This window comes from Gossypium raimondii, chromosome 10 (genome assembly GCF_025698545.1).
Source record: "Gossypium raimondii isolate GPD5lz chromosome 10, ASM2569854v1, whole genome shotgun sequence".
Classification (NCBI taxonomy): Eukaryota; Viridiplantae; Streptophyta; class Magnoliopsida; order Malvales; family Malvaceae; genus Gossypium; species Gossypium raimondii.
In genome coordinates, this window is record NC_068574.1 from 27,518,830 (window position 1) to 27,590,918 (window position 72,089).

Sequence of the window (72,089 nt, forward strand, 5' to 3'; positions counted from 1 at the left end):
GGTAAACAAAGGCAAGTTTTTGAAGTCACTAATTAATATAATTTAAATAATGTTATTAATAATTTGTTATAGTTTATTTATTTTATATATATTGCTAAATTAATTTGTTTTAATATTATAATTGTTAATATTCATTTGTTTTAATTTTATATTTATTTTCTCTACTTTAATCAATGAATGTAATTAGCTAAAAAATATAAATTTGATTTGATAAATGTCATTAATATGTGTCTTTTTAAGATAACAATATGTATTTTTTAATAAAAACAATATTTTAAGCTTCTTTTTATAATAAAATTAAATTTTAAGTTTAACAATTTAATATTATAACATTAAAATTTAATTTAATTAAGTAAAATATTAAAATAAAGATATAATTTATTTAAAATCAATTTTATATTTAACATATAAAAATTTTGAACAAAATGCATGGAAAAACTTTAAAAATTAAAGGAAATTAGCAAGAGAGCAATTACCCAAATTAGAAATAAAAGTTTCAAATGGAGGGTGCCACGTTTCAAAAACTGTGATGTGAACATCTATATTTTTCTATAAAGAACTTTATTGATACGTCCATGCCCCGAGCACCCCTTGGACCAGCTCTTTAAGTGTTGCTCGCAATCATTTGCGAGTTGAATTAGTTCAATTCTAGCTGGTTGAGCTCAATTCAGCTCAACCCTAGCTCAATAAACTCATTTCAGTTTCCTTTAGCTGTGTATTTTATTTTGCTGGAAAAAATTTTAGTTAATTTAGTTTAAGCTAATTAATTAATTTAACTAGGTGTTAATTGTGTCTTTAAGTCATTTAATGTGTCTTACTATTTTCAGCATTAATAAGTTAAGTTAATTAATTTTTCTAAATTACTACAGCAATTTATGTTGTCTTGAGCTAATTTAATTTGTCTTTATTCTACAGCCATTTAAAATGTCTTAACCCAAGACAACTTAATTGGGTTCATTTAATGTGTCATGACTGATTGTTAATGGCTGATTGTAGGTGTCCATTCAGCTGGAATCAGCTTGGTTCATGGACGGCATTAAATGGAAGAAAATGCACCCCTTAAATTCAGCAGCTCATTTCTCTTCCCAAGGGTCTGTTCGTGCATTGCAATGGACAAAGGAGCGTTCACACATGGCCATTCAGCTCACATATTCTTTTCACACTTGGTGGCTGTTCAAAACCATCCTTTCACACCTTCTGACCGATTGAATCCATAAGTTCACACCCAAGGGCTATTTGTGTGCCCAAAAACGTCATCAATGCATGCTGCTGTCCATTTGGCTTTTCAAGGCTGATTTAATGAAGCAAATTAAGGTTTTGAGCTGTTCCATCAATGAACTCTTCCAAATTAAGTAACCAGCTCAATTATCAGCTGAATTGGAGCATTTAAGCTGCTGCCTATTGCCGATCCCAAGTCCTAAAGTTCTCCAATGGATTGAACTTACTTGTTAAGTTAGTTCAGCTTATTAAATAGCTCATTTAAGCTGGGTTTTTTTTTTGTCTATTCGGCTGAGTCTCTTTGGACTATAAATAGGTTATAAACAACTTATTTTAGGAACTTTTTGTCAAATTGATATTATATTGAATATTTGTGAGATTTCTTCTCTCAATTTCGTCCAAAGAATCCGTTGGCTTATCTACTTGGTTAGTGGCGCCAACCCTGTTCTTTGCAAACCGAACTTATCACTTTGTACCGAAGTGTGGCGTTCAACTAATACCGAGGTTCCTATCTCTGATAGATAGTGGGTCGAGGTTCTTCAACATCGTCCATTATTCACCTTAAGAAAATATAAGATTCGGGTAAACACTTACTCTTAGTGTTGGTTCTTTCTTGTTTTTTAGCCTTTCAACCCATTTTCCGTTAAAACCGAATTGCTATTTTTCTAAAGCTAAACCTTTTCTTTCGTACTCGAACCTTAGCACATAATCAACTCCCTTGAACCTAATTTGAACCATAAATAACTTCCCAAAAAAAATACTTCTTCTTGATGCAAGACGAATGAAACTTCTTCGTTAGACGATCGGGCAACAAAAGCGACTCAACTCAATCAAACGAGGCTGGTTTGTATTAGTTGGTATTAGAGCTACCCAAAACAAGAAGTTCGGACGTTCGAAACAACTCTGGAGTAGGCTTGTAAAAAAATTCGAGAAAAATTCGTAAATCCAAGGTCTTGTATTGAAATTAGCTTGCCTATTTCAATTATATTGTAAAAAAAATATGAAGTTAAAAAAAATAAAAAAGAAAAGAGATCTTTGCAAAAGTGTATGTTGGTTGAATTCCCGATCAGCAAAATCCCCTTTAAAATTTTTATTCATCCTTTCATGCCACACCTCAAACCCATTTCTCATTTTTCTTTCAAGCCTACCCATCACCAGTACATCTACCATCCTTTGTAACTCATTGAAGCCGACCCTCTAAACTAAATATTAAGCCTTACCGAGTCTTATACGAAATTACCAGAGGAGAAACGAGAGGAAAAAGGCACGAGTGTGTGAGCACATCTGAGAGGAGGTAAAAGCTAAAAGAGTGTAAACACGAGTGTGAGTGTCATTCTTTATTTCTTTTCGAGTGAACGTGTGGTCTTGTGGTGAGGAATTAATACTATGTCACGAAGTCCCGAACGAACCATGGCGAAAAGACACGAAAGGCAACCGGTAAGAAATGTCGCACCCAGAGGAGGTGGAGTTCCCGATTTAGGCCAACAAGCTCTCTTGCGAGAATTTCAGCGAATGCTTCGAAACGAGCTTGAATCTATCCATGAAAGGCTAGAACGAGTCGAAGAAAGAGAACAACGAGAAAGAACCCTTCAAGGTCCAAGATGGGAACGAGGACAAGCAAGACTCCATGATGATAACCTCTATGAACCAAGTGAGGTGGAAAGTGACCAAGCGTCAAACCAAAGCGAGAGACAACGGGGTCAAAGGAATTGAGGTCCTAGAGAACGAGGCTGAGTTGATGATGATTTAAAGAATATCAAGCTGTCTATTCCCCCATTTCAAGGGAAATCTGACCCGGAGGCATACCTAGAATGGGAGAAGAAAATCGAGTTGGTCTTCAAGTGTCACAACTACTCGGAGAGGAAAAAGGTGAAGTTGGCAGCAATTGAGTTTTTCAACTATGTTATGATATGGTGGGACCAGCTTAGCACAAGTCGGAGAAGGAACGGAGAGCGGTCAATCTCTACTTGGGCCGAAATGAAGACCGTAATGCGTAAAAGATTTATACCTTCTTATTATCATCGTGAACTTTATCAAAAATTACAGAATCTTAAGCAAGGAAATCGAAGTGTGGAGGATTACTTTAAAGAAATAGAGATTGTCATGATACGGGTGGACGTGGAAGAAGATCGTGAGGCAAGCATGGCCAGATTTTTAGCCAGCCTTAACCGCGACATTGCTAATATGGTGGAGCTTCAGCATTATGTTAAAATAGTTGACATGGTGCATGTTGCCATAAAAGTGGAAAAATAATTAAAGAGAAAAGGCTCCAGCGGATCCTTTACAAACACAACCAACAATTCGAAATAGAGTCAAGGCACGGGTAAAGAAGATCTATCAAACCACGCGAGGGTCAAGCGGTGCCAGCAAAGCCTAGCAAGCCCGTTGATGAAACTAGCAAAGGCAAGGAAGTGGCTTTCCCAAACCGATCAAGGGATATCAAATGTTTCAAATGTTTTGGGAGGGGGCACATTGCTAGCCAATGCCCTAATCGCTGTAATATGTTTGTGAGATCCAATGGTGACATCGAATCGGAAGAAAAAGAAGAAAAAAATGACAACGAGGCTGATGTTCCTATCGATGAAGATGAAGAGTTGGAATATGCGGTTGAAGGTGAGATGCTTATTGTTAAAAGGAGCCTAAGTGCACAAAGCGCCGAAAGTGAACCGCAACGTGAAAACCTGTTTCATACTTGTTGTCACGTTCAAGGTAAGGTTTGTAGTTTGGTGATTGATGGAGGTAGCTGTACAAACATGGTAAGCACACTCATAGTAGAAAAACTTGCTTTACCGACCACCAAACATCCAAGTCCATATAAGCTGCAATGGCTCAATAAAGGTGTCGAGTTAAAGGTAAATAAACAATCCCTGGTTGTGTTTTCGATTACAAAATATCATGATGAATTTTTATGTGATGTGGTGCCCAAGCACGCGGGGCACTTATTACTTGGGAGACCGTGGCAGTTTGATCGGAGGGTCAAGCATGACGGGTTTGCCAACCAATACTTCTTCAAGTACCAGGGCCGAAACATTATTTTGGCACCTTTATCGCCAAAGCAAGTGATGGCAAACCAGCAAAGATTGAAAAAGTCTGTGGAAAAATTGAAAGAAAAGAACATTGAAAAAGAAATTAAAAGAAATGAAAAAGAAAAAGATGAAAATGAGATTTCAAAATCAAAAAAAGTGAAAAAGCAAAGAAAGATTGAGAATGAAAAAGAAAAAGAAAGTGAAAGAAAAGTGAGTGAGAAAAATGTTTTGATTAACCGTTGTCTTCATGCCTCTTCATCATTTCAGGTTAACAAGAGCAAGGATTTTCGATTACAATATATTTCTAAGAAGAGGAGGTTTGTGTTGAGCGAAAAAGGTACAACCGACTCTTGTCTTCTTACTCCTAAAAGTAAGCAAGCAATGGCTTTGGAAAATCTTAAGACGTCTATGATTTATTCGCATGTTGATGATAACTCTGTTGATGCTTTGGACTTTGGAAAATATTTGTATTTTGATGTAATTGATTATTCTTCTTTCATTAGCAATGAAGAGTTTGTCTTAAACAATGATTTCCAAAATCTTGTTAATACAAATTGCGATATAGATCAACAAGCAAGTGAAATCCTAACCCCTCGTCCTTTGCACATTTCGAATCCGTAAGACGAACATCCATATAAATTTTTCTTTCTGATTGATCGTAATGAAAGGACATTGAAGCGGATTATTAAGTCTGATTGTGTGCAAACCTATATGATTGATTATTATTTTAACCGATTGAGTTTACCTGGTTGTAATGATGGCATATCGAAACTGTTTGTCAATTTGAGGCATGCAAGTTGTGAACAAATGAAACTAAGGGTTCATGAACGATTGAATAAGTTTTTATTGATTTGTGGATACAATTTGAGCTTGAACCTTTTGCATTTTCTATTGCTGAATAAGGGGAGTCCATTTGAGAAGGTAAGACTCATTTACATTCTTGAGTTCAGTAATATTTTATTTGTTCAAGATTGGATTGAGAATTTAGAAAGCGTTTGTAAGTTTTTAAATCATCATGTGTTTCATCCAGGTTTTTATTGTGTAGGAGACACCTTGACGTGGTACCCTTCTAAAGAGGGAGGGCAAGTAACTAACGGGTGTTTGTCGTAAATTATACGTGAATTTCAGGTTGCTTGGCGCATATTTGTCAAATTCATCAACCAAGGGGGCTGTGACGGTAGAAGATTTTGCGCGAGCCGATGACCCGATTTGAGGACAAATTGCTTTAAAGAGAGAGGGGATGATACAACCATGCCCCGAGCACCTCCTTGGACCAGCTCTTTAAGTGTTGCTCGCAATCATTTGCGAGTTGAATTAGTTCAAATCCAGCTAGTTGAGCTCAATTCAGCTCAACACTAGCTCAATAAACTCATTTCAGTTTTCTTTAGTTGTGCATTTTATTTTGCTGGAATAAATTTTAGTTAAGTTAGTTTAAGCTAATTAATTAATTTAAATAGGTGTTAATTGTGTCTTTAAGTCATTTAATGTGTCTTACTATTTTCAGCGTTAATAAGTTAAGTTAATTAATTTTTCTAAATTACTACAGCAATTTATGTTGTCTTGAGCTAATTTAATTTATCTTTGTTCTACAGCCATTTAAAATGTCTTAACCCAAGACAACTTAATTGGGTTCATTTAATGTGTCATGACTAATTGTTAATGGCTTATTGTAGGTGTCCATTCAGCTAGAATCAGCTTGGTTCATGGACGTCATTAATTGGAAGAAAATGCACCTCTTAAATTCAGCAGCTCATTTCTCTTCCCAAGGGTCTGTTCGTGCATTGCAATGGACAAAGGAGTGTTCGCACATGGCCATTCAGCTCAAATATTCTTTTCACACTTGGTGGCTATTCACAACCATCCTTTCACACCTTGTGACTGATTGAATCCATAAGTTCACACCCAAAGGCTGTTTGTGTGCCCAAAAACGTCATCAATGCATGTTGCTGTCCATTTAGCTTTTCAAGGCTGATTTATTGAAGCAAATTAAGGTTTTGAGCTGTTCCATCAATGAACTCTTCCAGATTAAGTAACCAGCTCCATTATCAGCTGAATTGGAGCATTTAAGCTGCTACCTATTGCCGATCTCAAGTCCTAGAGTTCTCCAATGGATTGAACTTACTTGTTAAGTTAGTTTAGCTTATTAAATAGCTCATTTAAGCTGGGTTTTTTTTGTCTATTCGGCAGAGTCTCTTTGGACTATAAATAGGTTATAAACAACTTATTTTAGGAACTTTTTGTCAAATTGATATTATATTGAATATTTGTGAGATTTCTTCTCTCAATTTCGTCCAAAGACTCCATTGGCTTATCTACTTGGTTAGTGGCGTCAACCCTGTTCTTTGCAAACCGAACTTATCATTTTGTACCGAAGTGTTGCGTTCAACTAATACTGAGGTTCCTATCTCTGATAGATAGTGGGTCGAGGTTATTCAACATCGTCTATTTTTCACCTTAAGAACATATAAGATTCGGGTAAACACTTACTCTTAGTGTTGGTTCTTTCTTGTTTTTTAGCCTTTCAACCCATTTTCCATTAAAACCGAATTGTTATTTTTCTGAAGCTAAACCTTTTCTCTCGTACTCGAACCTTAGCACATAATCAACTCCCTTGAACCTAATTTGAATCGCATATAACTTCCCAAAAACAAAAATACTTCTTCTTGACGCAAGACGAATGAAACTTCTTCGTTAGACGATCGGGCAAAAAAAGCGACTCAACTCAATCAAAAAAGACTGGTTCACATTATTTGGTATCAGAGCTAGTCAAAATCGAGGAGTACAGACGTTCGTGAAGTTGACAAAGTAAGTCATTGTAAAAAAAATAAAAAAATTCAAAAAAATTCAAAAAAAATTAAAAAAAAAAGTTTATTTCGTATTCAAATTTCTCTATTGTATTCAGCATTTTGTATTAAAAGAGAGAGAGAGAGAGAGAGAAATTTCGGAGGAAAAAAAAGTGTTGAAAAGTTGCAAAAAAAGAAGAAGAAAGAATCTGTTTTGAAGACGTTCATAGTTTTCCCGATCTTAAAGTGCTTTTCTACCGAACACAAACCAATCGCCACACTTAGCACCATCCTTTTTTATTTTTTTCTTTTCAGCCTACCTTGCACTCCTTACATCGACTACCTTTGTGAACCCCTTTGAAGCTGACCCTCTAGGCCTGCTTGAAGTTCAGGAGGCGAATCGAGTGGTAAAAGGCACGAGTGAAAAAACATCAAGATAAAAGCCAAAATAAGAGTGAAACACGAGTGGAGAGCCATCTATTATTTTCTTTGCGAGAGAACTTGTGAGATTTTGTGGTGAGGATTATTTTTTTCTTTCTAATTTATCTTTTGTTTTCAACATTTTGTTGAAACATGTCCGAAGAATTTTCTAAATTTGATTTCTAAAAGTGGAAGCGAGAAATGCAAAGGATAATACGGTCTGAATTCCGACAAATACAAGAAGTAGAACTCCAAGTGCCATCCGCCAAAGATAAAGAAGATTTGACACATGTTATTGTTGACACCGAAAAGAGTTCAATCCGACAAAGATTGGAGATTGAACCCCAATATGAGAATCTGTTTCACACTCGATGCCGTGTCTACGATAAAGTCTGTTGCATCATTGTTAATGGTGAAAGTAATTCAAATGTGGCTAGCACTAGAATGGTGGAAAAACTCGGCTTACCCGTTACCAAGCATCCCCAACCTTATAAGCTACGATGGTTTAACGACAAAGGCGAATTTGAGTTTACTCAACAAGTGTGTGTTGCTTTTTTCCATCGGTAGATACCAAGACGAAGTTGTTTGCGATGTGGTGCCTATTCAAGCCTGCCATTTGTTACTAGGAAAACCATGGCAATCAGATCGCAAGGTCGCTCATGATGATTGTACCAATAGGTATTCCTTCAAGCATCAAGGAAGGAAAATCACCTTAGCGCCGCTCACACCGGAACAAGTCCATGAGGACCAAATCAAATTGAAAATTTTGGTTGTAAAAGAATGTGAGTGAGAAAAGAACATTGAGAAAGAAATGAAAAAGAAAAAGATAAAAATGAGATTTCAAAAACAAAAGAGAGTGAAAAGCAAAAAGAGATTGAAAAAGAAATTGAAAGAGAAGAAAAAGAAAGAGTGGAAAAAGAAATTGAAAGAGAGCTTGAAAAGAAATCGAGTGAAAAGGAAAAAAATTTGCAAAAGAAACGAGTGAAGAAAGCAATCAAGAAAAAGTAAGGAATATTTTTGCTAATCCCCGTTTGAGTTTGCCTTTTGATTCTTCTTCGTTTCAGGTTTGCAAAATTCCACCCATGGATTGGTTCCAACTTCATTATCTTTCTGACACACAACGTTTTCAATTAATTGAAAAAGGTAAGTTGGATGATGTGACTACCTTTCAAAAATTCAAAGGTAAGTCAGGTAAGAAACCTTGTGAAATTCAATCTGATTGTGGTTTATTCCTTTTGACAAATTCGTCCTTTTCTTTTGTCTCAAAGAAAATCTTTCAATCAATTGTTCTGTTGTTTAACCTTGAAGCGAATTGATGAATCTGTTCTGAAAGGTGTCTTGCAATGCTCTAATCATCATTTATTTCCTATTGAATCACATCATGTCCAATTGCAAGATATCATCCTTCCAACTCTTCAAGGTAAGCAAGGTAAGGTATCTTTTGAGATTCAGTCTGATTGGAATTTGTTGACTTCCATTGATAAAAGTGCTCATGTTGTCAATCTTAACGAAATTCATTATACAGTTTTTCCTGGTTGCTATACGTTGAATCGAATTGCTGATTTTGATCTGATTAGTGTCTTGGAATGCCCTTCTCATCATTCATTCCATGTTGATTCCAATCACTTGAATTTTCTTGTTGTGGACGATGATGACATTACTCCAACTTTAAGTCAGCAAAACATGATTGTTGATTGTGATAAAAAAAGTATTCATGTAAAATGATTAATTTGATTGGTTTTGATTGCTACATGAATTCTTTCAATCAATTGATGAAATTTTATGGATACCTTTGATTGTTCGAAAGGTTTTTGCGAGGTTTGATTGTTTGAATATATCGATGCTTAATTATTATTCATTTAACAATTGTGAATTGTTGCTCAGCGAAAATTTTTTATTGTATTCGAGCATAAGTAATCAAACTCGCGTGTTTAAACCCGGAATTTGTTTTGGTTCGATTTGTGGAAAAATCAAGCATTTTAAATTTCGTGTTAATAATTTCTATAATTTTGATACTTGGTTTTTAAATAAGGTGACGACATTTGAAAAAAAATTTTCAATTTATATTCGTGCCTTAAACAATTTCTGCGGTTGTACATGAAGTTTGCGTTCCATTTGGCTAAGGTTAATTCAGCCACGAAGCTTCAACGACATTATACCCCCGAGGAACGAAGGTTTGTGTTGATCGAACGAGGTAAAAATGATCTTTATTTTTCTGCTCATAGAGGTAAGATACTTGAACATCATGAAACGTTTATGTTCTCCTTGGATGTTGTTAAAAATCGTGTTGATGATTTAGTTTTTGTAAAACACTTAGATTGTGTTGTGCTTAGTTATTTCATTTTGCTTAATGCTCATCTATCTGTTTTGGTTGTTGATAAAAAGATTCTTATGTTTGATCTGCGTGACTTTGTTGGCGACCATATGATTAAACAGAAATTGCAATGTCCAACAAAGCCAATTCATTAATCATATGAATCTTTTCAAATACCTATTTGTGATGATTATGTCTATCTTTTGCCCCATTACTCACATTCTGGTTATGACTTGTGGAAACAATTTGAGATTTTTGAATGTCTTAGAACATGTCCATTTTTGTTCCGAATATTTGACGACGCATTGGCACATAAATTAATTTGTTTTCATGATTGTCAATATATTGTTTTGAACCTGTCCATTCGCATGCGATTTACTTGTCTTTTTATGCTTACATTTGGATTACAAATTTGTTTGAAACACTTTTTGCTAACTCGTGGTTATTATTCCTTTTAGTTGATTCAATTACAATCCATCCCATTCAACCGAGGAAAGTCGAGTAAAAGGTGCTATGATCGAGTGAACCAATGGCTCAACTTGAGGACAAGTCGTTCTGAAGAAGGGGGAATGATACGACCCTGCCCCGAAAACGTCCTTGGTTCAGTTCATCAGGCGCCATTCGTAAAATTTTGCAAGCTGAACTAAATTCAAATTCAGCTCCATAAGCTCGTTTCAAATCAATTAAGCTCGTTTTTAGTCTTTATTATTTATGCATTTTAGGTGTTGGACTTGATTTAATTTTTCAAATAAGTTAGTTAAGTTAGTTTCAGCATGCACATGAATTAATTTGGGTCTAATAAATTTTATATTAAATATGCTTTGTCTAATACAATATTTAAATATGTCTTCAATTAGTACACATTAATTTGTCCTAGGTTAACACAAGCATTCAATTTGTTTATGTTCAGCCGAAATTATTATATATGTAATTAAGTTGTTTGAATCATTACATGTCTTAAATGTGTCCAAATGTGGCTGTCGAATTTAATGTGTGCATGGGACTTGGGACAGCATTAAGAGAGGAGGCTGCTGTTGCATTTTTCTAAGCTGATTATTCAGCTCCCCAATGCACCTTTAAAGCTCCACCAGTTGAAATTGTTCCTTTCACACACAAAACCCTTTCATTTTCATGTGTTCACACACAAGGGCTGATCATTTCCTTCAGTTCACACTTAATAACAGTTGGAGAACTCGAGCTAACCTTTGAGAAGTCCAAGCTATTTAGCTGATCAAGGAGCCACAATTAAAGCAAAGTTCACTCCCTTGGCAGAATCTACATCCACCATTCAGCTACCAAGGCCTCCAATTTACTCCAGCCGAATTTCAAGGCATCTAGAAGCTAAATTTTGACCTCCCAAATGCACCAGGAAGCAACCTGGAATTTTCAACTTAATTAAGTGAATTTAAAGATGGAATTTCAGCCAAGTATTTTGTCCATTCGACTAGCCCCTATTTGGCTATAAATATCGAGTTAAAAACATGTAAAAGGAACTTTTTGAACCTTTGACTAATGTTTATACATTTTGTGAGTTTTTTTAACTCTCTTATTTCATTTTAGACTCAAGTAGACTTATCTAGCTTGCTAGTGGCATCTTCCTTGTTTCTTCGAACTTATCACTCACATCTTGAGTGTGGCGTTCAACCATTTGATACCTTTTGTTCATAACTCTTATAGTTAGCAGGTCAAGGTTCTTTCCACCACTTTTAAGTGTTTTTATAAGAATCGGGTTGGTACTCCATTTTAGTACTGATTCCTTCTTGACCTTAAAGCCATTCGAGCCATCCGCAAATCCATTTAGAACATAACCTTTAGCGACGTTTCTCACAAAAAATGCCACTATATAACATGACATTTAGCGACACTTTCCTCACAAACGCCGCTATAGAACATAACCTTTAGCGACGTTTCTCACAAAAAATGCCACTATATAACATGAAATTTAGCGGCACTTTCCTCACAAACGCCGCTAAAGAACATGGCCTTTAGCGGCACTTTCCCCACAAAAACATCGCTATAAAACATGACCTTTAGCGACGCTTTCCCCACAAACGCCACTACTTTAGTAGATTTTTACCAATCCATTTTCATTCATATAGAACCCGATTGTCAACATAATTTCTTGTAACATCAAATCCAACCAAAAATTGCAAATCTAAATAATACTTCGAATCCAACAAAATAAATATGTATATGATCTAAATTAATAAATGAAATAACAAAATATATTATATTCAAAAGTTATATTGTTAAAATATTATCACAATAAGAAAACAAACGTCTAAAATGGTGAATTCTGCGACTGCTGAAACATCTTCATCATATTTTGAAGCTGCAGCTGGAGTTCGTCATATTTTCTGCTTGCCTCTGCTTCCCTCGTTGCTGGCTCCACTTTAAGTTGTAGTTGGAGTTCTTCATATTTTCTTTGAGCCTCTGCTTCTCTTGATGCTACCTCTGCTTTAAGTTGATCAATTTGCTCAACTGTGCTCGCTTGCATCTGAGCCATCTGGTCTCTTAACCTCTAAACTTCAGCTTCAGCTTGATTCCCCGAAGGCATGTATTGCTACGAGCTGGATCTAAAATATTGGGTTGGATTAAGAAAAGATCCTTGAAATCGAACCTGACTATACCTTTCAGGACTCAGAACTTCAGTAATAATTCGTTATCAATGTCATCAAGATTAACAAAACTATCACTAGAAGCGATCGCTTCATACTCCGCCCTTTTATCCTTTAGTTTCTCCTAAGAAATCAATCAAAGAGTTAGGAATGAAATATATAATCAAAACAAATGCAACATAACTTAAAATTATTTGCACTACAAACGATGAATTAAACCATTATAATTAAACATGATAAATATTTAAAATATTTCAAATTTTATTAAGTAAATATACCATAATTTCTTCAACTTCAGTAGTCATAGGAGATCCATCTTTCTTTCTATGTGTAATGTCAAAAAGCTGAAGGCGTTCAACTTTTTGACCAGACGACAGTTCCTATAATATAGTAGGAAAAATATTATTTAGTAAAAATTAATTAATATTTGACACAACTAATAAATTCAAAATACCTTGTCATCAGCTAAACAAGCAAAACTTTTCAACCCAGCTGTGTGCGTGAATTTTTGTTTTTGCCTACTTGTAGTTCCAACTCACTCACGATCCTACATTATGAAATTATTATTACGTATATAGTAAATACTATAAACCTAAATAATTATAAGAGTTTGGAAGTACGTAATACCTCTCCTTTCTTTAAATTCCAAAATCTAACTACATCTTCCCATTGGTACCTCAACATTCTCGGTGGGACATTTCGTAATTTCCCTTTGAGGCTTATATTTTTCTTAAAATATTCCTTCTTTAAAGCACTTTTATGGTCTCTCCATTTCTTTCCTAATGCCTTCTTCACTTAATTATCTAAGACCTCTAAAGAAAACCTCTCCTGTAAATAACACACGTTTAGAAAGTAAATATAAATGAAACTTAAACCAAAGTATTATAAATTACATTCACGTTATTACCTTAATATTATCGAGAGCTTGATTTTTGTTACTATTAGACATATGATGCCATGACTCGTAGTTGATAGGTAACAAATTGGCATTTTGTGCTATAATGCCCAAGTATCCTACAAAAAGTCGAGCTTCTAATCCAATAGGGTGGCCATGATTGTTTCTAGCTACTTTGACACACTCGACAGAATTTAACTCATATAAATATTTTAATAGCATATGTCTTCGAGTTTTACGTCTCCCATCACTTTCAGCTAAAAAAATGGTATATTATAATATAAGAATTTGAAACAAAAATCAATAATAAAAGTCAACATGCATGTAAATTAAAGTTAACATTACTTTGAATTTCTGCAGGTTCGTCAGTTGTATTTGAAACATTCGAAGATCCAATAGCAATCTGTTGTTCACTATTTGTTTCTTCTGAATTTGGAGGATTTTGAATAATACTTAGATCTCGCAATCTTCTTCTAAGCATTTTATCAGCAATACACAAAAAATAGTTGAAATATTAGTAACTAATTACAACAATAATAGTACATATAAAATAGTTGAAATATTTAACAAGATCAAGATTTAAATTATAATATTACATATGATTACAAAATTGTAAAATCTTACTACATCATGATTCGTAAATATCTTCATCGACATCCTAGCGAACCCATTGAAATTGTGTACTAGTACTAGGGATAGTTTCATTTAAGTTTTGTTCTGGAAAAGGCAAAGTTTCTGATCTTTTGTCGATGTCATCTCAACTTCCATTGCCCATGTCAAACAATTCTCTAGGGGTGTTACGGAGTACAACGTACCAGCCCTCATCAGTTGGATCTTTCGAGTAAAAAACTTGTTTGACTTGAGAAGAAAATACATACGGCTCGTCTATCAATTGTTGTCCAGTGTGAATTAATTGAGAATAGTTCACCATTGTAAAACCAAATTGATCTTTTTTAATTTTGCAAGCAGTATTAACATCAGCCCAATCAGATCAAAATAAGACAACCTTCCGTTTGCCATAGTACACCAACTCAATAATGTTAGTAAGAAGTCTGTAATACTCCACATTTCTCTCAATAGGATTACTTTCCCTAGCACTAGCATAACTTGTAACTGAAGAATTAACAGCTATTGCACAATTTTGAGTCCTCCTCAGTCTTTTGCGAGATTTTATATGAAACCTGAATCCATTAATGAGGAAGGCATTATATCTTTTAACTACTCTATTCGGACCTTGAGAAAGCCATTTAACTTCGTCACTGACGTCTTTTCCACTCCGAGCCTATTTAATTGAAAGTAAATTGATTAATTATAAATATTATACGAAAACATTATTATTTGATAATGAAAGCTTCAGTTGCATACCATTTGCCCTAACCATTTATGAAAAGATTCTATGAATAACTTATGAATCTCTCGATGTTGTAATCTTTGGGAGCATTAACGAGATCTCAAGACTTTTTTGTACTCACTATGTTAAAAAGTGGATTACTTGGTTAGAAGATAAATAAATTAAAAAATGAATATTTATCAAATTCTAAAACTTACTTGAGTAATGGTTCAATTGAATTGTGGCGAAAAAGAACATATCGATGTGCTTGTACCCAATATCTATCATCTAAGTGTGCAGTTTCAAATTTACCGATTAGTTCTCCAAAACTTTGAAATAGATAAGTTTCAGCTAAGTTATGATTAGTGAGTCTAGCATTTCTACTTGGTCTATTCAATCTTGTTTCAACATCTTCTAAATATCTAGAGCAGAAAGTCATGCACTCCTCTGCCAAGTAACCTTCAGCAATTGATCCTTTTGGATAACGCTTATTATGACAATATGACTTCAATTTGCATAGGAACCTAAGCACGATATACAACATTATCAAAAGTTGTAACTAAAGGTATATTCATGAATGAATGAAAACTTTACAAATAATTTAGCACCTCTCTATAGGATACATCCACCGATAGAAAACCGATCCACCAAGTTTTGCTTCATGAGGGAGATGGATTAACAAGTGCACCATAATAGTGAAGAACAAAAGTGGAAAGATCTTCCCCAAATTGCATAAAGTCAAGACGACTCGATCTTGTACTTTCTCAAGTTCTTCAACAATCAACACTTTGCCACGAATAACTTTCATTATATTGGATAGTTCAATTATACAAGACGTCACCTTTTTTTAATACAAAATCGTAAAGCAACTGGCAGTAAATCTTACATCAAGATGTGATAATCATGTGATTTTAAGGAATATATTCTTCGATCTTTAAAACTCACACATCGAGATATATTTGATAAATACGCATCTAGGACATTTATATCCTTCAACACTGTGCAGAACACTTCTTTTTCTTTCTTTGACATTGCGAAAATAGAATGGGACAATCAAGATTTTCCATTCGAAAGTAATTGGGGATGAAGATCACGTTGAATTCCCATGTCAACTAGATCAAGTCGACTCTAAAGATTGTCTTTCAATTTTCTATCGACATTCAGAATTGTCGAATGATGTTCTCACAAACATTCTTTTCAATATGCATGACACCAAGATTGTGTCACAAAATGCAATGCTCCTAATAAGGCAACTCAAAAAAATACTTCTTTTTTTCCACAAGTCCGCCTCATTAGGATGATCCTCTTCATTAGATTCATCATCAATCTGTCGGTCAACATTGCCAACATACGCCTCCCTCGGTCTTCTCTTTGTTTGCGTGTTGGGTGGTTGATTCATCTTTCCATAACTAAAATTGATATCTTTTAACATGAATAAGATTTTAGATCCAATGGTCTGCTCAGGAGCTTCTCTGAATTCTTTAGTACCATCAAATAGAGTTCTCTGAAATCTAAATCTATTATTTCTATCTAACCACCGACGATGCCCCATATAAGAGGACTTCTTCCCATTATATAATCACTTCGAACATGTTTGCGTCCTTTGGCACTCCAACCAGATAAATTGGCATAAGCTGGAAAATCATTAATAGTCCACAACAAAGCTACACATAAATAAAAGTTCTCATTTCTCAAGACATCATATGTTTCAACACTCGCCCATAATTGTTTCAACTCTTTAATAAGTGGCCGCATATAAATATTAATATCATTCCCGAGACCTTTCTCTTCAAGGATAATCATAGGTAAGATAAAAGAAGATTGATTCATGCAAATCCGTGGAGGCAAATTGTAAGGAACAAGCACTACAGGCTAAGTACTGTGCAAAGTACTCATGATTTTAAAAGGGTTAAATCTATCAGATGCTAGCCCAAGCCTCACATTCCGAGGATCGCTTACAAAGCTTGGAAATTTACTGTCAAATGATTTCCAAGCTAAAGAATTCGCAGGATGCCTTAATAATCCATCACCGGTTCGTTGATTATGATGCCTCATAGACTCAACTATCTTTGATGACATGAAAAGTCTTTGACGACATTAAAAGCCTTTGAAGCCTTGGTATTAGTGGAAAATATCGCAAAATCTTTATTGGCTTCTTTCTTAACTGTGCCTCACATTCATCCTCATTCACATCTTTTGTATTCATCCAACGAGATTTACCGCAAACATGACAAGACTATTGGTTTTTACAATCACCCCAATACAACATACAATCATTTGGGCAACTATGAATTTTATCGTACCCAAGGCCTAAATATTTTATAAGTTTCTTCATATATTTGCATGAATGTGGGATTTTTGCAAACAGAAACATATCTCTTAAAAACTTTAACAGTAGTGTCAAAGAGTTTCCGGTCCACCCTCCCAAACATTTTAAGTGAAAAAGATGAATGCAGAAGGACAGTTTTGAAAATTTTGATCCCTCATAAAGTTCTTCATTCATTTCATTAAGTAACTTGTAGAACTTCGCCGCTTCTTCATTTGGCTCTTCATCAAGTACACTTATTCCCGTTTCGGTAAAAGCATCTCCACCAATATCACAATTATTGAATGCAATAATTTCAAGTGGAAACGATTGTAAACCATGACTGCGCATATTAATTGCATCCCGCAACATACCTTCCATATCATCTTCTGTAACAAACTGATGGTAAGCATTATAATGATAAGTCGAATTAATCGTTGAAGAGGTTTTACGAGGTGTACATTAGAAAATCCATTTTTTATACCCCTGAATAAAGCCATCAACAATTAGATGTTCGTAGACAACTTCACGAATATGCCAATTGATGTTGCCACACTTCTTACACGGGCAAAGAATCATATTCTCTTAGCTTGAATTTTGAAATGCAAAATTTAGAAAAGTTTGTACTCCATTTCGATAGTCGTTACTTACCCTTGACAAATTCATCCAACTCTTATCCATTTCGTAGTTCTTGCAGTCTAAAGTTGACAATAAATTACGGTTATTTAAGTGTTCTAAATTGATTTAAATCATGTCATTGTACTAAAATAGATAATACATATCAAGTATCAAGTATCTAATGGGTGTAAACTAATTCAAATAAGTTGTTTATTTATAAGTATAATTAAAAGTAGGAAAAACAATAGTGTTGCCCAAATTTCTATGATTTTATATATTTTGATCCAAAGTTTTATGTAAGTTATAATATGATATATATTTATGTAAGTTATGTAAGTTATGATATAATATATATTTATGTAAGTTATGATCCAAAGTTTTTTTTATTCTTTAAATGGTTATGTAAGTTATGATAATCATAAACTTTAAATGTTTATGTAAGTTAAGATTATCATCTTTAAATTTTAACTTTAAATTTTAACCCTTTAATTATACTCTTTTAATTTTTAAATTTGTGTTTTTATCACCTTTATGTTCACTATACTTAAAAGACAAAAATTAACAAATTAATAATTATATGTTAATAAAGTTAATATTTGTTAATTTTTCATCTATTTTGAGTTAATACTTCAATTAAATTTCCATCAACTTTTTAACTTTATACTAAACATTAAAATCGATCAATTTATTTTTATGATAATATTTATGAAAAATATTAAAATAATTTTAACATTAAGATAAATATTATTTTCCTTTAAAAATTTATTTTAATTAAATAATATTTATTTCTATGATAAATATTATATTATGTTTTATTTTGAAATTTGAACTTTAAACTATATACTTTTAAGGATAAATAAAAAATATTATTTAAATTAAATTTTCTATGAAAATTTTAACTTTGAAACTAAATATGAAAACTAATGAATTTAAATTTAAAATTTAAAATAATAAATTAATAACACAATTAAAATCCAAAAGTTAGAACTCATGTTATCTTAAATTTTAGTAGCTTTAAACAATTCTAAAATGACAAAAAAACAAAAATAGCAACAATATTAATCTTCTTCAAACTTGTTATCTTACTTGTTCAAGCTCTTTCTCCAATTGAATCAACTTTAAATGACTACTTTCTAACTATTGAACATATGCTTGAAAGGTAATTCCACATCAAGTTATTACAGAAGTTTGAATGTTTCCTTCAGCCCATCTGTTTCAATGCAAACCAACATCCACTTACCTTTTTCTGCAAACGGCTTTTACGAGCAGCCTTATGATTTTCTACAAGACGTCTTTGTATCTATAGATATTAAAGGTATAATGCACAAAGCAGATTAGAACCCTATTTAAGGTAAACAGATCATATACAAACAACAATTAATACGAGATATTCTATGAATTTAGCAGCTACTGAATGAAACAAGTTTGGGGAACATATATTTTTCCATTAAATTAGATTTGTTGAGATACTGTGCAAGTTAATTAGTATGTCCAGTTGCAACTCAACAGGTAAACTCTCAAATACATATTTAAAATTTTTAAAAATTCATATACTCATACATTTGAAGTATCGTATTCTCGAACTATATACATTATCAAATACGAATATTTAAAAAATTGAGCAACTCAGAAAAATCATAATATCCTAAGGAATGTCGAACAATTTATTAAAGAACCAGATAACGGTTTCATCCAACAAGGTATATAGAGAACATAACAGCACAGAGTACTTTACATGGCCATTAACATGTGTTCTAAATCCTAATGTTTAACTATCAGCCACAGATGATGTTAGAATTAAGTGACTCAAATCCTTATTTAAATCAAATACAGTGGTAAAATAAAATAAAAGTAAAATCCTATAGAATTTTAGTTCTTTTATTTTATTTTAGAATAAGGTTTTTTTTAAACCTTATTAAACTCCATCTATTTGATATTGATTAGAATAAAGGGTTTCACTCCTATTAGAATAAGGTTTTACAAGCCTATAAATAGACATAGTCTATTTCTCTTGTAATTAATTCAAATTGGACATAGTGAATTTTCTTCTCCTCTGCCCGTGGTTTTTTCCCAAAAGGGTTTCCACGTAAAATCTCTGTGTTCTTTATTTTTCTTTTTCTATTTTCTTTGGGATATATTGTCATTATCGATATTCTATTTTCACAAATTGGTATCAAAGCTTCTGGGTTGTTCATCTCAATCACGATAATGGTGTCCTTGAAGTATGAAATTTCGCTGTTTGATCGCAACACCAGATTCGCTTTGTGGCAGATAAAGATGCAGGCAGTTCTTGCACAGATGGACTTAGAGGAAGCCATACTAGGGGTAGATAAGATGCCTTCAACATTGACAGAGGAAGAGAAGAAGCGCAAGGATCGAAAGGCATTAACATAGTTATATATGTATTTGTCTAATGAAATTTTACAGGATATGAAGAAGGAGAAGACCGCCGCTGGATTATGGAAGAGGTTGGAACAAATATGTATGTCGAAAACTCTAACTAGCAAGCTGCATATGAAGCAGCGTCTTTATGCTCATCGTTTGGAGAAAGGTGCATCTGTGCACGAACACTTAATAGTATTTAAATAAATTCTCTCAAACTTGGAGGTCATGGAGGTTCAGTATGATAAGGAAGATCTAGGGTTGATTCTACTTTGTTCGTTGCCCCCGTCTTATTCAACCTTTAGAGAAACAATTTTATATAGCCGCAAGTCCCTCACAGTTTATGAGGTTTATGATTCTTTAACCTCTTATGATAAAGTGAAGCATCTTGTGGTTAAAACTGACTCTTAGGGAGAGGGTCTTATTGTTCGTGAGAGACAAGATCGAAATGCTGATGATGATCGTGGAAGGACACAGAAATGAAATCTTCGCAGTAAATTTAAGGGTAGATCAAAGTCTTCAAACAGAGGTAAAACTTGTAACTTCTGCAAGAAGAAATGGCACATTAAATCTGAGTGCTATAAGCTACAGAATAAGATCAAAAGGGAGGCTGCGAATCAAAATGAAAAACAACTAGAAAATTTTGGTAAAGCTGATGTTGTAGAAGACTACAACGATGGTGAACTTCTAGTCGCTTCTGTCAACAATTCTAAAGCGAGTGAGGAGTGGATCCTTGATTCGAGTTGCACCTTCCACATGAGTCCCAATCAGGATTGGTTTACAACTTATGAAACAGTGTCTGAAGGTGTTGTTTTGATGGGAAATAATGCTTCATGTAGAATTGCAGGTGTTGGAACAATTAAAGTTAAGATGTTTGATAGAGTTGTTAAAACACTTAGTGACGTACGACATATTCCGTAATTAAAGAGAAATTTAATTTCATTGAGTACTCTTGATTCAAAAGGGTACAAATACACAGCTGAAAGTTGTGTTTTTAATATTTCTAAAGGTTCCCTCGTTTTGCAAGGTTCTACTGTTACTGGTGATGCAGTTGTCGCATCCTTTTCCTTGTCAGATGATGATATTACTAAACTTTGGCATATGTGCCTAGGGCATATGAGTGAGAATGGCATGGCAGAATTGAGCAAAAGAGGACTTCTTGATGGGTAAGGAATTTACAAACTAAAGTTCTATAAGCACTGCGTTTTTGGGAAGCAAAAGAGAGTTCGATTCACCAAAGGAATCCATAACACGAAGAGAACGTTGGAGCATATTCATTCTAATCTGTGGGGGCCATCCAGAGTACCTTCGAGAGGTGGAGCTAATTATATGCTAATTTTTATTGATGATTTTTCTAGAAACGTGTGGGCGTTCTTCCTAAAGCAGAAAAGCGATGTGTTTTTCGCATTTAACTCTTGGAAAATCATGATTGAAAAATAGAGGAGAAAGTAAATAAAATACCTCCGCACAGACAATGGCTTAGAGTTTTGTTTTGATGAGTTTAATAAACTGTGCAAGTCAGAAGGAATCGTGAGACACTTGACAGTTCGTCATACTCCACAGCAAAATGGTGTTGCAGAACAAATGAATAGAACGATTATGGAGAAGGTTTGATGTATGTTGTCAAATGCCAACTTACCAAAGTCATTTTGGGCCGAAGCAGCCTCTACTACATGTTTTTTGATCAACCGATCTCCATTCGTTACCTTTGAGAAAAAGACTCCACAAGAGGTATGGTCTCGTAATCTTGCTGACTATTCTGATTTGAAGATTTTTGGTTGTCCTGCATATGCTCATGTTGATAATGGAAAATTGGAACCGAGATCCATTAAATGTGTTTTTCTTGGTTATAAAGTAGATATGTCCATAAGCCGGGCCGGGCCGGACCCGAAAAAATTTTTTTGCCCTCCTCTTAGGCTCGGGCTCGGCCCGGCCCGGCCCAAAATATGGGCCTAAAATTTTACCCAGGCCCGGCCCGGGAAAATATCATAAGCCCGAGTCAGCCTACCCATTTTTAATAAACATTAAAAAATTATTTTAAAAATAAAAAATAAAAATATTTTAAAATTAAAAAATAAAAATAAAAAATATATATTTATAATATTCGGGTCGGCCCGGGCCCGAGCCAAAAAAGTGGTGCCCGAGGCTCGGCCCGTTTTTTAAACGGGCCTCATTTTTTACCCAAGCCCATATTTCGGGCCTATATTTTTACCCGAACCCTCCTATATTTCAGGCGGGCCGTCGAGCCGGGCCGGGCCGCCCGGCCCATGGACAGGTCAATTATAAAGCTGGTGTAAAAGGGTATAAGTTATGGTGTCCTGAAACTAGAAAAGTTGTGATTAGCAGAGATGTTGTTCTTGATGAAACTGCTATGCTACCTAAGTTATCTCTTAAAGACTCTTCCAATAAAGAAAATCAAAAGTAGGTGGAGCATTAGATTAATACAGAATCTACAACAGAGTCGATTACTGAAGCCAGTACAAAAATTCAAAATAGAATTGCTTCTTCACCACAATACTCTATCGCCAAAAACAGAACTAGAAGAGAAATTAAACCTCCAAGAAGTATGCTGAGGCTGATCTAGTTGCTTATGCGTTAAATGTGACTGAAGATATAGATGTAAACCAATAGCCATCTAATTATTCTGAGGCAGTTAGTTGTGAAGACTCAGAAAAGTGGATGTTTGCTATGCAAGAGGAGATGGAATCACTCCACAAAAATAAAACATGGGATCTTGTGAAACTTCCTAAAGGTAAAAAGGTTGTTCGCTGTAAATGGGTGTTTAAGAAGAAAGAGGGGACTCCAAGAGTTGAAGAACCCAGATATAAAGCAAGGCTTGTTGCAAAGGGTTACAGTCAAATTCCAGGAGTGGACTTCACAGATGTGTTCTCTCCAGTTGTGAAGCATAGTTCTATTCGAGCTTTACTTGGTATTGTGGCCATGCATGATTTGGAGCTTGAGCAGTTAGATGTAAAAATTTCATTTTTGCATGGCAAACTTGAGGAGGATATTTACATGCAACAACCAGAGGGTTTTACAGTCTCAGAAAAAGAGGACTATGTTTGCTTGTTTAAAAGTCACTTTACGGTTTGAAACAGTCACCAAGACAATGGTATAAGAGGTTTGATTCCTTTATGACTTATCATGATTTTAAAAGAAGTAGCTTTGACAGTTGTGTTTACTTTAAGAAAAACAGTGATGGTTCTTTTGTATATCTACTCCTTTATGTTGATGACATGTTGATAGCAACGAAAGATAAATGAGAGATAAGAAATGTCAAAGCCCAACTAAGTGAAAAATTTGAGATAAAAGATTTGGGACCAGCAAAGAAGATACTTGGTATATATGGATATTCTCAGAGATAGAAAAGCAAGTAAATTGTACCTAAGTCAGAAGGGGTACATTGAGAAAGTTCTTTGCAGATTCAATACGCAGAATGCTAAGCCTGTTAGTACTCCTTTTGCAGCCCATTTCAGACTTTCATCGACTTTGTGTCCACAATCAGATGATGAGATTGAGTACATGTCACATGTCTCATACTCTACTGCAGTGGGATCTCTCATGTATGCCATGGTTTATTCAAGTCCATATTTATCATATGCAGTTAGTGCAGTTAGCAGATACATGGCAATTCCAGGTAAAGAATATTGGAAAGCAGTTCGGTGGGTTTTAAGATACTTACGAGGTACTACCAATGTTTGCTTACAGTTTGGAAGAACTAGAGATGGAGTTATTGGGTATGTTGATGCTAATTTTGCTGGAGACCTTGATAGAAGAAGATCTCTGACAGGTTACGTCTTTACAATTGGAGGTTGTGCAATCAGTTGGAAAGCCACTTTGCAAACTACAGTTGCTTTGTCTACCACTGAAGCTAAGTGCATGGCGATTACTGAGGCTTGTAAAGAAGCTATTTGGTTGAAAGTTCTCTTTGGTAAACTCAATGAAGATCTTCAAATCAATACAGTATTTTGTGACAGTCAGAGTGCCATCTTCCTTACAAAAGATCAAATGTTTCATGAGAGAACAAAACACATTGATGTTCGGTATCATTTTGTTCGTGATATTATTGCTCGTGGTGATATTGTTGTGAGCAAAATTAGTACTCATGAAAATCCTGCAGATATGATGACTAAGTCACTTCCTATAACCAAGTTTGAGCATTGTTTAGACTTGGTTGGTGTTCATTGTTGAAGTTAAACTCTTAAGGGGTTTTATGAAAGAGGTGGAGAACTTGTTCATTGAGAGTTCGAGATGAAGAACTTATTCATTAAGAATTAGTGTCAAGGTGGAGACTGCTAGAATTAAGTGACCCGAATCCTTATTTAAATCAAATACGGTGGTAAAATAAAATAAAAGTAAAATCCCTATAGAATTATGGTTCTTTTATTTTTTTTAGAATAAGGTTTTTTTTTAAACCTTATTAAACTCCATCTATTTGATATTGATAAGAATAAGGAGTTTCACTCCTATTAGAATAAGGTTTTACAAGCCTATAAATAGACATAGTCTATTTCTCTTGTAATTAATTTGAATTCGACATAGTGAATTTTCTTCTCCTCTACCCGTAGTTTTTTCCCGAAAGGGTTTCCATGTAAAATCTCTGTGTTCTTTATTTTTCTATTTCTATTTTCGTTACGATATATTGTCATTATCGATATTCTATTTTCACAGATGATGCAAACCCGATGCTAAAATCAAATCCAATGCATGTCAACTCACTTTTGTTTGCATTGAACATCTTCATTTTCAGTTAGTATGAGCCCTGCATAAGGTTAAAACTTATCAGAAGTAATTATTCCAAGGTTGATTGTTGTGAATCCCTTATTACATTACATCTCATTAGCCTCGAAAGGCTACCAATTGGAATCAAATTTGATCGATTTTGTTGCTGGTTGATCTCACAAATAAATGCAAACTTTAGAATTCTCAACAAGCAACGATCAATTCCAATATATTATGTCAAACAAATAACAATAGATGAAAGAACGAGGGACCTATTTCCAAGCAAATGAAGAGAAATCTTATTCAAAAAGGTTTCCATTTTAACCAAAATAAACACATGCAAAAACCCCGATTGTTCTTTGCATTTGGAACATACATAAATCACTGTTTAGTTGTGAGAATAAACTAAAACTAAGAAAACAAGCCTACTGCAGTGAGTAAGCTTGTGGTATATCATAATCGATGAAACAAAGCTTTAGGCAAACAACTAAAACTCAACTGTATTACTAAAAACGACGATTCAAATTTATTATGAGTTAAAATTGTAATCACTGAATTTTGCCCGGGTTGAATTTTGGGCCGAGTCGGTCTCGTATGGGCCCAATGATCGGGCCCATTAGGATTTAATTTTAGAATTGTTTTAGCCCATTTTTAATTGCTGTTTTAAATATTAATAAAATAGTAGTAAAAAAATCTCAAAAAAATATAATAAAAATACAAAAAAATATAAATTACATTTTAACCCCTCTACTTTTTGAAATTTACATTTTGACCCCAAACTTTTCTATAAATTACATTCAGACCCTTAAATTTTCTTCAACATTACATTTTCACCCCTTAAATTCCTAAAAATTACATTTTGGCCCCATATTTTCCTAAAATTGCATTTTACCCCGTAAACTTTACACTGTTATAATTTAGTCCTTCGGGCATGACAAGATCGCTTCAACTGCGTTCTTGCAGTATCGCTTCCACGCCTGACACACCCAATCGGCGGTCATGGCGTGCTCCCCCTCCTCCGCTGCCACCTAAAAACAAAAAAGAAGAGGACAAATCGGAGGAGATAAAAAGAAAAAATTAAAGGAAAGAAAGGGGTCTGGAACTTTGGGGAGAAAAATAGAAAAAACAACAAAAAAATCTGAGAGAAAAATCAAAAAGAGCAAGGAAAAGCCTCCGTTATCAGCGCGCCACCACCACCGTAGCACCTTCGTCACCACCCCGCCTAGAAGACGACCAAGGAGAAACCTACAAGAATCTAAGAAAACCCAAAAATCAAAGAAGCAGCAGCAGCCAAGAACCGAATTTAGAGGAGGAGAAAACATTTACCTTTGAGCCGCCGGCCACCAAGTGAGGAGAGAAGCCGAGGACAAACACAGCGGCGGTGCCTTCGACTTTGTGGGGGGGCGGCCGAATCACAAAAGAAAGAGGAAAGAAAAGCCAAGGGGAGAAGAGAAGAAAAAAGGAGAAGAAAAGAGAAAAAGGGGAAGAGAAAGGAGGAGGGGAGAACGCCGTGACCAGTGACATCGAACGGGGAAATCGACGGCGACAGTGGACGACAAGAGAGGAGCGAGCGGCGACTAGGGTTCTTAAAAAAAGAAAGAACGGAATAAAGGAAAAGAAGAAGAAGAAGAAAAGAAAAAAGAAAAAGAAAAAATAGAAAAATAAAAAAAAAGAGTGGCAGTGGTGCAGAATCGCAGAGTTACCCAAAGAAGAGAAGCCCAATACAAAGAGCCCTGTCCAAAGAACTAAAACCAAGAGCCCACATGCGCAAACCCAAATGGCGCAGAGGCCTTGCCACCAAAGAAGGTGACCCAAGAGACCAAAGAGAGAAGCCTACCACCGGTGGCCCATCAGTGAGCCTAGGCCCAACACCAAAGAGAAAAAAAGGAAAGAGAGAAAAAAAGAGGGAAAAAAGAAAAGGGCCCCACAACTTTGGGCTTTTGGTAATTTCCTTAAATCTTTTAATTTAGTTTATTTATTTAAATATTGTTTCATTTAAATTAAATTAGCATTTTTTAAATAGTCTTTTTAGAAATATTAGTATGGTTTTATTTGCATGTAAAAATAAAATAAAAATTTTATTTTAATGCATAAGGCAACGAACCGATTTAGCATCGAGCCGTTGATTTCATCGCTATGTTGGGTGAATATTGATGGCTCGTGTTAAATACGGGACGCCCTTATAAAAATCGAAAATATTCAAAATTCCTCGTGTTTTAATAAAAATTCTCGTGTTTTATTAGAATCCCGATTAAATATTAATTTGATTTGTTTTGACACTAATTCGACGATTTCATCGCCATATCGGGGTGAATATCATCGATTCGTGTTAAATATGGTATTATTAAAAAAATCGTGTTTCAAAAATTTTCATGTCTTCAAAATTTCTCATGTTTCAAAATAATAATAATAAAATTTCCGTGTTTCAAAAAATATATTCGTGTTTCTTTTTTCAAAAAATTTCCGTGTTTCAAAAAATATATTCGTGTTTCTTTTTTTCAAAAAAATTCGTGTTTCAAAAAACTCTCTTGAATACTCTTTGATGTTATCGTGTTTTCAAAAAATTCCCGTGTTTGACAAATTTTCGTTTTTTCATGTTCTCAAAAAATTCTCATGTTTCAAAAAGCTTCTTGTTTTCAAAAATCCTCATGTTTCAAAAATCTTCGTGTTTTCAAAATTCTAGTGTAACAAAAATTTTCATGTTTTCAAAAATTTCCCGTGTTTTCAAAAATTCTCGTTTTTCGAAAATTTTCTTGTTTTCAGAAAAAATTTCCGTGTTTTATAAATTTTCGTGTTTTCAAAAAAATCCCGTCTTTCAAAAATTTTCGTGTTTTCAAAAATTGACCGTGTTTCATAAATTTCCGTGTTTCAAAAAAAAATCTCATGTTTCGTAATTTATCAAATTTTTTGTGTTTTCAAAATTTTCGTGTTTCAAAAAGAAAATTCGTGTTTTGAAAAAATTCTCGTGTTTCAAAATTTTCGTGTTTTTTTTAAAAAATTTCGTGTTTCTAAAATTCTTGCGTTTTAAAAAAAAATTCGTGTTTTCAAAAAAGGGGTTGTTGTGTTTCAAAATTCTCGTGTTTCAATCGAATCATGACTGAATATTAAATTGAACTCGTATTTTTGAAAATTAAGACAACACGCGTTTAACGAGATACCAATTTTGGGCGTCGCGAGGGTGCTAATACCTTCCTCGCGCGTAACCGACTCCCGAACCCTAATTTTCTCTGGATTTCAACGTAGACCTAAAATTGCCTCTTTTTTAGAAAAGTTTAAAATTAAATTTTTTCTTATAAAAAGAGAGTTTTGAAGGTGTCCGATCACACCTAGAAAAAGATCGGTGGCGACTCCTTTTTTTCAAATAAAATCGAAACTCCGTTTTCAAATTTTCAATAATCACTTCAATTAGCGCCCACACCAAATTTTTAGGTCGCTACAGCTGGCGACTCCACTGGGGCTTTTGAGAGTCGAGTCTGACGTTAAACGCGCGTTATCAAATTTTCAAAAATTCTTGTTCAAATTAATTTTTAATCGTGATCCTTGAATTTTATCTTCTTTTTTTTTTCAAAAAAAATCATACATCCGCATCCGGTTTTGAAATTAATATTTTTCTAACCTGTTTTACTTTCGTGTTTTTTTTCAGCTTTAAGTTTTGTGGTTTTAGTTTGTTTTTTTTAGTAAAAATAAAAATAAAAAGGTTTGTGAGTTTCTCCCCACACACCGTGCACCTGCATTCTTGCATAACTTGAGCTCTCTACCCGGCTCCGTCTGCTTAAGTGGAAGTAAACGCCACGCCTTCGTGAGTTAACTCGTCCCTCCTTGACAAAGCTAGTGAAATACTTAGGGTTACATATGACTTATGCTTTCGTGAGTTAACTCGTCCCTCCGCACAGGCATAAGTAAATGTAATCCCTCGAATTGAGCTCGCGAGCCCTGACGGGCGATAACCGAGGCTCCGTACTAGCCTTAGTAGGTGACAGTATGGACAATTCGAGTACCTTTCTAGAACCGAAACTACATATAGTGAACCGTATGAGCCACCCGAGTAGAGCCATGTCGAACCTCCGTCTATCGAATAGTCACCAAAATAAGTACACGGGAGAAACGCCTCTTACCTTTTATTTCTTTTGCATTTACACTTATTTAATGAATTAAGTCTGTTTAATAAATTGGGCCGGACAGATTGTCTGATGGTATGTGGGGTAGGTTTCTTGTAAAGCATATTGTGGCAAGAAAAAAGTAAAAATGTGGGTCTTTTCCACCAAATTGCATGATTGAATAGCTTAATTCGTTAAATTTTCCATAGTCTTTATTTTTCTTCTTTCTTCTTTTTATATCTGTTGTGATCTCTGACCAGAGTTATTTGTTTTTCATTTTATTTTTCATCATGCATCGTAGACATCTCATTAGGAAGGTGTTGGTTAAAGATTGGTTGCTAAAAACGGGTTTCTGATGGAGGAGTCAATTACACAAGTAACTGAGAAAAATACCGTAGTTCGAGATTGGTCTTTGAGGACTCAGAAAGCGAAAGGGGATAGTTTAAAAGAAGGATACATCTCTGATCTTCCTGAGCATGTGACTTTGAATGCTCGTCAGAATGATCTCAAAGACTTGACTAGGATTTGGAAACAGTGGGACTCAGATACCAAAGGCATTTTCACTGAGAAGTATGGGGATATAGCTCACTTGATAGCAATTGATGTGAACGAGCAGTTAATCCAAGCCATGGTTCGATTCTGGGACCCAGCCTATCAATGTTTCACTTTCAATCAGGAAGATATGACTCCGACCATAGAAGAGTATGCCGCTTTGCTTCGCATCGATAATGTGCAACTCAACAAGATATATGTGAAGGAGCCTAAACCAATAACCTTCAAGAAAAAGCTAATGAAGTTGACGGGGATGACTGATACATGGGCTGAAAAATAGATAAAGAAGAAGAATGAAGTCAGTTGTGTTCCGTGGTTTTCTCTTCGGGAGTTAGTTCAGAATCATCCAGATGTTTTGAAAAGAGTAGATTTGTTTGCCTTGGCCATTTACTTGACCGGTCGTCTTCCGAAGGTTCTTGGGCATATTGAAGTTGCGGTTGTGGATTTCTTTGAAAAGTTGAAGCAAAGAGTCAACCCGGTCCCAACCATCTTGGCTGAGACTTTTAGATCTCTAAATGCTTGTAGGAGAAAAGGGGAAGGACGTTTTATTGGATGCGCGCCATCTTGAATGTTTGGATCTTTAGCCATTTTTGGAAGGTGGAGCTCACGCCTTTCCACATGTTTTCAAAGACATTCGCCCCGTTGGAAGCACACCTTGAAAAAGATTGGCCGAAGGATGTCACTGAACAACACTAGGTCTCAGTTTTTCAGAACCTCCGTGCCGAAGATATAACTTGGAGAGCACCTTGGATTCGTCCCTCTGTCTTATTATACAAGTGTGGAAACCAAGACTGGATGCCTTTACTAGGATTATGGGGAGGAGTTGGATATGCTCTATTGTTGGTTCAAAGACAGTTCGCTTCGCGACAGTTTGTACCAGTTACCAATGGATTGGCATAATCGGAGTTTGCCTTTATGGGTGAGGGTTACATGAAAAAGGTTCGAGATACTGTGAATTCTTGGAGGCAAATCTACCTAATGGAATTAGCTCTCTATGCTGATATTATCACTGTAGACTATGACCTATGGAGGCAACGACGAGTGAAGAGTCAAGTAACCCCATCGATTGATGAAGCTTGCCAGAATCCGTTCTTAGAGAAAATTCCATCCGAGCTAGAAATTGCAAGACATGAATTTGAACGTGAAAAAGCCAAACTGTTGTGATATATTAGTTCTCTCCAGGAGGAGAACTACCAGTTGAAGATTGATGTCAAAATTAAAAAATCCAGAACCGAAAAAGTCCAAAAAGATGTTGAAGTTACGAGAAAGGATTTAAGGGACCTTCATTTGGAAAACAAGAAATTAAGAGGCACTATAAGAAATAGTGGATTGGGCAAAGCATCAGCAGAATGGAAGGAGGAACTAAGCAACATCAAAGGTGGGATGGAATTCTGGAAAGCTAAAGCGAAAAAAGAAGAGGAAAGAGCTGCACGTGCTATGATAGAGTTGAGGAAGAAGAGTGTTGAACATGAAGCTGTGACTGCAGAACTAACAGCTAGTCAGTCTGAGCATCAAGAGCTAAAAGGAAAAATTCGAAGTTTAGAGAGTACACTGCAAGCTCATCAACAATATTTGGATGACCTCTTGAGGGCTTTAGAAGACAAGAATGGTCAGCATGACAGAGACATTCGCGCCTATGAGAGAGCCCTCCAAGAAAAGGATATGCATCTCGGCAGTTTAATCAATGAAATTCGTAAGGCGGCTGCGCATGTAGTACAATTGTCAGATGAAGCGGAAGTTCTTAGTTGCCAATACCCTCCAAGCCAAAGATCAAGCATATCGGAGTTCCTGGAACGTGTAAAGAAGCAAGGCGACGTGGCTAAGAAGTTTGTGTAACTGTAAAACTAATATGGCAAAACTTTTTGTAATGGACTCTTTTGATAAATGAAACGCCCAAGTATGGGGCCATTTTGGAATCAACACCTATTTTTGCATATTTACGCATGATTAACATTCATTAATTATTCATTCATTCATTACATGCTCATATCTCCCTAATCATTCGCTAAGGTTAAAACCATCTAATCCACAGTTACCACACTACAAGTCTGGAATCACGTCACTCCTATAGGACACGCTTAAGAGCTAGAACTATGGATGTCGAACTCAATGAAAGGATGGAAAGGATGGAAAGAACCCAAAGAGAATTGCAGGAGCAACTGGCCAAGTCGCAGCAAGAGGCAAGAGATTTGATGGTGAGATCTCGAGAGGAATCGCTCGAGCAAAGAGATCAAATGACCAAAATGATGGAAATGATGACGGCCTTGGTCAAAGGAAAGGGACCTATGCAGAGCCCCGATATCGTAGAACCGCCTCAGTCAAGAGCTAATCAAGATCCACTTTATCCCCCGAGATTTACTCCACCTCATGTCCATACAATGCAAAGAGGATACCCCCAAAGAGAACCTACAAGTCAGGAACAACATCCTACTCCATCTGCTCATTTAGGACAGGGAATGTTTGTATCGAACCCTGGGGCTAATCCTTCAGATCCAATTGTTCCAGACCTAGATGATCCTGTAGAAGTAGCAAGGCTGAGAATTGATGACAATAACGCTCAGGATAAGTACAGGATCCTGGAAGAGAGGATCAAGGCAGTAGAAGGCGCTGAAGTTTTCTCTGCTTTGAGTGCCAAAGAGCTCAGTTTGGTACCTGATTTGGTCTTACCCCTAAAATTTAAGGCACCTGATTTCGAGAAGTATGACGGAACAAGATGTCCAAAGGCGCATCTGATCATGTTTTGCCGAAAGATGACTGGTTATGTAAACGATGATAAATTGTTGGTGCATTGCTTTTAAGATAGTTTAGTTGGCTCAGCCCTTCGATGGTATAATCAACTCAGTAGAGAGAGAATCCGATCATGGAAGGATTTGGCTTCAGCATTCTGTGAGCAATATAGGCATGTATCGGATATGGTGCCTGATCGACTAACCTTACAAATGATGGAAAAGAAGCCGACAGAGACTTTTCGGCAGTATACACAAAGATGGAGGGATATCTCGGCTCAGGTGGAGCCTCCATTAACTAAGACAGAGATAACGGTCCTCTTCATTAATACTCTCAAAGCACCGTTTTACGATAAATTGGTAGGAAGTGCCACAAAGGACTTCGAGGATATTGTAATATCCGGGGATCTTATTGAAAACGCCGTCAAAAGTGGGAGAATGGAAGGCCCCGAGAGTTCGAAGAGGGTAGTACCCGCAAAGAAAAAGGAGGCAGAGGCTCATATGGTTGGAACCGAGAGTCACTGTGCCCCCAATTCGTACCCCGCCCAATCACGACCTCATTATCGCCCACCTTCAAACTTCTACTTTCCTCCTCAAGGTCCTTACCATCAAGCACCTCCGTCTTACCCCGTTTATGCTATGAATAACCAAAGACCATTCACCTTGTTCCCACCAAACACCATGCCTACACAAAGTCAACCTAAAAATGATCAAAGACCAGCAAGACCCATTCCTGAAAAACCTCAATTCACCCCAATTCCTGTGCCATACGGAGAATTATACCCGAAACTGTTGGAGAAGCAATTGATATCCCCACATTACATGGCACCCCTGAAGCCCCCTTACCCGAGGTGGTATGATCCTAATGCTAGTTGTGTGTATCACGCTGGGAATCAGGGACACTCTACAGAAAACTGTGTGGCCTTTAAAAAGAGGGTTCAAGGTCTCATCGATGCTGGCATTTTACGATTTGATGGTGTTAGCAATGTGATGGGAAATCCTCTTCCTAACCATACTGGCGGGAATGTAAATGCGGTGACAGATGAAGACAGTTGGCAAGCCAAATGTGATGTTAATGAAGTAAGAACACCTTTGAAGAAGGTATGGGAGATGATGATTGAAAATGGCATGCTATGTCCGTCTAGTAAGATCCTTAAAGAAGAAAGTACAAAAGACCAGAGTTTCTGTGATTTTCATGGCATTGAAGGGCATGACATCCAATCTTGCAGGGAATTTAGAAAATTACTTCAGGACATGATAGATAACAAGGAGGTCAAAGTCTTTGATAGTGTGGAAGGGGCCGATGAGGGAGAAATATGTGCCTCTGGTGATCAATTGATGGCTTTCCCTTATAGTGTCGATAGACCCTTGGTGATTTATTACGAGGTAAAGAAGGAAGAAGTTAGTCGAGAAGTTAAACCAAGTTTGATAATTGAAGTACCTACTCCTTTCCCTTATAAGGACAACAAGGCAGTGCCTTGGAATTATGATGTCAATATTATTGTACCTGAGGGTGAAAAGTCCAAGGTTGTGAGTGAAGGTGTTAGCGGAGTAGGGCATTTTACTCGTAGCGGAAGATGTTATTCTCCCGAGACGGTTGAGCCAAAGAAGAAGGTTGCTGGTCCGAGCCAAAAAGGAAAAGCACTAATGTATGAGGTTGAGGATGATGTTGAAACACAACTTGAGCGGGGAAGTTAAAAGGTCATGAATGAGAAGGAAGCACATGAGTTCTTAAAGTTTATTAAGCACAGTGAATATAGCGTCGTAGAACAATTAAACAAGCAGCCGGCCCGAATCTTGGTATTGTCTCTATTGTTAAACTCGGAGCCACATCGAAATGCCTTGTTAAAAGTGTTAAATCAAGCTTATGTGGCGAACAATGTATCCATGGAAAAGCTTGATAGGTGGGCAAATAATCTAAATGCAGATAATTTCATCTCTTTTAGTGATGACGAAATACCGCCAAATGGTAGGGGCTCCGTAAAAGCATTGCACATCACAACCAATTGCAAAGGTTACATATTACCAAATGTGCTCATCGACAATGGATCTGCACTCAATGTTATGCCTTTGGCCACGCTTTCTAGGATGCCGGTTGATATGTCTTATCTGAGGCCTTGTTATTCTACAGTAAGGGCATTTGATGGGACACGGCGAGAAGTCATGGGAAAGATCGAAATTCCTTTAAAAGTGGGGCCATGTGTATATGATATCGAGTTTCAGGTCATGGACATCACGCCTTCATACAATTGCCTCTTAGGAAGACCTTGGATCCATTCTGTTGGGGCAGTTCCTTCATCTCTCTATCAAAAAGTAAAGTTCATCATGGATAGTCGTTTGATTACTGTTGGTGGTGAGGAACACATCATCGCATCTATCTCTACTAATGCACCCTACATCGAAATAAGCGAGGATGCGGTAGAATGTTCTTTTCGCTCCTTGGAATTTATCAATGCTACATTTGTTGCTGAAAGGAATAAGATCCCTATTCCCAAACTGTCAAGGAATACCAAGATGGGAATTAAGTTGACTGTGGGAAAAGGAGCTCGGGCGAGGAAAGGTTTGGGAAAATATCAACAAGGGATGGTTAGAGCTTTGAAACCAACGCACCACAAGGGTCGATACGGTTTGAGGTTCAAGCTAGATATACATCAAAGAAGGAAACAATTGCAGAAAGATCGAGAAAGAAGAATCGCAAGAGCTTCAGGCCAGGATTTAGAATGGGAGCCGTTGGCGTATCCTCCTATGTCAAGAACATTTACATCAGCAGGAGTGATGTACCCAGGGCAGGACAATCCGCAAGTCACATTATTGATTGAAAAGGGTCTTCAGAATATCAGCCTAAATGCTATTGACAATGAGAGTGATGAAATTAAGAATGCTTCAATGATACGCCCTTGTCCTCCAGGATATGTTTTGAACAACTGGACTGCTAAGGACCTCCTTGTAGTTTTTAAGTCCCCTTCAGAGTAATGCTCAATGTTAACCCTTCATTTTGTGTGTCCTTAAACAGTAGGATTCCTTTTGTAAGAGCTTCTGTTTGCTCTTTATCATTTCAATGAACATTAATGAAGATGCATTTTGTTTTATATTGTCATATTCTTTTCATTAACTTTGCGACTACTCATTCTGTTCATATCCTTTTCTAGGCATATATCTCATATCATCTCATATCATTGTGTGTTGATTACAATACCTCAATACTCTGCTATAGCCTTTTTCCATTCACCTTTCAGGTGCTCAGATATCAATGGCATGAATAATCCCGTTATGAATCCTGAAATCAATTTTGAGAAGGTTATTTGTTTAGGAGAATTGAAGTCGTGCGAAAATGTTGAAGATTGTGTCTCGTCTCGACTTCATCGAGAATGGTGGAACAAGAAGAGAAACAAATCCTACCCCATCAAGAATCTGTTGAGGTAGTTAACTTGGGGAACGAAGAAGAGAAACAAGAAGTGAAGATTGGGACTTCCATTTCAGAAAACACAAGGCAAGATTTGATCGCCTTGCTCCATGAATACAAGGATGTGTTTGCCTGGTCTTATCGGGATATGCCAGATTGAACACGGATATTGTGGTCCACAAGCTCCCACCGAAACCGTAATGCAAGCCCGCTCAGTGAAATTAAGAAGGATGAGACCCGAAATGCTGTTAAACATAAAAGAGGAAGTCAAGAAACAATTTGACGCTGGCTTCCTACAAGTCTCAAAGTATCCAGAATGGGTAGCTAATATAGTCCCAGTGCCGAAGAAGGATGGCAAGGTGCGAATGTGCGTGGATTATCGTGATCTAAATCAAGCAAGCCCTAAGGATAACTTTCCTTTACCGCACATCGACACTTTGGTGGATAATACGGCAAAGCATTCTCTGTTTTCTTTCATGGATGGTTTCTCAGGATATAATCAGATAAAGATGGCTCCCGAAGACATGGAGAAAACTACATTCATAACAATGTGGGGAACCTTCTGCTACAAGGTAATGCCGTTCGGATTAAAGAATGCTGGGGCAACATATCAGAGAGCCATGGTGACGTTATTCCATGATATGATGCACAAAGAAATAGAAGTTTATATCGATGATATGATTGCCAAATCTCGGGAAGAAAGAGAGCATGTTGGGAGTCTTAGGAAGCTGTTTGAAAGATTAAGAAAGTTCCAGTTGAAGCTTAACCCGGCCAAATGTACATTTGGGGCTACCTCAGGAAAACTGCTAGGTTTCATTGTTAGTGACAGAGGTATCGAGGTTGACCCAGATAAGATAAAAGCTATACAAGAACTGCCTCCCCCGCGTACACAAAAGGAAGTCAGAGGTTTTTTAGGAAGGTTGAATTACATTGCTCGATTCATTGCTCAACTTACCAATCAGTGTGACCCAATTTTTCGACTCCTTCAAAAACGTAATCCGGGAGAATAGAACGAGGAGTGCCAAGTGGCCTTCGACAAGATAAAACAGTATCTATCTAATCCTCTTGTGCTAGTACCGCCGACCCCTGGAAAACCCTTAATATTGTACCTGACCGTGTTTGAGAACTCAATGGGTTGCGTACTGGGGCAACATGATGAGTCAGGGAGAAGAGAAAAGGCAATTTACTACCTCAGCAAGAAGTTCACAGAATATGAGGCAAAATACCCTTCAATTGAGAAGTTTTGTTGTGCATTGATTTGGACGGTTCGAAGGCTCAGACAATACATGTTGTATCACACGACATGCTTAATTTCAAAACTGGACCCAATAAAGTACATGATGGAGTCACCTGCACTCTCAGGGAGAATGGCCCGATGGCAGATCCTATTGACTGAGTATGACATTGTATATGTGAGCCAAAAGTCGATAAAAGGAAGCGCAATAGCTGACTTCTTGGCAAGTCGTGCAATGGAGGAATACGAGCCTTTGAGATTTGAGTTCCCAGATGAAGATTTGATGTGCATTTCAGAAAAAGAGGGCGAGTCATCAAAAGGAAAGTCATGGAAGATGAGCTTTGATGGTGCATCAAATGCATTGGGGCATGGGATAGGAGCAGTCTTAGTATCACCTGAAGGGGACCATTACCCACTTACTGCCAGATTGAATTTCTTACGTACAAATAATATAGCGGAATATGAAGCTTGCATCATGGGACTTCGTGCGACTATCAAGAGGAAAATCAAAATCTTAGAGGTACACAGGGACTCAGCACTAGTCATTTACCAAGTTCGTGGAGATTGGGAAGTAAGAGATTCAAAATTAGTCAAATATCGCGATCTCGTCGCAGAGCTAATCAAGGAATTCTATGAAGTGACTTTTAACTACTTTCCACGGGAAGAGAATCAATTGGCTGATGCCCTAGCCACCTTGGCTTCGATGTTCAAAGCAAATAGAGAAAATGAAATAATGCCTATCCAAATGAGCATATATGAGACCCCCGCACACTGCTTTAGTATTGAGGAGGAGTCAGATGGACGACCATGGTTTCATGATATCTTGGAGTATATCAAGAATCAAAGGTACCCCGAGTAAGCAAACGAGAATGACAAAAGAACAATCAGGAGAATGGCGATTAGATTTGTTCTTGACGGGGATATTCTATACAAAAGGGGAAAAGATCAAGTGCTCCGAGGTGTGTGGACGCATTGTTGAAGCTAGAAAGATACTTGAAGAGGTTCATGAAGGAATTTAGGAACACATGCCGTTGGTTTCACCATGGCCAGCGATTATGAGACTTGGTTTTATTGGTCGACGATGGAAAGGGATTGCATTGGTTACGCACGAAAGTGCCACAAATGTCAAATTTATGGCGACAAAATTCATGCAGCTCCGTCGCCCCTTCATGTCATGACTTCTCCGTGGCCTTTTTCTATGTGGGGCATGGATGTTATAGGGCCAATTTCCCCGAAAGCTTCCAATGGGCATCGATTCATCTTTGTGGTTATAGACTACTTCACAAAATGGGTAGAAGCCACTTCATTTGCTAATGTGACAAAGGCTGCAGTCTGTAGGTTCTTAAAAAAGGAGATTATATGTCGATATGGTCTGCCTGAAAGAATCATTTCAGATAATGCTTTAAATTTGAACAACAAGATGATGAAAGAAGTATGTGAGCAATTCCAGATAAAACATCATAATTCTTCGCCCTATCGCCCAAAGATGAACGGAGCAGTAGAAGCGGCTAATAAGAACATTAAGAGGATTATTGGGAAGATGACTGAGACATATAAAGACTAGCACGAAAAGCTACCATTCGCCTTGTACGCATATCGCACCTCGAGACGGACGCTCACGGGCAACTCCTTTTCTCCGGTCTCACGGATGGAAGCCGCTCGCCTTATCAAGTAGAGATCCCATCCTGCAGCGCCTTAATGGAGACAAGATTAGAAGAATCGAGTGGGTTCGAGCTCGATATGATCAGCTAAACCTTATTGAAGGAAACGCTTGAAGGCAATTTGTCATGGATGATGTATCGTAAAAGAATGATCACGACTCATGATAAAAAGATGCGCCAAGAGAATTTCGTGAAGAGGAGCTTGTTTTAAGAAAGATCCTCCGATACAAAAGGACTTTCGAGGAAAATGGTCACCAAATTGGGAAGGGCCATACGTTGTAAAAGGCATTCTCGGGAGGGCTCGATTCTCACCGAGATGGACGGAAAGAATTACCTAATCCAAAGTGAACTCGAGATTTGTGAAGAAATATTATGCTTAAAAAAAACAAACAAAAAAATAGAAAAAAAAAACAAAAAAACAGAAAAAAACAGACAAAACAAAAAAACAAAAAAGAAGAAAAAATCAAGATGAAAACCCGAAAAGGGCGTCTTGATAAACAAAAAAAAAAGATTAGGATGAAAACCCGGAAGGGCGTCCTAATGAAGTGGGCTCGGGCTTGAAGAAGCCAATTGGCTTGAACGGGGAGTCGAATGGCGGGGTTACAATATTTGAAGCATTCTCAGAAGCTCAAAATCTTCTACACAAGAAGCCGTGCTCGAAAAGATCCAGGATGAAGAAACGTGGAAAGTTCATGCATTGGATATCTAGAGCATTTCTGGCCATTGAACTCGCTTTCTTTTCTTTATGACAATTTATTTGTTAAACTTTCCTTGTCAATTTTTTGTTTGTTACTTTTGAAAAAAAATGAAATGAATGTGAGATATTTCTTTCATGCCTACTTTGCCTTTTTATGCATCTCATGATTTATTCATTTAAATGATAAATAGTAAGATGGCATACTCTAAACAAAAGGAATGTTGAGCATTACCTGGATGAGAATTTGATAAATACAAGGGCCCCAAAGCAGGAACAATGTTCAGCAGGGGGCAAGAGAGTGATATACGAAGAAATGTGGATTACTTGCAAACCTTGAAGATGAGTACAAAACTTGAGAGAAAGTCGTGAATGGAGGCAATGAATGCGGACCTCACAAAAATCAAAAGTGGGGCACGTGACAAAACAAATTTACGGTGCATTGCATGATCATGTAGACACAAAAGCATTTAGGACAAACATGTGCATATCGTAATAACATCATACATGACATATACAGGTATACCAGTAGAGCAAGGAATACTAGGAGAAAGCTGCACAGAATCAATGAGGAAGAAGGCTTTTAGTTTCACCTAATGTTTTTTTGAAACCCTGTTCTTTCAAGAAATATTTTTTTAAAAAAATTCTGTTTTTTTTCAAAAAATCAACTCATAATACAGAGGTGAGTTGAGCCTCGGGTCACGCTGAGGTATTTTTTTTAATTTCTGCTTTTTTCAAAAATCAACTCATAATACAGAGGTGAGTTGAGCCTCGGGTCACGCTGAGGTATTTTTTAAATTTCTGCTTTTTAAAAAATCAACTCATAATACAGAGGTGAGTTGAGCCTCGGGTCACGCTGAGGTATTTTAAATTTGCTTTTTCAAAAATCAACTCATAATACAGAGGTGAGTTGAGCCTCGGTCCTGTTGAGGTATTTTAAATTTCCGCTTTTTCAAAAAATCAACTCATAATACAGATGTGAGTTGAGCCTCGGGTCACGCTGAGGTATTTTTAAATTTCTGCTTTTTTCAAAAATCAACTCATAATACAGAGGTGAGTTGAGCCTCGGGTCACGCTGAGGTATTTTTTTAAATTTCTACTTTTTTCAAAAATCAACTCATAATACAGAGGTGAGTTGAGCCTCGGGTCACGCTGAGGTATTTTTTTAAATTTCTGCTTTTTTCAAAAAATCAACTCATAATACAGAGGTGAGTTGAGCCTCGGGTCACGCTGAGGTATTTTTTAAATTTCTGCTTTTTTCAAAAAATCAACTCATAATACAGAGGTGAGTTGAGCCTCGGGTCACGCTGAGGTATTTTTAAAATTTTCTTTTTTCAAAAATCAACTCATAATACAGAGGTGAGTTGAGCCTCGGGTCACGCTGAGGTATTTTTTTTAATTTCTGCTTTTTTCAAAAAAATCAACTCATAATACAGAGGTGAGTTGAGCCTCGGACCATGCCGAGGTATTTCTTTTAAATTTATGTTTTTTGAAAAATCAACTCATATTGCGAGAGGTGAGTCGAGCCTCGGGGCACATGTCGGGGTATTTTTGATTTTTGTTTTTCCAAGATCAAATCATAATCCAAGAGGTGAGTTGAGTCTCGGGTGCGCACGAAATGTTCTCGATTTCGCTTTTCAAATAAAGAGGAAAATTTTGATGGTCGAACAAAATTCAAGCTTTTTAGTCTTTGCTCTATCCCTGCTTTCACGACTATGAGCAAAGAGGGCATTGTAATCACCGAATTTTGCCGGGTTGAATTTTGGGCCGGGTCGGTCTCGTATGGGCCCAATGATCGGGCCCATTAGGATTTAATTTTAGAATTGTTTTAGCCCATTTTTAATTGCTGTTTTAAATATTAATAAAATAGTAGTAAAAAAATCTCAAAAAAATATAATAAAAATACAAAAAAATATAAATTACATTTTAACCCCTCTACTTTTTGAAATTTACATTTTGACCCTAAACTTTTCTATAAATTACATTCAGACCCTTAAATTTTCTTCAAAATTACATTTTCACCCCTTAAATTCCTAAAAATTACATTTTGGCCCCATATTTTCCTAAAATTGCATTTTTACCCCAGAAACTTTACACCCGTTACAATTTAGTCCTTCTGGGCATGACAAGACTGCCCCCCAACCTGCGTTCTTGCGTGCACCGCCTTCCACGCCTGACACACCCAATCGGCGGTCATGGCGTGCTCTCCCTCCTCCGCTGCCACCTAAAAACAAAAAAGAAGAGGACAAATCGGAGGAGATAAAAAGAAAAAATTAAAGGAAAGAAAGGGGTCTGGAACTTTGGGGAGAAAAACAGAAAAAAAACAACAAAAAAATCTGAGAGAAAAATCAAAAAGAGCAAGGAAAAGCCTCCGTTCTCCAGTAGCGCCACCACCATCAGAAGCACCGCTGCCACCACCCGCTAGCTAAGACGACCAAGGAGCAACCTACAAGAATCTAAGAAAACCCAAAAATCAAAGAAGCAGCAGCAGCCAAGAACCGAATTTAGAGGAGGAGAAAACATTTACCTTTGAGCCGCCGGCCACCAAGTGAGGAGAGAAGCCGAGGACAAACACGGCGGCGGTGCCTTCGACTTTGTGGGGGGGCGGCCGAATCACAAAAGAAAGAGGAAAGAAAAGCCAAGGGGAGAAGAGAAGAAAAAAGGAGAAGAGAAGAGAAAAAGGGGAAGAGAAAGGAGGAGGGGAGAACGCCGTGACCAGTGACATCGAACGGGGAAATCAACGGCGACAGTGGACGACAAGAGAGGAGCGAGCGGCGGCTAGGGTTCTTAAAAAAAGAAAGAACGAAATAAAGGAAAAGAAGAAGAAGAAGAAAAGAAAAAAGAAAAAGAAAAAAATAGAAAAATAAAAAAACAGTAGCAGGCTGGTGCAGAATCAGCAGAGTTACCTAGCAGTAGAAGCCCAATACAGCAGGCCTGTCCAGCAACCAAAACCAGCAGGCCCACCTGTGCAGCCCAGTGGCGCAGTAAGCCACTGCCCAGCCCAGCAGCAGCTGACCCAGTAGACCAGCAGCAGAGTCGGCCCAGCTGACTGTCCAGCAGGCCTAGGCCCAACACCCAGCAGAAAAAAAAGGGAAAGAGAGAAAAAAAAAGAGGGAAAAAAGAAAAAGGCCCACAACTTTGGGCTTTTTGGTAAGTTCCTTAAATATTTTTAATTTAGTTTATTTATTTAAATATTGTTTCATTTAAATTAAATTAGCATTTTTTTAAATAGTCTTTTTTAGAAATATTAGTATGGTTTTATTTGCATGTAAAAAATAAAATAAAAATTTTATTTTAATGCATAAGGCAACGAACCGATTTAGCATCGAGCCGTTGATTTCATCGCTATGTTGGGTGAATATTGATGGCTCGTGTTAAATACGGGACACCCTTATAAAAATCGAAAATATTTAAAATTCCTTGTGTTTTAATAAAAATCCTCGTGTTTTATTAGAATCCCGATTAAATATTAATTTGATTTGTTTTGACACTAATTCGACGACTTCATCGCCATATCGGGGTGAATATCATCGATTCGTGTTAAATATGGTATTATTAAAAAAATCGTGTTTCAAAAATTTTCATATCTTCAAAATTTCTCATGTTTCAAAATAATAATAATAAAATTTCCCGTGTTTCAAAAAAATATATTCGTGTTTCTTTTTTTCAAAAAAATTTCCCGTGTTTCAAAAAAATATATTCGTGTTTCTTTTTTTTCAAAAAAAAATTCCGTGTTTCAAAAAACTCTCTTGAATACTCTTTGATGTTATCGTGTTTTCAAAAAATTCCCGTGTTTGACAAATTTTCGTTTTTTCATGTTCTCAAAAAATTCTCATGTTTCAAAAAGCTTCGTGTTTCTAAAAATCCTCATGTTTCAAAAATCTTCGTGTTTTCAAAATTCTAGTGTAACAAAAATTTTCATGTTTTCAAAATTTCCGTGTTTTCAAAATTTCGTTTTGAAAATTTTCTTGTTTTCAGAAAAAATTTCCGTGTTTTATAAATTTCGTGTTTTCAAAAAATCCCGTCTTTCAAAAATTTTCGTGTTTTCAAAAATTGACCGTGTTTCATAAATTTCCGTGTTTCAAAAAAAATCTCATGTTTCAGTAATTTATCAAATTTTTGTGTTTTCAAAATTTTGTGTTTCAAAAGAAAATTCGTGTTTTGAAAAAATTCTCGTGTTTCAAAATTTTCGTGTTTTTAAAAAATTTCTTGTTTCTAAAATTCTTGCGTTTTAAAAAAAAATTCGTGTTTTCAAAAAAGGGGTTGTTGTGTTTCAAAATTCTCGTGTTTCAATCGAATCATGACTGAATATTAAATTGAACTCGTATTTTTGAAAATTAAGACAACACGCGTTTAACGAGATACCAATTTTGGGCGTCGCGAGGGTGCTAATACCTTCCTCGCGCGTAACCGACTCCCGAACCCTAATTTTCTCTGGATTTCAACGTAGACCTAAAATTGCCTCTTTTTTAGAAAAGTTTAAAATTAAATTTTTCCTTATAAAAAGAGAGTTTTGAAGGTGTCCGATCACACATAGAAAAAGATCGGTGGCGACTCCTTTTTTTCAAATAAAATCGAAACTCCGTTTTCAAATTTTCAATAATCACTTCAATTAGCGCCCACACCAAATTTTTAGGTCGCTACAAAAATTTTAAGGAAAAATTTAGCATGTGAATTAACGTCAATAGGTCAATATGTTCTGCTTTTAGAACCATTAAAAATGATGGTAAAACATGCCCATATAGTTAATTGCAGTAAATTGGACAGAAAATAAATGTAGAACAAAGTAACCTCAGCCGTGTTTGGCAGGCATGTAAAGAGAAAATTGAATAAACAAATGGTTCAAAAACAATAATGGAAAATCAAACTCTCCGAAAAAAGAAACACAGGCTTGCACGTGAAATAAAGTACCAAAAATTGCAAAACTAATTCAGGCAGCAACACCCACCCCACCTTTTTTACCTAACACAGATAAAAATGACTTCGAAACAAAGATTCTACCATAGAAAGACTTACACCGAGATGCAGTAGAGGAGTGTCGACGGTGATGCGGCAAAGGAGTGTCGACGGCAATGCGGCAAAGGAGACAGTTGACGACGATGCAGCAAATGGTTGAGGAAATATTTGGGAATTAGGGATTTGTGGAAAATTTTTAGGGGAAAAAAATAAGGGATTTCGGGGATGAGTTGGGGATAAAACTGAGCAAAGCAAAACAGTGCCGTTTTGTTTAAAATAAAATGATACTTTGCGGCGTTTTTCTTATAGCACCGCTAATGCTTAACCTTTTGTGGGTTTTTATCATAGCGCCGCTAATACTTGACATTTTGCGGCGTTTTTCTCATAAATACTGCTAGTGCTTGACCTTTTGTGGCGTTTTTCTCATAAATGCCGCTACTGCTTTACCTATTGTGGCATTTCTCCGTTAGAGCCACTAATGTATAATATTTGCGACATTTTCCGTTCAAACGCCTCTAAAAACACTGCTACAAAATGTAACTTTTCTCATTCTAATCTTGAATGTGACAGTAAATGTCATACGTGGTTGTTTAAAGATTTTTTTAATTGCATTTTAAACAAAGCTATTATATTGTTTAATGATACTTTGCTGGGAATTTTTAAGGTTGGATTTTAAACAAAATTTGATTATGTAATTGCTTAAATCTCTCCATTTCCATCTTTTCTTACCATTCATTTTTGTTTCTAATTTTTTTTATAATTCTTATTCATCCTTAACTGAAACAATTTTAACAGTCATATAAATATAATTATAAAAAATTATTATTTTTATTTAAATGCTATCAATAGAACAGATTCTACTATTAAGAAAAGGAGGAAAATAATTTCAATTTAAATTATGAATGTCTTTGGTTGATGTGAAATGAAAGTTTAAATTCCATTATTGAATGTATAATATCCGGCTATTACCATTACCATTTTCGTTAATTAGTTTTTATTAATTTATTATCATAATTACTTAATTTAAAATAACTACAAATGTTAAAAGTGATTAATTTGATTTGAATTGCATGTTTATTTTTATTGATATTCTTAATTGACTGTGCAAAAACAAAATTAGAAATTAAGGACAAATTAAATACGTTTCTCTAATGGCTTGTATTGCATGTATTTATGATGATTTTATTTTAATTTTAGTCAAAATTATTACCAAATGCGTGTATAAAAAAATTAAAAGAATCTATTTTTATTATTAAATGAATTATACTCGATTGATTCTATTAATTAGATATTAATTTATAATATTATTTACACTAATTTAAATAGAAGTGAGATTAAAACGCAATTGAGAGATTTAGGGTCCGTTTGTTTACATGTAAAAAGTTTTACGGAAAATGTTTTCTGCATTTTCCTGTGTTTGTTTCACAGAAAACAGCTTGGTCAACGGAAAATGACTTACAGGTCAAGGGAAAATAAGCCTTTTTCCTTGTAAAATTACTTACCCTTTTGAAAAGTGTAAGTCATTTTCCGGAAAAGAGCTCCTCAATAGATAATTTTACTTTTATATAAAAATTGACTTAAATCAAGTTTAATATTATTATACCGATAATAAATTTTATTTTTATTTTTAAAATATTTAAAATATTAATATAAAATATTATATTTGTAATATTATTAAACATACGTATTTAATTATTTATATTTAATCATATAATAAATTATTAATATAATTAATATAATTTATTATTTTTAATAAATGATTTAATATTTAAATTTTATTTTAATAGTAAATTTTAAAACAATAATTTTAAATAATATTATTCACATATTATTGAAAATATCAATATTAATATTTTAATACTAAATATTTATTACAATTATAAATATATTAATAATAAATGTTTTGTAGTATAAATGTTAAAATATGTCATAAGTCTATATACTCTTCACAAATTTGCAATTTACTTTCTGTACTTTTATTTTCAAGAATTTAGTCCTCTACTTTCTAGATTTGAAAATCAAGTCCAATCACGACATTGTTGATTTTTTTGTCAATTTTGTTAATGTCACATTTTAAATAAAAAATACTCAGTTGGTAGTCATGTAACTAAAAATAATCGTTGCAATGAACCTAAATTTAACAAAATATTTTTAATGTATGTAAAAACAATGTAAACTATAAAATTATAGATATAAAATAAACTCAATTAAACAATGAAAAATAAAAAAATCTCAAATGTATGTTTGTTTAATTGAAAACGACTTTTATGAAATATTTTTAAAGAACCTACCAAACAAAAGAAAATATTTTAAACAGATTATCTAAACACCAGAAAATATTAGCTTTTCCAGAAAAGTAAGTCATTTTTCAGAAATTATTTTCCGGAAGCCATTTTCAGGAATGAGAAATAAACCGTTAGGTAAACCAATTACAACATGGAGGGAGTAATTTAATTAAAAAATTCAAGGGAGATAAATAGGCCAAAAGATTGAATAATTTGTGGACTTAATCGAATGAAAGTCAATATTATGATGCTTGAATGTGAAATAAACCATTATCTAATGGTACAATAATGCAAAATAAATAAAATGATGGGATAAAAAATCTAATTTCTAAAAACTGAGTCAAAAGAGTTTAATATTTTAGTTGTCACGGAATATCTTCATCATTTTCTTCCTACATTCCAACCTCCTCCGTTATACATTTTTTTATTTGTGTTCCACCTCCAAACAAATATTTGTTAAAATAAAATAAAATAATTTACTAAGACGACAAAAATATGGAAAAATAATGTTAGCAAGAAATTAAAATTTTACTTTGAAAACTGTTTAGCATTATTTAAAAAATTGATATAACTATAAATAGAAATAAAATATTAATCTGTAAGTAAATATTAATAAAAGAATCCAATCATCCTCATCGGATAAGATGACCTTGATTTACCTTATGTTCATGATTCTATTTTTAGTAGTTTAGGTTTAATTGGATTTATTAGTTTTATTAAATATGTACAGCTGAAACAAATAAATTAAGCAACTTAAACTTAATTTACAATTTCGCTTCTGAAATATATATATATTCATATTACTACTTCTAATTTACTACTTCAAGTATGCTTACGTTATGCTTTTTAATCCCTATTTTAGTAAACGTTGCAAAAACATTTGATCTGTTTTGGTCAATAAAAATGTAACATGTCATGCTTTAGCCAATAAAAAGTGTCACACGACATTCCTGTCTAAAATATATGCCTTAAAAATTATAAAAATATAAATATAAATATAAAAATTCAGGAAAATTATATAAAATTTCAAAACAAATAAAAAATTATTCAATTTCTTTTTTCTTTTTATTTAAAATTAAATTAATAAAATAAAAGTATTTTAATTCAATTCTTTTCTCTCTTCCTCTTTCATCTTCTTCCCCACACTCTCTTCTTCTTCGCCAACAAAATAATAATAATAATAAAACCATTGCTATCTTCTCCATCTCCACATAGCCATATCCATATCACAATTATCATTACAATACACCCAAAAATCAAAAAGTAAACAAATGAAAAGTCACAAATCTAATTTTCAGCCGAACCGACTTGAATTGTATTGGGTATTGCTTAGTTGATGTAAATGGTGAAAGAGAAGCTTAAGAAAAAGAACATACAAATTAAATCAAAGTCAACCATGGTAATTATGGTATATGTTCAATTAAAATTTCAAGAGAAATAATCGATTAAATTTTAGCTCAGTTGGCATCAGTATTGTTGTCAATGTCGAAGAATGAGGGTTCAAGCACGCTGAAGTGCGTTTATCCTCTTATTTAAGTTTTGGAAAAGAGTTATGAATAGATTTAAATATTATATCAAAAAAATTCAAGAGAAATAAAATAAAATAAAAAAGTACTCATCAAAATACAATTCAACCTAACTAGTAAACATAGAATCATGAAAATAAGGATTATTGAGTTTACACTAAAAGCAAATCGAAATTATTATTTATCCAATTCACACCTTATATCTAAAATAAATCTTATCATGAAAAATTTAAAATACACTAAATTTATCAACTTAATTATTCAAAATCAAAACTAATTCAGGGCACCTAAATCAATACATAAGCAAGGGATGCAAGTAATTAACACCTACAGTCAATATACCAAAATTTAAAAACTATAAATTACCATACAAATTCATAATCCATGTTAAAGCATACATTTAAATTAATAGAGTCAACATACAACTTAAATAATAAAATAACTATTACATATTTTTTAAAAAATAAGTCAAAATTATTTAATATTCAAATCCAAATTAACAAATATAATATAAAAATTAAATACAAGCAAATTAAACATCAGAGTAAATTTTTTAAAATAGATACTTATTCAAATAATCATTAAAAACAAGTTCTGGAAAAACACTATAAACTAACATTTATATAATTATATTAAATAAGAAGTTAAATTAAAGAAAAGATAAAAACTAATAAAGAATTAAAAAAAGGTTAATAGAGTAAAGAAATACATTTTCAAAATTGTGAATTAATGTGAAAGCAGAGGGACTGATTTGGGTATTTATAAAGGCAAAAGACCCTTTTAAAAAGCAATATAAAGGTGAAAGGATTTATTTTGCAAATATAGGTGACAAGATTTCAATTTTTGAAGAAATGTAAAACTAAATGGGGTTATGTTATAATTAATAGGAGTGGAAGCCTTTATAAATGTAAACTAATTGTGAAAATTCCTTCAATTTCAACTATAAAATCAATATTTTACACTTTCAATCATTTTTACTATGAATTTCCAAAAAAAAAAAGTTTTACTTTTAAATAGTTCCTTTTCCCTCTCTTTTGTGAGTTTGGTATCTTCATTGACTTCAAAACTAGAAAACTCATAATTTTCTAGTTTTTCAGGCTTGAAAAGTTTAGGTTTTTCTCAAAAATTTAAATAATTATTCATTTTTTTAAGAAAAAAGAGAACTCCTTTTCATCTCTTTTCAATTCAGTATTATATGTCAATTGCAATGTATGAAACTTGGATCCTACATAAAAAAGTAAAAGAATTCCGAGAGGGGCTTATCTGGACTTAGACCCTCCAATCTCAATAGTTAATTTTTAGGGTGTGATTCTCAAAAGGTTTCTAACAATTGATATCAGAGCCAATCATCATGTTTCTCAGTTGCAATCGTGCGGTGTGGGTGGTGACACTGGCATTGGAGTGTTCGCCCAGGACTAGATTAAGCTAGTGCAAAGCTAGATTGCATGGGCGCCAGAGCTGCGAAGCGTGGTGGATTGTTATGTGTTAATTGTAAGGTATGGGACTTGAATCCCACATAGGAAAGTAAGGGACTTCCTAGTGGGGTTTACATGGATCTAGGCTCTCCAACCTTAATAGTTTGCTTTTAGCGTGTGGTTCCAATTACACTTGCCAAAGTACAGGGTAGTCGGTTTGATTGGTCCAGTTTGGGTTAGACTTAGATAAAGATTTATACACTTTGAGTCGACTCAGCCCAATTTAATTTAAATAATAAAATTATTTTATTATTAAATTTAATTATAAAAATATATAAACAATCCATTAAAAATATATTTGTAAATATTTTATTAATTTTTTAATAGTAAAATGGAATGACTCGACTCAAAAACGAGCCTAGACTTGAAAATTTTGTGGAACCAAGCCTCGACCATGGACAACCACCAATACATACATTTTCCAACTGATGTTGACTCAGCAAAACTTTAAAAAGAAAAAAACAATTAAGGGCTAGTTTACCATTAACGATAAGAAATGTTTTCGAAAAGTGTTGTGAAAAAAGCTTTTAAAAATTAATTTGGAAAACTTGATAGTGTTTACTAATGTTGTAAAAAATATTTTTGAGAATATAAAATGTCAATTTTACATATGATATTATAAAATATAAGATTTAATGAGGGATAAAAGATAATTGAAAAACACTTTTTCAAAAACCAAAACCAAAAATTTCGACTTTTTTGCTTGAGTTAAATTTTCAGTTTAAAAAGCTACTTATTTACTTCTTCTTTTCTTTTTTTCTTTTTTTTTTGTTTGAAATCAATTTTTGGATTGAAAAATACTTTTCAAGCTCAATAGTAAGCAAAACCTAAATTGTTAAGTAAAACCACATCGTCATACTACTAATCCATCCCCTTTTTTCTTTTAATAATGTATAATTAAATGGTTAGTACTCATGTACCCACGGTAAAGACATACTTACATCACACACACGCACAAACTCTATTTAAAGAGAGCTATCCAAATAAAAGTTTATCACTTGCTCCTCAAAAGTTCGAAGCCAAGTGGATTTTATAAGTAAGCGACTCTTAACTACTAAGCCTATTATAGAAGTTGGAATTCTATTTACCTTAATTACAATATAAAAATTCTTTTGCATCAGAATTTGCGATTATACTTTTATTTTAGAATATTATTGTATTTAAATATCAAATGATTTATCTTTTAATATGTATTTTAAACTATTATTAATTTAATTAAAATCCTTAAAATTTTAGTAAAATATAGCAATTAACAATTCATAGCAAAAAAAAAACAAACCATGATAGATAAGACAATAGTTAATTATTTTTATGAATAGATATAAAATTATTATAGATAACTAAATAAAACTTCTTTACAAATTAAGTGGTAAAAGAATAATTGTTTTTGTTTTGATTTCAAAATTATAATAAAATGTGGATAATGTTATGTGGTATATTAGGAAATTGGTAACATTATGTATCACGTTATTGCCATTCATTCAATCGTTAGTCTTCAATAATTTAATAAATTTATAAGTAAAAATATAATTATATACCAATAGCATTAAAATATCTAACAAAATTGTAGAAAATTATTAATTATATACCATCATTTTTACAATATGGAAGTGAAATTATACTTTGCTCTTTTAAACAGGTGAATTCATTTAATTGCATGGCAGGTTAAAAATCTTATTATGTTAAATCATCATTAATTTTCAACTTATTTATAACATAATAATAAATAATCACATTTTCTAATTGATTAATAATATAAAAATAAAAGTAGTACTACAAATTTATAATACAAGAGAAAATATTATGTATAAAATAATACATGGTATATAACATAAAAAATAATAATTGAGTAATTTTATAATTACAACTAAATAATTTATAAAACTTATTAACTAAGTAAAATATATATATATATATTTATATAAATATCATAATCTTTATTAATACCTAAGTGAAAATATATACTTAATATAAGGATTATAATTTAAAACATTTAACTTTGAATTAAATTAGCTATTTTATGTTTTTAAAATTATTTCATCAAATTATTTAATAAAGTTTTATAAAGTATAATTATATTCATATTTTAAATTATTCAACTGTAAATGTATATAAAAAGTAAAATAGATAAAGATTACATCTTTTTTATTGATATCATGCTTCAAATTTTATTATTTTATTGTGAAATTAAATTCATATTGTATTTTGATGTAATAAAATGGCAATTATTTTATAAATATTTTTATAAAGCTTATTAAATTGGGCATTTTACCAAAAAAAGCCTATTTTTTTCATTAATTACCGAAATGGGCCAATTACTTAATTATTTACCGGATTGGTCCATTTTCCCCGAAATCGATGCCACGTCACCGATGTAAGTAGTCGTGCGTGAAGATGTTAAAGACGTCGGTAGCGATGTCTTGACTTCAGCAGAAATCACATCCTAAAGGAAGCGATTTCATCGAAGTCAAGACATCGCTACCGACGTGGCAACGATGTCACCACAGTGAAAAAGGCTCAACGGTCAAATATTTGACCGCTGCCCCCCAACGGTAAAAAAAACTATAAATACCCCCACCCTTTTTTATTTTTTCACAAACAAATCCTCTCTCATATTTCCTCTCAATTTCCTTCCAAAATTCTCATAAATCCATATTTAATTTCAATTTCCTCTCAATTTCATTCCAAAATCTCTCAAAGCCATATTTAATTTCAATTTGCTCTCAATTTCCTTTTTTAAAATAGTTTTAAATTTTTTTTATATTTTTATAAATCGTAAAAATTTCTACGATTTCATCAATGGTCGGATCATTGACTCGTCTTGATAGGCATCACATATCGGTGGAACAAATGGAAATGGTAAGTGTTAAATTTAATTTTTAAATATTATTTAAGAATTTTTTATTTATGCTTTTTTAGATAATTATTAATTTATTATTTGTTATAAAAGTCTGTAGATCGGGTATTGGAATGCAATATCCGGAACATGCATGGTCCTCCATCACCGTTGGTAGAGAACTACCTGCAGGAAGCGGGTTTTTGGCACGTGGCGACGGTAGGTCGGGGATGCAAGTTGTACCAGAAACTAATCAGTGCGTTGATCGAGAGGTTGAGACCCGAGACACACACATTCCATCTTCCATGTGGAGAGTGCACTATCACTCTAGAAGATGTGAGTCTGCAATTGGGATTACCGGTCGACGGGAAGCCAGTCACCGAGACTGCTCAATCTAGCAATTGGGAGGCGGTGTGCTACGAGCTTTTGGGCACTATTCCGGATAAAATGGATGGAGGTAAGATCGAGATGGGCTGGTTACGTGACACATTCCCTGATCCGGATGAAGATTCAACCGAAATTGAAAGAATCCGATATGCTCGAGCATACATTCTTTAAATAATTGGAGGTTATCTGATGCCCGACACGTCACGGAGCCGCGTACATCTAAGATGGCTCCTGAAAATTGTAGATTTTAGAGAAGCCGGTGAATTTAGTTGGGGGTCTGCCGTCTTGGCAACGTTGTATTGGGAGATGTGCGGGGCGACGCGACCGAAGAAAGCGAAAATCGGAGGTTGCCTGTCACTACTGTAGTCATGGGCACGGTTTCGCTTTCCATTTCTACGTCCTCGAGTGGACCACCCATATACATTCCCACTCATAACGAGGTAAATTTTATATTAGATTTTACAATTATTATGTATACTTTTAAAAATAAAAGTATGCTAAAAATTTATTTAATTAGGTGGAACCATCCGGCAAGTCATGCTCGATTACCTACCGAACTTGAAGATATACGGCTTCTAGTGGACCAACGGTCGGAAGCACAAGTAAGTATTATTGTAAATAGATATTTTGTATTTAGTATTTAGTATTTAGTATTTAGTATTTAGTATTTAGTATTTAGTATTTAGTATTATGTATATAACTAATATTTCTATCATGTTCATATAGTTTCAATGGACACCATATGAGGATCCGCAATTGGGCAAGAATTAGGAAGAGTTCTTACAAAATCGAACGCTGCCAGTCAAAATCGTCTTGATCAACTTCAAGAACTGTGGAGCCGCACTGCATGCACAGAGTGCTAGGACAGTTTGGATGTAGACAACCGATTCCCGTGGACCCTGAGGAGTTTGACGATCACCACAAAATCGACCTTCGGCTATTAGGTACAAAATGGCCTTTGTACTGGTCCGGGTACATAGAAATGTGGGAAAATTGGTATGAATATCAACCTACTCGGGAACCAATCATCGTTCCGGAGTTAGCGTGCGTTCCAGAATACATGCCATGGTTTAGGATCCATGGCAAGTCAGATTATCGACGCCGAGGGGAGGCAATGCAAATACGTGTCAGAAGGGAAAGGCGCTGGCCTCTAAATCCAAGACGACAAGACGAATAAGGTAGCTCCTCAACGAGGCCCAGACATTCACCCGGCTCATCATCAGCGGCCATGCAATCACCAGGCCCAATGAGAGCACCGAGACATTCACCCGACACAGCAATTCAACCGATGATACCCACTCAACCGCCTTTTCAGACGATGCCAGGTGCATTTCCTATCCCTTATATGTATCCTAACCCTTATATGTATCCTTTTCCGAGTCCTATGGCAGGTTGGAGCCAAATGCTCGGTTCAGCTCCATTTCCTGTTACGCCAAGTGGGCCACCGATGTATAGGCCAGTGGGGCACGAGGAATCGCAAGAGGGGCCGTCGGGGAGCTCTCCTTTTTACCAATCCCTAGCAACGTATGGGTTTCAAACACCCTCGTCCTTCGTGATGCAAACACCTCCACATACACTATTCTTCGAAGGTGGATCATCGTCCCAAGTCTGACAACTAGATGCCGTACCGGAAGAACCAGAATCCTCACGAGGAACAACAACCGCCACGGAAGTTAGAAAAAGGGGAATCAGAGCGTAATCATGCGACTTACCGCCATGTGGCAATCGAATCCCTGCATAGACATTGATTACCGTATTTAAAATTATTTGTACAAATATTTTGAATATTTTGAAGTTTGTTTGATGTAATAAAATAGAAGTTTTATTGATGTAAAAAAATTAAATTTTTTGAGTTATTTTGATATTATTTGATGTAATAAAATAGAAGTTTATTTGATGTAATAAAATTTAAATTTTTTGAGTTATTTTAATATTATTTGATGTAATAAAATAAAAGTTTATTTGATGTAATAAAATAGAAGTTTATATGAAGTAATAAAATAGAAGTTTTATTGATGTAATAAAATTTAAATTTTTTGAGTTATTTTGATATTATTTGATGTAATAAAATAGAAGTTTATTTGATGTAATAAAATAGAAGTTTATTTGATGTGATAAAATTGAAAACCCTAACCTAATTAAGTTGAAAACCCTACCCTAATTAAATTAAAAACCCTAACCTAATTAAGTTGAAAACCCTAACCTAATTAAATTGAAAACCCTAACCTATTTAAGTTGAAAACCCTAACCTAATTAAATTAAAACCCTAACCTATTTAAGTTGAAAACCCTAACCTAATTAAGTTGAAAACCCTAACCTAATTAAGTTGAAAACTCTAACCTAATTAAGTTGAAAACCCTAACCCTAAACTTAAAAACCCTAATAATTTATCATTCACGTAATGTTAGATTTGGAAAAATGTTTTCACTTGGTAGTAACAATTAATAATTTTATATAATTTGACAATTAATACAATTTTTCAGATAATAATTTGTCATTCACATAAAGTTAGATTTGGAAAAAAAATTTCACTCGTACTATCCCCTAACCTAATTTTTTATAATTTTAAATATTTACCAACCATTAATACAATTTATCAATTAATAATTTCACAAACTTAATTTTTTTACAATTACATTCAACTATTGCGATTAGGGCATGATCGACTTGTATGGCCTGGATTCCTACACCATCCGCACAACTTCGTTTGACTGGCTCTTTCTCGGATATCCATATTGTTACGTATTCTAGTCAAGCAAGGTCGACCCTTTGGTTTGCGACGTAATTCTCTATCGATTCATGACTTAAAATGAGCAAGAGATACGGCGCCACCCCACGTTCATCTGGGATGGTGGGAAAACATGTCTCGAGCGTTGTACATGTTTTCTAATTTGTACACTTCGTCCACATAACTCATCGGATCCGCATGAGATTCTCGACAAGTCGCAATAACATGAGCGCATGGATAACGGTGCATCAAACATCCCATACCACAAGTTCTATTTCGCAAGTGTACACGATATTGCCCGCCTACAACACCTTGGTACGGTCTGTCAAACTCTGTCACGCGAAACCATAAATTATCTCGATCATGACACACTGTGTACATGGTGTTTGCCATCGCCTTGGCCTTATTAATTTCTCGAACTACCTTACTGCACTATACATGGCCTCCCTGCATCTGGCCTGCATAACTTGATGCTCGCTTTGGAAATAGCGCCGACAAACGAAAATATGTCTCTCGCACAACCGATGTTATCGGTAGATGGCGTGTTCCTTTGAGAACAAAATTTATGCATTCAGCCAGGTTCGATGTCATATGGTCATATCGTAGGTCGTTGTCGTATGCTTGTACCCACTGTTCGAAACGTATGTTGCAAAGGTAGTCCACCCCTTCTGCGTTAATTGAATGTAAAATGGCCAACATCTCGTGAAAACGATCTTTATTTATTTCATACCTTGCCAATATAAGATCATAGCGAATAACTTACACCACTTCTACCAATAAAACTAATTCAGATTGACAAACATAATAACACATATATAGACTAAATACCCATATTGGTCACTTGTCGTTGTTCGCTCTTAGATGGATATTGCGTGTAGTAGTTCGAAGCAATGTGTCTTAGGCAATATCTATGGTGTGTGCGCTGCCATAAGCTTCCATGTCGATCAAATGCAGCTAGTATACCGGCGCCCCGATCTGAAATAACACAGATATTAGGTTGGGGGCACACATGCCCCCTTAACCTAGAGAGAAAGAAATCCTAGTCATCAGACGACTCTCCCGGTGTTATTGCAAATGCAATTGGAAGAATTCTCCCACCGTCATCCTGTGCCACTGCAAGCAATAGCCAATGAGTATACCTACCGAACATAAAGGTACCGTCAATTTGTACCAACGGCTTGCAGTACGAAAATGCGTCTCGGCATTGCTTAAAGGTCTAAAAAAGGCGTTTGAACAATTTACATCCAAGTAGCAATCGACCGTTGTAGTACGCATCTTCCGTTTCAAGGTCTGTGATGGCACCTGAGACGTATCTCTCTAGCACCTGACACCATTGTCATATTTCATTATACGAGGCGTCCTACCCACTATGCATCTTCTCCAACGCCTTTTGCTTAACTATCCAAGCCTTGCGGTAAGAGGTAGTGTACCCCATTTGGCTACGGATACTGGCAATTAACACCGGCACTGAAGTCCTAGGATCTGCTCTTACCGTGGGCAGTATCAAGCTAGCTAACATAGCTGAATCCATCTTGGGATGATCTTGTGAAACACCTATTAACGGAGTACATTAAATAATGCAACATTACATAATAAAAGTATTATTCATATACCGTCAATACTATACCTGCAGCACATGTATGTGGACCTTTGTACTTTTTTATCTCCCACAACCCTGTCATTTTCCTTAACGAGGCGTAGATTTTCCATGAACATGTGTCGTCTTGCACTGCACACTTCGCCTCAAACTTATCAGATTTGGATTTAACGACGTGGTAGTTAACGCCGTTTTTGATGCTATGTTGTTTCAAAACACCAATAAAACTATCCTTGTTGGTAAACTGATTACCAACTTTAAATTCAGCAGAATCTACCCTCGAACTTGTACGATCACGCAACCGGTGTGGTAGATCTGGAAACTCTAACGCATCATCTGTAGAGAGATCGACATTATGCATGTGGGCCGGAGGTGAGTATGCTCTAAATCGTGGATTTTCTTCTTCGTCTGAACTCCTTTCAGCATCTTCAGGTTCTGTTGGAATAGGCTCCGGTTCAGAAAATAAACCAACTTCTGCACCATCCGGCCCGGGCTCTTGAGGTGGATCCACATCGGACTCATCTTCTAACCCACAATCATCTGCAGCGTACGAGGTCCCCTCACCGGTTGACGTCGTAGGGAGTATTTCATCCCTTCTTCGGGGTATTTGATAAAGTCCCCAATTGGGTGTAGATTGCCACCCACTAGAACTTGATGCCGTTCCCCAGTACGTATTTCCAGCATCAGACGTCGAGCCACCAACGTACATGTCTCATCCACCGACAGAGTGTCTTGCGGGGGATGTGCATTCAACACCGCTACTGAACATAGGTTGTTCCATATTTTGTAACCCGCTAACTGAGTGTCGGCCAAGGGTCGTGTATACATCTCGAACACTGGTCGCAAGTACATCAGTTGGCGATGTAAATTGTACATATAACTCAATATAAGCTGCTCCACTAGCAAGATGAGTCTGCACCATTGCCTCCAAGCTACGAGCACCTTTTATGTCGAACGAGTCATATGTCACCGGATCAACAGAAGAACAAAATCGATACGTGATAGACAGAACTTTCATTGGCGTCGTTCCGAAAATTTTACGCCTAATTCTTTTACGAAGTTCTGTCAAATCTATGTTTTGGTTAAAAACCAGTCGCACCGTATTCTTCGACAAAGAAACAACACCATTCTCGGTGTGGCAAACCTCACCATCGTAGTAAATAACAGCACTAATACGTTCACTCATATTTGAAACTCTAACCTTCTTAGCCTCTCTAAATTGTTTCTGCTCTGACTTATGCATTCTGAGAACATTTTCTGCCTAATTTATAACCTCAGCTCAAACAGGCTACTATAGCAAAAGCGCGTCCCCAAGGGCGCGATTTTCACAAATTCTTCTGAAATAGCATCCTGCTAAAAGCGAATTTATACTATTTGCTCAGAAACGTCAAAAAAATTTATTTCATCCATGACCTACTGTAGCAAGAGCACGTCCACGATGGGGCAATTTCAAAATTTCTTCTCAAATAGCATCCTGCTAGAAGCGATTTTATATTATTTGCTCAGAAAGGTAAAAAAAAATTATTTTTTCCCGGACCTAAAAACCCTAAAAAGCCTGAACCCTAAGCCCTAAAAGCCAAAAAAACCTAACGTAAAAAAACGTCAAAATCGCGTCCCCCGAAACGCGCTACGTGTCGGCCGACATCGTCGCCATGTCGGTATGCGATGTCTTGACTCAGCAGAAATCGCTTCCTCTAGGACGCGATTTCACCGAAGTCAAGACATCAAGGCCGACGTGGCAAATATGTCCCGACGCTGCATCGACATCGCACCGACGTGCAAAGAATTTCGGAGAAAATAGACCAATCCGGTAAATAATTAAGTAGTTGGCCCATTTCGGTAATTAATGAAAAAATGGGCTTTTTTTAGTAAAATGCCCTTATTAAATTAATTAATAATTATGGTTTGATAATATCAATAGCACCTGCCATTAAAACGAATAAATATATATGTAGGTATATTCACAATGGGTTGGTTGGATTGTCATTGATGATTGAAATTTTACTAGAGGTAATCAAGTGATTATTAACACAGCCAAGAGATTTTTTTCCCCCTTGTGAGATGAATAATGATGTTGAGCTTTGCACATAATCTACCTTTTCTTTTGTGTGTGTGGACGTGCGTGTTTTCACATATAAAGACATGAATAAGTTGAAAAAAATTGGTAAAAATATCATGGATGCCCCTATAGTCAGATTACATTGTCCTCTTTATTCAAAACATGAGCAAATTAGTCCTTATATGTTAAATTAATGAGCAAACTGGTCCATTTTGTTAAAAATTTCATCCATTTTTATTGTTAAAAACTGGTATAACAGAAAATAACAAGATAGTTACACACGAAGTGTCACGTATACCTCATGTTGATATCCAAGAACCAATTTTTAACAATAGAAATGGATAGAATTTTTAACAAAAGAACTAGTATGCTTTTTGATTTAATTTACAGAAATTAATTTGCCTATTTTTTTAGTAGAAGGGGCAAAATGCAATTTGGCTCCTAATATAATCCCTTCCATTGTATTTTTACCTGAAAAAACCTTTTGGCCTCACAAAGTATCCACAGTAAGACAATGTCAGTCAAACACTTATCGTTGAGCTGTTATATAAAGAATATGCACCACAATCTCTATCAAGGCATATGGTCTTTACCATGTTGCTTACATGCTTGCAAAAAGAACACCCCAAACAAAGGGCAGCCTAAAGAATGCTGAGCACCAGTCATCAAATCAGACCAGCTTATATCTATGTATGCTACTTACAAACTTGCACCATTCATGTCTCAAGCTGGTAACTGGAGCTTTACATTGTTCTTCCAACTGCATTCATAGAAAGATAATCAGATTTATTACAATTATCAACACAAGTATGAAGTGTTTTACAGAGTGACTAGGATGTAAGTGCCTGGAAATGGTGCTTCCACATAAGTATGTTCGATTTTCTCTATGTTTCTTTTCTTCTTAGAAGATACTTGGAGGGATATATTCTCATAGCTATGTTAATATATGCATTGGACATTGGTGTTGTGCACAGATAATTCGACAAAAATGAGAAGTCAAAAGCAATGTAGATGAAAAGTGTTTACCTTTGGAAGTAATAGTAGAAGAAATCAGCATAAAGCAATGTCTGGACAATCCCTGAAACCCAAGCTGAAAGAGCAATCATATAAACAAGGTGTTAGAAACAAGTTTATAATATAAAATGTATAAATTGCTAAAAACATTCTCATAAACCCATGTTCCTGTGGGGTATTGAATTCGTACTTATCCAGTGGACATAGTTCTCTTCAGTAAAGTACCGATAAATCCAGTTCAAAACATAGAGTGCTCGGTACGCACTGCAAGAAAGAAAGTATATTAGTCTTTTGCCAAGAATTAAACATTTAGTCAATCAGATGACTTATTAAGACAATACATGTATATATGTACGTGCAAAACCAAAGGCAATATGAAAATCATCCAAGGGACTCATTCTGACTATGGTATTCAAGTTTAAGGTATCTTGAGTCAACATGTACCATGGTCGTGAAAAGGAAAGAAACCGAAGGTAGTTTGGTTAAGGATACATCAGAAATCATATTATAAAAACTCAGATAAATGTCGAGTGAAAAAGTAGTTACATGCTAGTTATCCCCCATCCAGCCATCCCCCAGTTTTGTTTTAAAGAACAGCAGATACAAGGATTAAAGACAAAATGAATATGAATCTCGAGATCTATCATTGCTCCTAATATTTCATGGAATACATATTCTCTTGCCAACCTCATCTATTCTAACCCCAACACTATGTATTTTACTAATCTTTTTCTCCAATAACTTAATGGAGGCTATGGTTAAGATCATAGCCATTTTAGTTTAATGAATTCCATGAAATGTCACTTTTGTAATATGTTGAACAAACTGCTTTCTTGAACTTTTCTTTACTTCCATCGTTGCTTACAACATGAGTTGGTCAAAATCAAATAAGGGAGATCCTCACTTTTGGTTTGCCTTAACAACTTAATGCAACTGCTAGAAATCTTATAATGGATTATTTGAGCTTGTCTAATCTCTTAACTTCTGGTAATAGTGGATATAGAATAAGAGCAAAATTCAGGCATGAAACAGATGATTCACAAGAACATCAGTTGTACTGGCAAAATATTAAGGTGTAATTAACTACGTTTCAAAACAAAATCTTCTATCCGAAATAAAATCATATCAGCTTTTACTCAAAAAAGAAAATCAGCAGCAACCAAGAGAGAATAAGATGACAACTCAATTTAGAGACTTTCTCGTGCTTTTTTTCCCCCCACCAAACTAAGGATGCTTGGTAAAGTGGAATGAAAATTGGAAATATGAAAATTTTGAGGGGGGATAAAAAAATTATTTTTTCTTTCCATTGGTGTACAAGGTATGAAAGATGGAAAAATGGAAAAAAAAAATTCTTTACATCCATTGCATGGTAGTGTTGAAAAATAGGAGGAAAGAAAAAGAAAGTTTTAAGAAAAATGCATAATCTTGTGAAATGCACACTTAACTTGCACCGTTTTCATTTCCTCTCCGCTTATCATTCCAATTTGCAATGATTAGTTTTTATGCATTAGGATGGCCATATTCCTTATTTTCTTTTTACCAAGCACGCTCAAAATTTTTTTTTTTCCACTCTCCTCTTTTCATCCTTCCACTTTTCCACTCAACTAAGCATATCCTAATACAAAATGAAGCAACACTATATGCAAATGAAAGCACAGAAGTAAGCGTCCTTCAAGGCAATGTAATAAAAGCATGGCAAACTTGAAATTGAATAGGATTTATAGAGCGGAGTTTACCCAAGGAGCAACACATATTGTCCCGTCAAGTTGTCAATATTTCTAGTCCTTTGCAACAATACAAGCTGAGGAAGTATGGCTACTGCTTCCAAGTATAAGGAAAATGCCCACATGACCTGCTCAACCAATATTTAGAGACAAATACTAGTCTGAAAAATAATAGAGCCTGATAATCTCTCAACAAATAATTAGTATAAACACACTGTAATATAGCTACTAAGTTGACCGGAATAAATTTAGCACAAGAACCTGATTGTAATAGGAAGAAAGATTTCAATACCTCCAAAAAGGTGAACTTCTCATTTATAAGAAGGGCAAGCAATAGGCAAGGCAACATAAGGAGATAATGGCGAAATGTATCCTGGTCCTTATCATAAGATCTACGAACCACCTTGTGATGTCGCATGTACCATACAATTGAGATAGAACTCCCCAGGAATATTAGCTTCATGATTGTGTTGTAGAGAGAAATGTAAGTAGTGAATAAATCCAAGTAACGAGTAGTGAAGACAATAGCATAAAGTTCCTGAGTCTTCAAGGAAATGCCTGCACAAATATAAGAAATCGCATCAAGGATAAAAGATCCAAAGCCATCGAAATCTAACTTCTTATAGTGACAACCTTGACTTCCAAAGAGTAAATGGCTATAGCCACCCATGAATACTTCTGTCATCCTATCCCATAGTTACATTTAAAAGGAAAGAAGAAAAGAAAAAGAAAACTTCCCCATAAGCCAATCAAGCAAGTCTAAAGTTAGGTAGCATTGACCCCAAATCAACTCCTCATAACAAGAGAAAAAAACCAAAAACTACCTCAGCTACAGCTGTAGTTTTAGGCCTTATCATATATGGTTTATCTAGTTTGTCAAGAAATCTGAGGCCAGCAAGAATAAAAAACCGCAAACCTACTGTATAATTCTACATGATCTAATCTGCCTTTTGATTTCCATAAAATCTCCTAGCCAGAAGAATACTAGTACTGTAAACTTCAAATCCCTACATATTTCTAGCGACAGATAGAAGGAAAACAAGCAAAAATAAGATGCCATCTTAGGAAGTCCAAGTTAACAAACCATGAACCCTTCCAAATCTACCTAATACAAACTCCTTGGACCTCTATCTAAATATTTTCATTAAATCCCAACAACTAGCAAAAGATTCCAATGGTGGAGTGACAAATTACTTGTATTCAAGTCTTCAGTTCACGACAGTTTCCAAGTTTGGTTTAATTTAAAACTAAAGTACTACATGATCATATATCCTTGCTTCTAAAACTTCAGATACACAATTTATATACATTCAAATGATTAAAAGCCCATTCAGAAAAATACAAGAATTCCTTTCCGACTAACAGGAAAAAAAAATGTCACATTTTCATTAAGCTACACATCCACGATTCACAAGATTCCAATTTGGATATTGGATGCCATGTACAACAACTAAAACAAGACAACTAATTAACAAAACCCCACATTCAATATAACCTTGAAATTCCATTTTTGTAATCTTAAAGCGGTAAATTATTCAAAAATACAAAATAAAATGCAGTGAAATGTAATGAACCCAGAAAAAAATAAAGTAAATATTTGAAAACTGGACGTACCAGCACAAGATTTGATGGTATGGATCTTGAGAAGCAAAACAAGAACACTAAATAAGTGGGTCATGTCCCCTGCTAATCTGAATATGTTCATTTTCTCTGTTCTTTCTTCTCAAAAGTTTCTTAAATTCAAAAAAATTGAAAAAGAATGTAGGATGATGGTTTTTGTTTTTTGTTTTTTTTTCTTCTGTCAGGGTAAGGTTCTTCCTGAGACGAAAATTTTAGTAGATCTGCGATAGAAACATCTAATTTCTTAAGTTTTGTTTGTTTTCAGGGAATAATTTATTGCTTTGGCATCCGAGAACACAGGAGAGAAAAATATGAGCTATCCCACCAAACTAATTTTAAATTAGTTCCTACACTTTAAAACATTTTTAATAAATCTTTAAATTATATATATTATATCAATCAGATCCTTTAATTATTAAAACTGTTATTTTAACCATTAAATGACATATAAATTTTTCATATGACATAAGAGTATATCACAAAAGATCTTACTAAATTAACAATTTCAATGATGGAAGAACTCAATTGATGGATAGTTTAAAGATGTATTTAGAATGTTCTAAAGTTTGGGGATCAATTTTAAAAGAAGGTCAGAGTTTGAGGATTTTGGTGCAATTAACTCATAAAATAAATATTAGGGAAAACAAAACATATCTACTAGATGGGCTGGGTTTCATTTTCAGTTTGTATGCGTAAGGAAATTCCATGGATAGTTCCTAGATTTGAAGCTTTTGGGCCTCCACACACTCAAAATGACTTGGATTTACTTGTAGAGACTCAAGGGTGATGCTATAATTTGTTTAAAACAGTTTCTTGTTTTAGTAAAATTCAATTTCCAGCTAAATTTAAACATTTTTTTTTAACAATTTCATTATAGCTTCTAACTATATCTACTTTAGAATTACCCATAAAATATTTCAGAATAAAATGGAATTGTTGATAAAAACTATTAGGGTAAATTGCCAAAATACTCACTTTTGTTTATCTCAAGTTACATTTTAGTCACTTATGTTTGAAATGTTACGATTTAGTCACTTACGTTATCGTGTTGTAACATTTTAGTCACTAAGCGTTAATTGTCATTAACGGTGTAACAAAAAGCTAACGTGACACGTTAAATGAGAAGTTATACAATTGGTCCCTATATTTTTTTTTTCATTTTGAGCAATTTAATTTCTTCTTTTATGTTCTTTGAACTTTCTTTTTTTTTCTTTTTTTTTTTCATTCTCTTCTCGTTCTCCTTCTATTTTTCTTCCTTCTTTATTTCTTTTAACGTAATTTTTCTATGTTTTCCATTTGTCAAAACTAGTCTCTATACTTTTATTTTTTGAACAATTTAATCTTTATTCTTTTTAATTCTTTATTTTCCTTTTCTTCTTCCCTTTATTTTCTCTCTTCTCATATTCTTTACTACGAAACATAATCTTTGCCCACCAAATAAACCAAGTCCTTATTTCTTTCACATGATTCCTAAATTCAATTTCACTAAAAATCGATTATCAATCATTCTTAATCAAATCTCGATTTGAATATAACCTAATATTGAAACTAAAATTGGATCTAACTAATCAATATAAAAACAATATCCTTAATCAAATCTAAACATAAATTGAATTCTTTATATTCAAAACAATTTTTTTTTCTATTTCCAAATTTTTACAAAATCTTGTAGATTATTCATTTTCTTTTCTGACGAATAAAATTAAGCATACGATAAAATTGATCAAAATCTTCTTGGATATTCCCAAGCAAGCTTGATTGGAAGTAGAGCATGGATGAACTGAAGAGAGAAATGGAGCATGGAACCAAACTGGTTTGGGTAAAGTTGAGGGTAAGTTTTGTATAGTGGTCGTTTTAGTCATTAAGAGTGTAGATCTCGTTTGAAGAATCCGTGAAACAATGTAGTTTCAAGAGGACGAGAATATTGTAGGTACGATAGATAAGGTAGAAGTGGGGGTTGGTTAGGAGGTTAAAGGAACGAGCTTAAGAAACTTTGTTGAGGGTGGGCTACCATAAGTCACAACTGGTGAGGTATTTGAGTGAGGTGAGCTTGTAGACTAGGTCATTGAGAGATCCAAATTGATTCGTTAAAGCGATGATGAACGATGAAAGTTTATAATTCTGGGGTGAAAATATGCGAAGCAAGTTTTATTTTGGTTTCAGCTTTCGCCTTTTCTTTTTTCATAAACACAAAAAAGTTTAAATAAATGGAAAACATAGAAAAACTACGTTAAAAGAGATGGGGAAGAGAGAAAAGCAGAGGGAGAAACAGAAGAGAATGAAAAATAAAGAAAAAAAAGGAAAGTTAAAAGAACATAGAAAAAAAATTAAATTGCTTAAAACGAAAAAAATATGAGGACCAATTTTATAATTTAACCTAAAATTTTTGTTTGAAATGATTATTTAACGTGTCACATTAGCTTACTGTTACATCGTTAACGGCAATTAACGGCTCAGTGACTAAAATGTTACAACACGTTAACGCAAGTGACTAAAACATAGCATTTCAAACATAAATGACTAAATTGTAACTTGAGGTAAACAAAAGTGACTATTTTCACTTGCTAGAAGTTGCTAGAGCTCTCAATTTTCACTTTAATGTTCCTATTAAATTTTGGGAGAGTGTGTTTCTGTTGCTTGTTATATCATTAATAGATTACCTAGCTCTATTTTGGCTTGAAAAACTCATTTTGAACTATTATGAAATACACCACCATTTTTTTTCTCATTTCAAGACCTTTGGCTGTCTTTGTTATGCCAATACTCCATATTATCGAGATAAATTTTCTCCTAAAGTCATTTCTTCAGTATTCATGGGTTAGTCTAATGTGCAAAAAAGGTGTTATTCTATTTTTTCATTTAAGCTTCCTACTTCTTCTCTTTTTACTCCACTTGATACTAATTTTTTACCTATCACTTCACCTTGTGCTTCAACAAGTCCTCATTTCTTCGAGTGTTCTTGTAACAGCCTATTTTCAGTGAAATCAGAATAGTGGTTTCGGGACCACAAATCTGACGAGTAAATTATTATTATTTTATTATTTTAATTTTTACGGGATTATATTAAGGTCGTGGTAAAAGTTTGTTAAGAAATTTTGATGCTTTCATGATTAATTAAGTGAAAATGACTAAATCATAAAAAGTGTAAAAGTAGAGTTCTATTAGCTAAAAGGGTCAAATGGCTATGAAACTTTAAATTAAGTGGACTTAAATAGTAATTAGACCATTTTTATGGTTAGTGGATGTTTATGGTATGCTTTTAAAGAAATTAATAAAGTTTTTAAAGGTTAAAAGGGTATTTAAGTAATTAAAACCTAAAACAAAAGAAAGAAAAAATAAGTATCATATTCATTTCTTCTTCCTCAATTGAATTTCAGCATTGAAGATAGGGCTAGGTTTGGTCAAGCTTCCTTTAGTGCATGTAAGTGTTTTCAAGCCCTATTTTTAACGATTTCTATGTTTTTAAGGTCGTTGTAGCATAATCTAGCTAGCTTAAGGGTTAATTTATAAAACTGTTAAAGATTGAGGGTTATGCCATAAATGTTTTTGAATGATTCTTGATGTTTAATGGTAGATTATGAATCCTTGTTGATAAATAAACAAGTTTTGTCAAGTAATTTTTAATAAAATTTGCATTTAGGGATTTGTTTGTAAAAATAGTAAAATTTCATGACAAATTTATGAAATGATGATTTGTTTGGGTTGGATTAAGTCTCTAATAAATTTGGTTAGCTTGAATGGGGGATTAAAATGATTAGATTTCAATTTATGAGCTTAAGGACTAAATTGTGAAAAGTTAAAATTTTAGGAGAAAAATAGTAATTTTGCATAAATATGAAATATGAACTAAATTGAATATTAGGAGTATTAAATGGGTTGAAATTTTCTATTTAGATCAAGATAGACCACGTACGGACCTAGTTCGAGGCAAAGCAAAAGCTTTAGAATAGCTCGATTTAACCTTCACGCCCTTAGCTGTCGAGGTAAGTTCGTATGTATGAACGGTTGTTATATACATGTTATTTAAATGTAATGTATTCATAATGTAATTGAATTATATATATCCAAATCAATACTATGACGGTTATCGAGTCCCGGTTGCACCTTAAAAATTCGTAAGATACAAATGACATGTCATTAGGGATTTCATGTTTCGGGTGTTGGTCCTGAATGTCTTACCGATGGCTAAGGATCTGCATTTGTTGCAGATACTTCACAGCTCATGTAAGCAGCATCGTGTAGCTTACATTCTGACCTACAGCTTGCGTGAGCAGGCATATTTCACAGCTCATGTGAGCAATGATGTAAAGGAAATGTTACGTTATGTAAAGGCATAATTCGTGTGAGCTTTCCTAAGTATCCGATGTAATTCTAGATGGTTTAATGGGTATGAAAAGGAAACGAAATGGTAAGTGTTCAAATGAAATGTATCATGAACCTATGAAAAGGAATGGTGATCCAAATGATGTGAATACATGTTTAAATTACTTATTATGGATGAATTCATTTGAACCATGTACAAATGCACTAATTTGTGGATTTGATGATATTGAATAGACATTGTGCCAAGCTCATGGTTTTAGTTGGTGTTATAATTATGTTATTTACATTATGCAAATGAAATGGTAAGTTGTGTTTATGTTATAGAAGCTTACTAAGCATTAATTGTTTACGTAGTTTCTTTCTTATGTTTTTATAGATTATCGGAAGCATGATTGGTTTAGAAGCTTGTCGAAGATCTATCACACTATCCAGCATAAATATCGGTAGTTTTTGAATGTTTTGGCTAAGGTTATAATGACATGTATAGGTGAACTTGTAATGGTATTTAGTTGAATGTTTAGTTGATGATTTGGTATGTATAAGTTGTGTAAATTAACTTTGTTGGTACATTTGATGCCTTGCTAGTTTGTGTCATTGTGCTATCTTAAGTTGCATGTTTTGAATGACTCATATGGTATGTTTTGAGATGGTATGGTAATTTTCAGGTTGTGGAATGTTTGGTAAGTTTTGAACTAGTAATTGATGATTGAAAGGTGGTGAAATATGCATGTTTAGGTAAGTGTGGTTGTATGTATTTGAGGTGCCTTTGAATGACATATTGGTTAGTTGAATTAGGGTCTTGAAATGACATATGCATATGTATGTTCAGGTATGGTTTGATGTATTGTAAGTATGCACATTTGGTTCGAATGATTATGCATGAATGGTGTTGGGAATGACTTGATTTTAGGTAAATTTGGGTCCACACGGCTTAAGATACGGCCTGGCGACACGACCATGTATGGCACACAGCCTGACGACACGGTCGTGTGTAATTTGAGGGTTCCTTTGTATGCAATTTAGAGAGTTACACGGCTTGGCACACGGGCATGTGACCCTACTCAGAGAGTTACACGAGTTAGGACACGGGCTAGGACATGACCATATGCCCCTAATTCAAAGGTTACACGAGCGTGTGTCTCAGCCATGTGAGGCACACGGCTTGGCCACACGCCCGTGTGATCCCTGTTTCCAAATTTTTGTGAATTATTATTAGACTTTTCAAATGTTTTTAATTTAGTTCCAAATCATTTCTAAAGTATTTCTAGGGCCTCAAGGACTCGATTTAGGGACGGTGTGTGTATGTGTGATTGACTATGATATGTTTATGTTATTGAATGTAATTAAGTTTTATATGTTCCATTTGTACGGTAATACTCTGTAACCCTAATCTGGCGATAGATACAGGTTAGGGGTGTTACAATCCCTCCTAATGAGTCATCTTTTCTTCTTGTGAGTCACCTATTGATGTGTAACAGCCCGCTTCTTAGTGATATCGAAAACAGTGGTTTCGGGATCACAAATCCGACAAACAAGTCCGTAAATATTATTATTTAATATTTACGAGTCAAATATAGTGTTATAATAAATTTTGATTTGATAATTTATGTTATTTGAATGAATAATTAGGTTCAAGTGGTATATCCCTAAAGTCAAGTGGTTTTAGAAAATGAGGTATAGGGACCTTATTTCTATAAACCAAGCCCGTAATTATTTTATTAAATATTTATGGAGTGTTATTAGGGTCATATTAAAATTTGGTTAAGAAATTTTAATTTTAGATAGCTAATTAAGTAAAATGACTAAATCGTAAAATATTACACAAGTTATTTCTTATTAGCTTTTATGGATTAAATGAGTTTAGTTGACTTAATAGATGGATTTATATGGCAAATTAACCATCTTTTTTTTATAGCGGATGGAATGTACGTATGTTTTAAATTAAAAAAACTGTTAATTAATGGCATTTTTGAAAATTAGTTAAAATAATAAATAAAGTAAAAACAAAAAAAATGTTATCATCTTTATTTTTCTCATTTGGAAACCAAATACACCATGGAAGCATCCTCCAAGCTTTCGATCATCATAGCTACCCTTGCATGGTATGATTTTTAAACTCATTTCTTATAATTTTTATGTTTTTGAGATCATTGTAACTAGGTTCAACTAACCCGTAGCTTCGTTTTTAAAACTGTTAAGGTTTTTGGATTTTTACATTGATGAATCTTTGTTATCTTTGATGTTAAATGATGGATTTGGAGTATTGGTTGTTGATTAGAATTAGTTTGTAAAGTAATTTTGATAATTTTAGTTAAAGGACTAATGTGATAAAATATTAAAATTGATAGGAAATTCTTGTGAATTTTGAATAATTATGGGTTGTAGTTGTACAAGTAAAAATTCAGTTAACATGGGAAATTATAAAATTTTGATAAATTTAGAATTTTGAGTTTAAGGACTAAATTGAGAGAAATGTAAAAGTTTAAAGAAAATGTGTAAATAATGAAAACTAAGGGTCATATATATAATTGAGTTAGGATGTGTATTTGAATTTGATAAGATTGAATTTAATTATTATAGATCAAGATTTGATTCATACAGAGGATAATCGAGGAAAATGAAAATTACGGAATAGTCCTTACGAGTTGACCGTTAGTATATATTAGGTAAGTTCATAGTATAAAATATACATATGTTCTTAATTATGCATTGTATCACTTTGTGTTGATTTATTTTAGGTAGTATAAAATTTTGTTAGTAAGTGTTAAATTCTTAAATATTGCAATTAAGTACAAATGAGAAACAAGTACTTGACAATTGGTGAATATTGTGATTATATGCTATTGAAATGAGCTGATGAATTATAACATGTGTACAGAAATTGCGGAGTGCCTCTGATTGTAAAAGTTTGAATTAAGTTATAATGCCTAGTTGAACGTAGTAAACAGTTAAGATACGATTGACATGCCAATAGGGTAGTACGCGCACTTGTATGAGATTGCATTTTGGTGCCTCTATTTGCACTTCGGGCATTCTAAAATCTATATATGACAAAAATAAGAAGATAAGAGTGAGCTGTCATAGAATATTCAAGAAAATAACTCGAAAAACATCATTAAAGCCAATTCTGAAGTAGATTTACATCAAGATTGAAGATTCCCTTTTGATTTCTTTGGAGATTATTATGAGTTTCTTTATTTCTTGTGGTTATATTGTTTCTTGGTTGTTTTTATTTGCAAGCATGAACCAATTTTCTAAATACCTGGGGGACATGAACCTACGATGAATTCTGTCGTTTGATTTTTATTTTAAGCAATAAATATTTAGATATTGTTCTCAAATATGTGTGCTTAATTCTTGGTTGATATTTCTAGATTATAGATCCATGTTTGATGTGCTTAAATCAGATGAGGAATAGACCCTATTTAAGAGTAAATCTAGCGTAATTTAGTGGAGTTGCATGCAATCCTAGACATAGGACGACATAAATTTACAAGATTAGAGTCAAATCTAATAGGGGAATCCATGGATCGAGTTAATGCGATAATAAGAGTTTTATTCTTGAAGAGAGATATTAGCATAATTTTATGGATTTCTACTGATCAAGTTACAAAGTAAAGAAATTACGGATTTATGCCCTATGGCAAGGAGCATAGCCTTGACTGTAGCAAAATTGGTTTGGCTTAAGGGGTTGCTAGAAGAACTAGGGATGCAATTTCACTATTTTAATATCTAGATCTTTATAATTTTTAAAGGATTAAATCAAATTTTTATCATTTTTAAGGGGGCCAAAGTGTAATTTTTGTTAATTTAAATTTTTATAAATTTTAAAGAGGCTTAAATGAAAAATTTTCTATTTTAGGGGGGCCAGGGCTTCTGCCAGCCCCTGATTGTGACAGTAAAGCAACCACTTGGATTGTTGCAAATCCGGTCTATCTTGAAAGAATGAAACATATCGAAATAGATTGTCATTTCATAAGAGAGAAGATACAACAAAGATTGATACAGACGCAACAAAGGAGCAGCTTGTAGACATTTTGACGACACTAGGATACAACAACACAGCTATCCAGTTTCCAAGTTGGAGGTAAGAGATGTTTTTCACCCTCCAACTTGTGTAGAGAATTTAGTAGTTAGTTAGAAGCAGCTAGCAGCTAGTTAAAAGTAGCTACTATTAATTAGTTAATAGCTAAGTGGTCAGTGTAAGTATAATACATGGATTGTAAATTAAGTATGAATGGAAATAAAATTTTTACCTTTCTTTCTCTCTCGTTTCATTTTCTGCTGTTTTCCTGTTGTTTTAGCAGGCATTAAAAGCTTTAACAACAAGAAGCGCAAAGTGATACATTGGAATCTCACTTCAGAAGCAAACTCAAGTGCTTCCACCATATACGCATCATGAACTTGATGGATTCAATAGGCCTCGCCCCAACAGATCCTTCCTGGTCTCTAACAATCATTCCAATGCTTCCTTTGTCTTTCATCATCAAAGGAACCATCAAAGTTTGCCATAATACCGCAAGAACTAAAGTGTAAACTAATTAGAGGAAAGACATACGAA

General features: G+C 34.6%; 3 protein-coding genes across 3 annotated transcripts; 2 read left to right on the forward strand and 1 right to left on the reverse strand.

Moving 5' to 3' along the window:
• Nucleotides 1-31,373: 31,373 nt before the first annotated feature.
• LOC128033927 (uncharacterized) lies at nt 31,374-33,704 on the forward strand. The gene is made up of 2 exons (XM_052622428.1): nt 31,374-32,037; nt 32,080-33,704. The coding sequence occupies exons 1-2, from the start codon at nt 31,374-31,376 to the stop codon at nt 33,702-33,704; spliced, it is 2,289 nt and encodes a 762-aa protein (XP_052478388.1).
• A 2,835-nt stretch (nt 33,705-36,539) lies between these two features.
• On the forward strand, nt 36,540-37,502 carry LOC128033928 (uncharacterized). Its single transcript, XM_052622429.1, has one exon. The coding sequence runs from the start codon at nt 36,540-36,542 to the stop codon at nt 37,500-37,502; it is 963 nt and encodes a 320-aa protein (XP_052478389.1).
• A 21,778-nt stretch (nt 37,503-59,280) lies between these two features.
• On the reverse strand, nt 59,281-63,506 carry LOC105778457 (ER lumen protein-retaining receptor). The gene is made up of 6 exons (XM_012602166.2): nt 63,200-63,506; nt 61,878-62,143; nt 61,598-61,713; nt 60,052-60,125; nt 59,874-59,937; nt 59,281-59,607 (listed from the first exon to the last, which is right to left on the reverse strand). The coding sequence occupies exons 1-6, from the start codon at nt 63,288-63,290 to the stop codon at nt 59,571-59,573; spliced, it is 648 nt and encodes a 215-aa protein (XP_012457620.1). The 5' UTR covers nt 63,291-63,506; the 3' UTR covers nt 59,281-59,570.
• Nucleotides 63,507-72,089: the final 8,583 nt, after the last annotated feature.

Bases quoted from the DNA above. Each gene is read 5' to 3' on its own strand.
- LOC128033927 (XM_052622428.1), top strand. From the start codon at position 31,374: ATGGATGTCGAACTCAATGAAAGGATGGAAAGGATGGAAAGAACCCAA. The intron at 32,038-32,079 runs GTTATGTAAACG...ATTGCTTTTAAG, and splicing joins GTTTTGCCGAAAGATGACTG to ATAGTTTAGTTGGCTCAGCC.
- LOC128033928 (XM_052622429.1), top strand. From the start codon at position 36,540: ATGGGTTGCGTACTGGGGCAACATGATGAGTCAGGGAGAAGAGAAAAG.
- LOC105778457 (XM_012602166.2), bottom strand. From the start codon at position 63,290: ATGAACATATTCAGATTAGCAGGGGACATGACCCACTTATTTAGTGTT. The intron at 59,938-60,051 runs GTACGAATTCAA...TTGCTCTTTCAG, and splicing joins GAACTATGTCCACTGGATAA to CTTGGGTTTCAGGGATTGTC. The intron at 59,608-59,873 runs GTAAACACTTTT...CTATGAATGCAG, and splicing joins TTCTACTATTACTTCCAAAG to TTGGAAGAACAATGTAAAGC.